Source organism: Camelina sativa, chromosome 2 (genome assembly GCF_000633955.1).
Source record: "Camelina sativa cultivar DH55 chromosome 2, Cs, whole genome shotgun sequence".
Classification (NCBI taxonomy): Eukaryota; Viridiplantae; Streptophyta; class Magnoliopsida; order Brassicales; family Brassicaceae; genus Camelina; species Camelina sativa.
The window spans coordinates 9,020,447-9,073,564 of record NC_025686.1 but is presented as its reverse complement, the minus strand read 5'-3'; the positions used below and the strand labels follow the sequence as shown (position 1 = coordinate 9,073,564).

The following is a 53,118-nucleotide window of genomic DNA, read 5'->3' as shown; positions in this document are numbered from 1 at the left end:
TGTCCTAAAGGTAGAGTAAATGTCTTTTACCTGCAATTCAACAACGTGAAAACAAATTCATTACGTTTAATGGCACTCTCAGGTCTTCTTTTATCTTCCACATCTATACACCCACAAACATCTAATTTGGGGAAAAGATAGAATTTAGTTTTCCAAAGTGTTGCAAATCTACATTTTGTAAAAGTTTAATTCATACTTTTCTAAGGGAGGGGCCAATACACAAAGTTACAACAAATCCTATAAAGATTCTAGATTCCCAAACACAAAGTTACAATTAACTATACTCACAGATTGTACCATATCAATATTAACTGTGCTTCCACGATATATATCATCCAAATCCTCGAATCAAAAGTAATTCTTTGGACTCAATTGTTGGACCAACGTCATAGTAGTATCGTCCGTGAATTTAATTTGATAAGGATGATGAGTATTCCTCTCATTCAGAGTTGGATTGATTACTTTGAAAGTTCTAATATCATATCAGTCACCATCGTCGATATATTTTTGAAGTTTAGCGAGTGTATTTGGTAAAAATGTAGCTTCACTTGTGTTACCCTTCACAGTTTAATAACAATTGTGTAAGAATTCATATATATATATATATATATAAGAACTGTTAAAATTTGAAATTTAAGTAAGAATGATGTTCAATTAACAACGCTAACCTGTACATCCACAAGAAGCAGTACTTTTTTTGTAAAGAACTTGCTGATACTCCAAGAATGTAAGACCTTGGCGTTTATACGCCAATTAGTTCTTCCCGCAAGAAAATCAGCAATTTTATCGAATCTCATGATTTTCTCAAATTATGGTTTTCACCTTTTTGTTTCACACCTCTTTGTTTTTACACTTTTTTGTTTTATATATATACAGAATTTTATGGACTTTGAAAGAAAAAAATTTGTTCATTGAGTATTATTAATGATCTCACCCTTTGTTAATGATCTCAAAATATGCAAAGTTTCGATCCAAAAATTATGTTTCTTTGTCGCACCCCCAGTTTTCCATGTTGGCACTGTTAGTTTTTACAAATTTTTGTTTTACACCTCTTTGTTTATTACTTTGTTTATATAAAGTTGCAATGTTTTGATCCAAAAATTGGGTTTCTTCTCGTACCCCTAGCTTTCAATGTTTGCACTTGTTAGTTTTCACACCTTTTTGTTTCACACTTCTTTGTTTTCACACCTTTTTGTTTTTATGTATATTTTATGGAATTTGAAAAGAGTTTTTGTTCTTTGAGTATTATTAATGATCTCACCCTTTGTTAATGATCTCAAAAGTTGCAACGTTTTGATCCAACAATTGTGTTTCTTTGTCGCACCCCAACTTTCCATGTAGGCACATGTTAGTTTTCACACCTTTTTGTTTTGCACATATTTGTTTATATATAGTTGTAATGTTTTGATCCAACAATTGTGTTTCTTCGTCGTACCCCTAGCTTGCAATGTTTGCACTTGATAGTTTTTGCACATTTTTGTTTCACACCTTTTTGTTTCACATCTCTTTGTTTTCACACATTTTTGTTTTTATATATATACAGATTTTTATGGACTTTGAAAAAAGTTTTTGCTCTTTGAGTATCATTAATGATCTCACCCTTTGTTAATGATCTCAAAATTTGTAAAGTTGTGATCCAACAATTGTGATCCAACAATTTTGTTGTTTGAGTATCATTATTGATCTCACCCTTTGTTAGTGATCTCAAAATTTGCAAATTTGTGATCCAACAATTGTGTTTCTTCGTCTCACCCCCAACTTTTCATGTTGGCACCCGTTAGTTTTCATACTTTTTTGTTTTACACCTCTTTGTTTATATAAAGTTGCAATGTTTTGATCCAACAATTGTGTTACTTCGTCATTCCCTTACCTTTTTCAATGTTTGCACTTGTTAGTTTTCGCATCTTTTTGTTTCACAACTTTTTGTTTCTCACCTATTTGTCTTCACACGTCTTTGTTTTTATATATGCATATCTTTATANATCCAATAATTGTGTTTCTTCGTCGTACCCTAGCTTTCAATCTTTGCACATGTTAGTTTTCGCATCTTTTTGTTTTACACCTTTTTGTTTCACACTTCTTTGTTGTGACAACCCGTCCGTGGATCCCACTAGCCTCACTGCTAGTTGAGACATGTGGGAAGGTTGTTAAAGGGTGGGGACCAGGGTTCGAGGAACGCCTGATGCACCAATAACCTACTGGTGGATTATGTGAGTTAGTCCACAGTGATGGGTTAGGATCGATGCCCTGCAGGGCCAGCTTATGGGGGCAACGATTTTTAGGTGACAACCCGTCCTGTGGACCCCACTAGCCCACCGCTAGCTGCCCCAACGGACCGTCTGTGGACCCTGCTAGCCCACTGCTAGCCGGCCCAACAGACTCCAAGCTGGCCCTGCAGGGCATCGATCCTAACCCCTCACTAGGCAAATGGAACTATTCATCCAAATCCACAGTAGGTTATTGGTGCACCAGGCGTTCCTCGAACCCTGGTCCCCACCCTTTAACAACCTTCCCACATGACTAGTTGTCACCAATTGACCTGCAGATCAATTGGTGACAACTTGTNGTTTTGATCCAAAAATTGGGTTTCTTCTCGTACCCTTAGCTTTCAATGTTTGCACTTGTTAGTTTTCACACCTTTTTGTTTCACACTTCTTTGTTTTCACACCTTTTTGTTTTTATGTATATTTTATGGAATTTGAAAAGAGTTTTTGTTCTTTGAGTATTATTAATGATCTCTCCCTTTGTTAATGATTNGGCAACTAGCAGTGAGGCTAGTGGGGTCCACGGACGGGTTGTCACATTTGTTTTCACACATTTTTGTTTTTTTATATATACAGATTTTTATGGACTTTGAAAAGAGTTTAGGTNCCCAACTTTCCATGTAGGCACCTGTTAGTTTTCACACCTTTTTGTTTTGCACCTATTTGTTTATATATAGTTGTAATGTTTTGATCCAATAATTANTTTCCCGCTACATAATTTTCCTATCATAGCGTTAATAAGATGCTATTAAAAAGTAACTGAAAAAAAATCTCATCTTTCATAGCAGTGACAGAAAATGAGCTGTATTCGTCTGCTATCAATGTGCATATTTGTTGTAGTGNTTTGTTTCACACCTCTTTTTTTTCACACATTTTTGTTTTTATATATATATACAGATTTTTATGGACTTANACATCCACCTTCTTCTCATGTTCTACAACTAGACAAGAGCCATGTCATAGAAGACTTTATCATCAATGTTAGAGAAAGTGATCCTCTTATTAGGCAAGTCAACAACTGCTCCCACTGTTGCTAGGAAAGGTCTCCCAAGAATCAAAGACATTTCAGAACCCTTGCTCATTTCCACAACATGAAAATTTGTAGCAACCAAGCAACTCCTAACTCGAACATCTAAATTATTAATGAAGCCTTGTGTGAGTTGTGGTGACAGCATTCGCAAACTTAAGACAGACCTTAGAAGCCTTCATATCATCAATCACCAATCTCTCTGCAACAGCCTTAGACATTACGTTCACACTGGATCCAGTGTCACAAAGGGAATCCTCAAAGTTCACTCCTAAGATGGAGCATGGAACAACAAATTTTTCTGGATCTTCTAACTAGAGTAGTCTTTTCAAAACTGGAGTATCATCATTCATTTTACCAACCATGAGCGTCCTGAGCTCTTCAAAATTCTCTGTCCCGGCCACAATATCTCTATAGACCTTCTCAAAGAGAGGCAAGTGCTTTACTGTCTCAGAATAAGGTAGAGTAGCAGTGATCTCTCTCATGATCTCTTAAAAGCACGCTAACTTCTTTTCATTTGGTGGTCTCAGAACAGCTCTTGGGAAAGGTATTTTTGGTCTATAAGGCTTTGATTCCACATGAAGTGACTCTCTAGCATCTGCATCAGGAACAACTGAGCTCGAATTTCTCGTACCTGCAACAGGGATCGACTGGTCTAGATGTGGAACGGTCGATCTGAGACTTTCTGAGACAGGTTCTGCGTCATTTACGGGACCGACCGATCTATAGGGGGAATGGTCGATCCAACTTCTTTGGGGATCTGACTCGAATTATCAGAATGGATGGGACTGGCCGGTCTAGGCTCAGGACCGATCGATCCTGGCTCTGCGGAAGCCAAACGTGAGTTGATCACAACACAACTCAGCCCATCTTTGATTCCACCATGGAGTGTTATAGCATTGCATGACTCTTTGTTCTTAGAGCTAGAAGAAAGAGCAGAGACTCTCTTATCCATGGAATCAACACGCGAACTCAACCTCTCGAATTTCCCATTCAAGTCATTGTACATGCTATCAATCTTGACATTAATCTCAGCATAACTTTTCTTATGGCCTTCCAGAAGTGCTTTCATCATCAATTCGAGTTTGTCATCTTGTGGAGTTGTAGATGGGGCTGGCACCCTTGGAGATTTGAGCTACTAAATCCAACACCATTGTTCTAAGATCCTTGCGAGAAGTTACCTTGTTGATTATGTGGAGGATACACTTGATCCTGAGGATTCTCAACGTTGGTGCTTTTGTAAGAGAGATTAGGAAGATTTCTATAATTCTGATTAAACCCATGATTCTGATAGTTCCCTTGTCCTCCTACATAGTTCAGCTCCTCTGTTCCCTCAAAACCTGAATTTACTCCAACTTGCTGATACACACTCGTCTGCCCATTGCACATGTTGACAGCTTGTTGATCTCTCTTCAATAGAAGGTCTACCTTAGCAGTGAAATTCTTAATAACATTTGTATCCACAGATCTAACAACATGCAAAGAATGAACATACTCATGACTATGATTGTTGTTACTCGCTGCAAGGTTTCAATCAAGAGATTTGCTTCAGCAGCATTGTTAGTAGAAAAATCTCCTCTATTGGTGGTATCAAGGGCCATCTGGTACTTCTGGTCAATACCTCCATAGAAGATTTCATAAGATTCTGTTTTGAAACACCATGATGAGGACAGTCCCTCATATACTCCTTGAATCTCTTCCACGCTTCACAAAAAGACTATGTACCACCTTGGGAGAAGGTAGTGATCTTGCTCCTTAACATAGCTGATCATGACTTAGTGTAGAAGTGGTTCAGAAACTGTGCTCTACACTGTTCCCAAGTGGTAAGTGATTCTTGGTCCAAAAGATTTAGCCATCTCAAAGCCTTATCCCCTAACGAAAATTGGAACAAAGTCAGCACGAGGTAATCATATGGAACTCCATTAGACCTTGTCGTACTAGCANCTGAGCTCGAATTTCTCGTACCTGCAACAGGGATCGACTGGTCTAGATGTGGAACGGTCGATCTGAGACTTTCTGAGACAGGTTCTGCGTCATTTACGGGACCGACCGATCTATAGGGGGAATGGTCGATCCAACTTCTTTGGGGATCTGACTCGAATTATCAGAATGGATGGGACTGGCCGGTCTAGGCTCAGGACCGATCGATCCTGGCTCTGCGGAAGCCAAACGTGAGTTGATCACAACACAACTCAGCCCATCTTTGATTCCACCATGGAGTGTTATAGCATTGCATGACTCTTTGTTCTTAGAGCTAGAAGAAAGAGCAGAGACTCTCTTATCCATGGAATCAACACGCGAACTCAACCTCTCGAATTTCCCATTCAAGTCATTGTACATGCTATCAATCTTGACATTAATCTCAGCATAACTTTTCTTATGGCCTTCCAGAAGTGCTTTCATCATCAATTCGAGTTTGTCATCTTGTGGAGTTGTAGATGGGGCTGGCACCCTTGGAGATTTGAGCTACTAAATCCAACACCATTGTTCTAAGATCCTTGCGAGAAGTTACCTTGTTGATTATGTGGAGGATACACTTGATCCTGAGGATTCTCAACGTTGGTGCTTTTGTAAGAGAGATTAGGAAGATTTCTATAATTCTGATTAAACCCATGATTCTGATAGTTCCCTTGTCCTCCTACATAGTTCAGCTCCTCTGTTCCCTCAAAACCTGAATTTACTCCAACTTGCTGATACACACTCGTCTGCCCATTGCACATGTTGACAGCTTGTTGATCTCTCTTCAATAGAAGGTCTACCTTAGCAGTGAAATTCTTAATAACATTTGTATCCACAGATCTAACAACATGCAAAGAATGAACATACTCATGACTATGATTGTTGTTACTCGCTGCAAGGTTTCAATCAAGAGATTTGCTTCAGCAGCATTGTTAGTAGAAAAATCTCCTCTATTGGTGGTATCAAGGGCCATCTGGTACTTCTGGTCAATACCTCCATAGAAGATTTCATAAGATTCTGTTTTGAAACACCATGATGAGGACAGTCCCTCATATACTCCTTGAATCTCTTCCACGCTTCACAAAAAGACTATGTACCACCTTGGGAGAAGGTAGTGATCTTGCTCCTTAACATAGCTGATCATGACTTAGTGTAGAAGTGGTTCAGAAACTGTGCTCTACACTGTTCCCAAGTGGTAAGTGATTCTTGGTCCAAAAGATTTAGCCATCTCAAAGCCTTATCCCCTAACGAAAATTGGAACAAAGTCAGCACGAGGTAATCATATGGAACTCCATTAGACCTTGTCGTACTAGCAAATCTCTCAAAAGCTTCAATATGGTCCAGAGGGCTCTCTGAGGCTAATCCATTAAACACATGATTCTTAACCAAATTGATGAGACTATGCTTAATCTCGTAGTCTTGTCTCGCAGGAGCATGAGGTTGAATCGCAGATCGATTCACAAAAAGTTTGTTGTGAGCTTCTTCATCCCTCAAAGTAGCATGCCTTGCTGGTGGATTCAACTCAGCCGCATTCTGCCCTTGTGGAACATGTCCTTGTGGAGCTTGCCTTTGTGGTGCAAGAGGAGGAGGTGGAACAATAACCTCTTGAGGGTTACGCTGACGACCATATGGATTCTGTCCATCCTCCATCTTATAAGCTTTAGCTTTCGCTTTTCTGTTTTCTCGTTCAAGTAGGGCTAACTCTTCGTTTCGCAGATTACGCAAATCAGTAGGCTTGTGGCTTCTTGTTTACATGCACCTGAAACAGAAGAGAAAGAACACAAGAACTAATTAGTAAATTAAAATAAAACAGACCTTAGACTAAATTCAATTCTAAAATTTCAAAGGCAACGTTTGGTCCCCGGAAACGGCACCAAATGGATCACAAGTCAATTAAAATCTAATGTGCACTCATCCACGATCTAGTGGTATCGTTGTAACACTTCAGGATCGAAACTACAGGGACCAAATAATTGCACTATGAAACTATGAAGATCGAATATAGCTAAGACAGAAAAAAGAAAGTTTGTGAAACAAGTAATAATTAAAAACGGAAAGTAAATAAGTTGTTTCTAAATCAAAAGAATATTGGGCGCAGGGAAAATATAGAGAATACAATCTCGGACTAAGGTGGTTAGATGGGGATGCGTTAAACACCATTCTAGAACTCAAATCATTGTTGTAAAGCTAACCTACTTCTGCAGTGTTAACTATCTATGCAAAGAATTACCTAGACCCTAAACTTTTGTTTGGATCTAGCAAACCAAGCAAGCAATAAATGTTTAAGTTTGATCTGTTCACAAGGTGCCTTAACTTCAACTTCCGTTGGCTAAGGATCACCTTGCTCACCTAAGTTCTTTCCTAGCAACTCAACAACACTTTTGGTGCCACGATGAATTAAACCTAAAATCAGAATCTAGGTAGCTAATCTAGTTTAAGCATTAAGAACAACAATAGATGAAGAACAAAATAGATCATGCCCAAATCTAAAATACCATCGTTAGAAAATCATAAACCCCTTTGAAACCCGAAACCCAATAAACTACAAAAACATGGAGATAAAAGAGCAGCAAATCAAAGATGAAGAAAACATAATTGAATTGCAAAATAAAGAAAAAGGGTTCAGAATTCTTCTCCAAAGTGTTAAAGAGGATTAGAGATCTTCTCCCAAAGCTTACAAGTACCCAAAAGCTGCGTAGAATAAAAGTTGTCTTTCTAGAGGTCGAGCCTCGTGCTTAAATACTAAAATAAAATTCTAAAAGTCGGTTTAAAACAAAAAAGGAAAAGTTGCTTCGGGTACGGGACCGGTCGATCCCGAATGAGGATCAGCCGATCCTGGATGCTTTTTTGTGTTTGCTCCATCTGCTTGATAGTCTGATCAGTCTTCACCAAATTGGCTCCAGATGCTTGTTTTCATCCCCAAAACACTCAGTTTCTTTCCAAAGTCACCTAAAACCTGTACAGACTCACAAAAGACTAAAAAGACTCTAATAGCATACTTGACTCATTAAAAGACTCAAAACAAATGTTTGAGCAGCGTTTATGAGATTGATGAACAGCGTGTTTGAGCAGTTTTTGAATGTGTTTGTAATCATTTTCATAGACGATATCCTACTTTATTCTAAGACTCCTGAGAAGTATGCAAAGCATCTAAGAGCAGTTCTGGAGAAGCTGGGGGATTAGACGTTGTATGATAAGTTGAGCAAGTGGAGGGAGTCTCTGTGGATCCAGAGAAGATTTAGGCCATCAGGGATTAGCATAGACCGCATAAGTCCACGGAGATCAGAAGTTTCTTTGGTTAAGCGGGCTATCACAGGAGATCTGTGCAGGGGTTTACGAGCAAGGAACGTCTGATGACTAAGTTGACAGGGAAGGACGTCCCTTTTGTTTGGTTATGGGAGTGTGAGGAGGGTTTCGAAAGCCTGAAGGAGATGCTAACTACTACGCCAGTATTGGCATCGCTAGAGCAGGATGATCTGTATCTGGTTTATGCAAATGCATCCAGAGTTAGCTTGGCGTGTTTGTTGATGCAGCATGGGAAGTTTATTGCCTAAGCTTTGCGGCAGTTGCGGAAGGATGAGAACAACTATCCTAATCATGATTTGGAGATGGCTGCGGTAGTTTTTGCCTTGAAGATTTGAAGGTCATATCTTTATGGCGCGAAGGTACATGTGTTTACAGATCATAAGAGCTTGTAGTATATATTCACTCAGTCTGAGCTGAGTTTGAGGCAGAGGCGATGGATAGAGCTGGTGGCAAACTATGATCTCAAGATAGCCTACCGCCCTGGTAAGGCTAACTTGGTCGCATATGCACTAAGTCGGAAGTCGTTGGAGATATTAGTGTGTTGAGGTTGTGTGTTATCTCTCAGGAGTTGTTGGGTTTAGAGGCAGCTGATCGAGCAGACCTTCTAAGCAGAGTGTGGTTGGCTCAAGAGAAAGATGTGGGACTGGTGAAAGTCTCTAGAGATGTTGATTTGGAGGATCAGGACTCTGCCAATGGTACCATCGTGTGCACTGTCTGATCTTTGTGCCCAAGAATAAGGAGTTGAGGTAGGAGATCTTGAGAGAGGCTCATGCGAGCATGTTCTCTATTCATCTATGAGCGACTAAAATGTATTGTGACCTCAAGTGGTACTATCACTAGGTCGGGATGAAGAAGGATGTAGCTAGTTGGATCCTTAACTGCAATGTCTGCCAGCTAGTGAAGGCTGAGCATCAGGTTTTTGGTGTCTCGTTAAAGAGTTTGCATGTGGAAGTGAGACATGATCACGATGGATTTCGTAGTAGGATTGCCTGTGTCTCGGACCTCTGATGCGATCTGGGTCGGTGTGGACTAGTTGACTAAGTCGGCACAAATTCTAGGCATTAAGAAGACCGATGGAGCAGCGGTCTTGCCTAAGAAGTATGTGAAGGAGATAGTCAAATTGCACGGGGTGCCAGTGAGTATCGTGTCTGATAGAGATTCATAGTTCACTTCGGTATTTTGGAGGGCATTTCAGGCAGAGATAGGCACGAAGGTGCATATTAGTACAGCCTACCATCCTCAGACAGATGGGCTGTTAGAGAGGACGATCTAGGCTTTAAAGGATTTGCATAGGATGTGTGTACTGGATAGGGGTGGCCATTGGGCGGATCACCTGATCTTGGTAAAGTTTGCTTACAACAACATCAACCAGGCAAGTATCGGGATGGCTCCTTATGAGGCATTGTATGGGAGGTCATTTCGTACAATATTATGTTGGACTCAGGTGGGAGAGAGGGGCATATATAGGGCGAGTTTTGTTTAGGAGACCTCGGAGAATATTCGGGTTCTAAAGCTGAACATGAAGAAAGCTCATGATCGGCAGAGGAGTTATGTCGATAAGAGAAGACGGGATCTTGAGTTTCAGGTTAGAGACAGAGTGTACATCAAGATGGTCATGGTACATGGTCTGTTCAGAAACAAAATTGATTATGAGGTACATGGGTCTGTTCAGAGTGATTGAGCAGGTATGGCCGGTAGTATATAGGCAAGAGTTGTTTGATGTTATGCGTGCGTTCCACAAGGTCTTCCTTGTGTTGATGTTGCAGAAGTGTCTCCGCAAGGATGATAAGGTTTTGGCTAAGATTCCCGAGGATCTTCAACCTAACATGACTTTGGAGGCCAGACCAGTGAAGGATCTCGAGAGGAGAGTCAAGGAACTTCGGAAGAAGAAGGTTCTTTTGATGAGAGTCCTATGGGACTGATGGTGTTGAGGAGCAGACTTGGGAGCCAGAGACGAGGATGAAGGCAAGGTTCAAGAAGTGGTTCAAGACTTTGTGATGTTTTACGCGAGCCACAGAAGGGAGACTTGGTTAGGGGATATGACTCACACGTGTTCAGAATAGTTTGCTCTAAGGACACTTGGTCCTGAACAACTCTTGGAGAACTTTGGTTCTCATAGTACCTTCATATTCTGAGACTTTTTGGCTTGAGAATGTGACCGGTATATCGATTTTCAATGACGATCCGGAGGCGCGCTGTAGGGTGGCAACCCGAGAGACGAATATTAGACTTCCCTTATATATCATGGCATGCGGGCTTTTGCTTGATAAGGAGCCAATATTATGGCATGCAGGCTAATGCTTGATGAGAAGTCAATAAAAATTCAAGGTTCAGACCTACGAGTAAGGGAAAGTCCAAAAGTCGAGAGCAAATAATGCATGGAACGTGAGTCTATCGCTTGGAGGTAACCTTTGCAGATTGGTCGGAGGAGGTGCGGGCTCTAGAGACGGTTGCACGGGAGTCCTTGGCTGATGGATCTTCTAGATTTGAGGACAAATCTATGTTAGTGGGGGAGAATTATAAAATCTGCGAACTGATTTGGTTATTGATCAACACATCCTAATTATGGTTCGATCAATTGGTTTTTTAATGGTTGGTTTGATGCGGGTTGGTTTAAGTGGAAACTAAACCGAGGTATTTAAGGTTGCAATGGGAAGCAGCCTCATTGTCGTTTTCCAGAGAGAATTAGAGAGGAAGAGAGGTTCTTGAGAGTTTAGAGAGTTTTTGGAGATTTCTAGTGGTTCTTGAGAGATCTGATGTTGGGAAGGTGTTAGAAGCTAGTAGAGAGGCTATTCTTCGTGGTTTGTTGGTCAGAATCTTCTTATTGCAAAGGTGAGTGCATGACCATGGCTTATCTAAGCTTGAGATTCTCTGATTTTCATGTTTATGTGTTGTGTGGTTGATTCCTTTGGTTATTGGAGTGTTTTCGTGGTACTTGAGGCTTTGTGAGACTCCTTTGTGACTTTGGGTCGAGTGTGGTGCATTCAGGAACGGAGATTTGACCTAGTTATTCAAAGAAGACGATGCTCGGCAGTTGCATCGATTGATGCAAGCGTATGTCGATCGATGCAAGTGTGAGGACGGCGCGAGAAACATACGAGCATTGATCGATGCCATGTGGAGGTGTTGGTCGATGCAATGAGGGATTTTGGAAAATGTAGAACATGTATCAATCAAGACAAGGAGTTTTTCGGTCGACGCAAGGTGCCTGCATCGATCTATACAAGGTGTGTATCGGGTGACGCAACCTTCGCCAGGTATCTGTGTCGATCAACACAAACCCTTCAGCAGGAGGCTGATACTTGCTTTTCGTGGTTTGATTGTTTATTTGTTGTTTTTTTATTGGAGATTCTCAATTGCTTGTGTGTATAGCCTAGTAGATGAAGGATTGCCTCATTGAGTGTTTATGACAATACTCATGCATCTCAACTTGTGTTTGTGGTGCAGGTAAAGGAAAAGTGTGATCGGGAATCAAGGCAATGAAAAAGGAGGATGTTCTAGAGGCTTGGTTGTTCTATTTTATGTTGCTGTTAGGTTGCTAGAATGAAATGTAGTGATTTAGAATAGATGTTTAGGTATCTGGTTCATTGTTCAATGACTTAGTTTATGTTATTGGTATTGTTGGATAGATGTTATGGATTTATTTGCTATTAGTTATTGGTTTAATATTTGGTTATTTTCACTGTTTGGTTTGAATGTGATTAGTTTGTTAGTGAGTATGAGATCACTAGTTTAATATTATATTAAAAATGAAAAAAATGGGTCGGTCATTTCACAAAGAAACAGGCAATGGATATCCTCTAAAACCCAAGGTCGATCCAGCAGCAGTTCTAACTTCGTCTGCTTCTCTGCCCTGGCCTCGCCGTTGTCCCCCAAAATGTAAAGATTCTCAACCATAGCTCAAATTGAAGGCACTGAGTGATCTAAAAGGGAGAGAGAAATCATATCAGATAAAATCTTCAGGAGGAAGAAGAAGATAACAACATAATATCAAAACCTAGTTTGACTAATATGAATTCAACAATAACAGATCACACAACTTGCTATAACTTTCATGAAACGCAATAACAACTTCTCACCAGCAAGACTCTCGAGAGAGAGCTCCAACTAACAATGAGATGAGAAGATGAAGTTCCTAAGATTCAGTTACAGATATTTTTCACAATGCCTTGAGCTAAAACAAGTGCTCATACTTATAAGCGAGTAAAAATGTAATAGAAGAGTCTCTGTAACAAACCCCATCTTCAATCTTGGCTTGAGACGTGTCTAATTCTTTAAGCTCCACACATTTCGCACGTGCCAGCAGCTCTCTTTTGCTATATCAAAACTCCTATGTTCGAAGAACCTTGTTCACAAGGGTCAAAGCTTGGAAATTTCCTCTGAAAGTCAAAGAGATACTCCCATGTAGCCTCTTTTGCAATTTCGCTAGTCCAACAAACCAACACCATAGTAGCAGCTCGACCTTAGCGATTGACCATCTTACATGCCAAGATTTCTGCAGGCTCAGGAACAAAGACATCAGAGAGAACACTCGGTAACCTGGTTGTAGTCTGCACGTTTCCCACCAACACTTTCAACTAAGAGATGTGGAACACCGGATGGATTCTTGAGTCATTAGGCAGCTGCAACTTAAGTGACCTTCCTGCATTTGTATATAATCTTGTAAGGACCAAAATACTTGGGGTAAAGTTTCTGGTTAGCTCTTACCACCACTGACCCTTGACGATACGGCTAGAATTTGACAAAGACAAAATCTCTGATGTAAAAGTGTATATCCGTTCTGTCCAAATCCGCATTATGTTGCATACGATGTTGGGCTCTAAGAAGGTAAAATTTGAGTAAAATCATGTTTTCTCGTTCTCGCAAGCTTTGTGCAACAACTGCCACCATAGATTCTCTAGGTAAATAAGATAAACGAACTGGTTATACTTGACCATATACTGCTTCAAAGGGGTTGAGCTGAGTAGAGGTACACAGCCAATGCCATTGACTCCACAAGCAAGGCATGTCACCACACATACACCTCAGCTATGTTTCTAAATATCGATTCACAACCTCGGATTGACCGTCACTCTACGGATGGTATGCGCTAAAGAATTTCAGCTCCACTCCCTACAATGAGAACAATTCTCGCCATAATGTTCTCAGGAAAATAGTGTCCCTGTTACTCACAATTGATCACGGACAACCATGTAGCTTAAAGACAGTTTTAAGGAATCCATGAATGACTGTCATAACAGAATAATGGTGAACTAATGCCATGAAGTGAGAAGTTTTTGTTAACCTTTCCAGCACTACAAAAATTATTGATTTCCCAAAGGACAGCGGTAATCCGTCAATGAAGTCCATAGAGATATCAGTCCATACGACATCCAAAATTGGCTTCCTTTGTTACAATTCTAATTCCATTGGTCTCCAACACCATCAAAACCAATAATCTGATTTTAATTAGAATCGATCAAGGATATTCAAATCCATATCTGGGATCCAGGAGATTCAAATTACAAAATCAAAAGATGGTGAAATACGATTATGGACCAGTCATACATACGGAAGTCGTCTTATGCTCATGTCGGAGATTGGCATCTCTGTTCTGTGTTCAAAGAGATTAAAAACTCTTTACATCGGTGTTATTATTATCTTCCCTTTGTTGCTGATTACTTTTAGTATTAGAGAGACGTTGAAAATCAAAACTAGTTATATTAATCTTAGATTTGATGATGTGATAACACTTCCCCAATCTGACCAGATTGTTGCTCCCATTCATAATTATATTGTTTGTATGATGGAATTATGGTTGCACCAATTTGGCTCTTGTTGGATTTAGATATCGAGTTTTTTTTTGTGTTTTTGGTCAAATATTGGAGACAAAATTGATTAGTATTGAGCAAATTTGGTGGATAAAAAATGCGTTGGTAATTATTAGATGGAAACCTATTAACAAGAGAGGATATGGTACATGACAATATGGCATGATACGATAATATATATGTGGTCTTGTTGAAGAAAATTGCAGAAACATCAAAATATTTCTGAAAAATCGTGGTACGGAGTTTGGTGTCGCTATGTCTACATTAATTCATAATTAGAGTTGGGTACATCGGGTTTAATGCTATGTTTTGTGAAAAGAAGCTTCAGCTACAAATTGTTACATACAATTTGTACCAAATAGAAATCAAATATAAAGTTGGATAATAACAGATCTTCTCATCAGTTAGCCAATAAGGTTACTCTACATAAAGCATCATCAAACACCCTTTTGATGTATTTTTTAATGTATGGCTCATGCATTTGCGTAACTGTATCATAGTAATTGTGTATATGTTTTAGTAATAATGCTTTAATTTTTATAAAATTTGTTTTTGCCAGAAAAAATAATAAAATTTTATTATTATTTCTAATATAAATAACCATTAGGCAACGATACTTTTTATGCCATGCTTTGAAAAAATAATATATGTTAACACATCGACTTAAAATTTAACATGGCCCATACTTTTGTAACATATGTTAACAACTATGAAGTCGAAAGGTTGAATTCACCAATAATTAAAACAAATTTATGTAAATGAAGGTATTTTTCAGTATAAAATAATTTTATTATATATTTTTTATTTCCAGTAAATCTTTTAAAATACCTCATTTATTAAGTAATTTAGTAAATATCCAAAAAAATTAGATGAGGTATTTTTGGTTTTTTCCAAGGATTCTTAAATCTAGTTATGTAATATTTATGTAATACTTTGCAAAATTATTAGTATTTTTAGCTAAATTTCGTTATCTAATTTTACATCACATATACAAATTTTTATGAAATTAAACCATAATTTGGGAAACAAAGCTTCAGATTAATTAGGATAACATAAGAATTAGTTAAATTAGCATCTTTATATAGTTCCGAGAAAAAAAATACTAGTACTAAAAATAAAGGAGCTTTTAAGCGTATCTATATAGCTGTAAAGCTGTTGATGGAACTGCTAAGTTGGTAACTGCTTCGAGTACCGTACGAATGTGGTGGTTACTTGTTAGACTGAACGGTAGTTTTTAATAATTTACTTGCTGTAAGAAAGGTTAATACTAAATAACTAATAATGAGTGAGAGAGTAATCGGATGGTTCTGATTTCTGAAACTTGAAATGTCATTGTCCTTGTCTGTCGGCAAGTGATGTTTTAGTTTATCTCATGTTTATCCGTCTGGGGCCATTCGACTTTTACAAATTTTGATTCTTTTAGTCTTTTATCACAAAAGAAAAAAAGAAAAAATTGATTCGTAGTCCTTGGATTTATGAAAAGTAAATAATTATGTACAAAGGGTTTATTTGACATTTTTGCAATACAATATTTATAGAGATTTATTTAACCAAAAAGGATAAAACATTGGTCTTTTCATATAAGATTTTAAATCGGCTAATCATAAATGTGGTGGTAAATAAAGAGAAGGGGGTGTTACGTAAGTTTCGAGTTCTTTAGAGAAGAGAAGTCATATGGATTTTGTTTTGAAGAAAAAAAAATTATGTAAATATTTGCGAGGTTGAGGAGTGTTAAAAGGTGATAATGTATACAACTTCAAACAAACATGTACGTATATATATACTGTAAGGTGATAATGTATACAACTTCAAACATGTACGTATATATACTGTAACAAGTAGAATTAGAACCAAAACCCACACGTTACCAGAACTTGTAGTACTTGTAGTGACGATGACTTAGCTGCTAGTCAACATGTCTTGTGATCGCAATGCACAGAAACCTTCCACCCGGTCTTGGTTATATGTAGGATGTATGTAGCACTACTGTACTTGAATCATCAGATTGCTGCAAGATATAAAACTATTCATTTTTATACAATATTGGGCTGTATTATAGGTTATATTGTATATTTTCTTATTCTAGATAAATATAACAAGAATAGAAAATTAAATAACTTAATCCCAAGATTTACTTGATGCACAAGTTAGATTCTCTTGTATAGATATAGGGTTGTAATCGTATTCTATTCAATAAGAAAAAAAAGAGAAGTTAATTCTAAACCTAGCCGCTTCTTGTTTCACATGGTATCAGAGCTAAAAGCCTGAATTTTTCATTTGGTTCTTCTTTGCTTCTTTCTTCTTTCTACTTTGTCTCTTCTTTGCTCAAAGGTTTTTCTTTCCTTCTTCGATCTTTGATTAAGATAAAGGACAATTACGATGTCACGTCAATATAAATTGATTATTTCTAAGTCTTCTGACTCTTCGAATGTAACACCATACACCTTGTTTTTCGGTGATAACCCCGGTTCGATGATCTCCTCCGTTCAGTTGACCAGAGAGAATTATGCAGAGTGGGCAACAGAGATGATGAACGCTCTCAAAGCTAAAAGGAAGACTGGTTTCGTCGATAGTTTGATTAAGAAGCCGGAAGTTGCAGGGCCAGAGATGGAGTCGTGGGCAAGTGTGAATTTGATGGTGGTTAGATGGTTGAGAACGTCTATTATACCTCTTGTATGATCTACGGTGTCCTTTGTCTCTGATGTTGCAGAGCTATGGGAAAATATGAGATAGCGTTTCTCTGTTGGGAACAAAGTACAAATCCATCAGATCGTGTGTCAGTTTGCTTCGTGTCGTCAAGATGGACAAACCGTGATTGATTATTACGGTCATCTTGTGGTGTTTTGGGATGAGTTGTATGGTTATCGTCCAATCCTGGTATGTACGTGTGGAGCTGGTGCACGTGTTGCAAAAGAAAGAGAAGATGAGAAAAATCATCAGTTAGTTATGGGGCTTGATGAGTCTCGATTGTAATGTGATTTTCCAAATCATTGATGTTGATCCCATGTCGGATTTGGCACAAGCTTATGTTAAGGTGATTAGAGAAGAACAGCGACTTGTGGCTGCAAAGAAGAGAGAGCAGCAACATGATGTCATAGGATTCATGACACGTCTATTCAACAACCTGAATATATTCAGAACAACAAACTTGAGCCCCCAAAAGCTTCTGGTTATGTAACATGATCTGCTCCTCAAAAGCCTCTACAAGGTTTCAAGAAGACTACAGAAAGAAGTTTGTGCTCACGTTGTGGTCGGACTAGGCATGAAAAATATTATTGTTGGGAGTTGAACGGCTACCCGGAATGGTGGACAGAACGCTCGAGTAGAGGAGGAGGTCCTGACTCCGGACGTGGAGGAGGACGTACTTCCAACTATGGAGCCGTTGGTCGTGGTCATGGTTATGCCACAATTGCTCATGCTACGAGTCCTCATGCTTCTGCATATCCAACTTTTACAATGGAACAATGAAAAATTTAGGAACAACTGTCGAAAGAAAAGAAGACTACCACTTTGGATAAACTTTCTGGTAAGATTAATAAGGATATGATTCTTGATACAGGAGCATCCCATCACATGACGGGAAATTCTTTGTTACTAATAGACGTTGTCTCTACACCACCATGTTCAATTGTATTTGCGGATGGAAGTAAAACAATGTCAACAAGTATGGTCGTGTTTCAGCTCTTGATTGCACACTCCTTTCAGACTCTAAGCTCCTCAAACATATAAAATGTGTGGCAATGTTTACTGATGATTTTTGTGTCTTGTAGGACCCTTTTTCGAGGATGCTGATTGGAAGAGGTGAAGAGCGTGATGGGGTCTATTATCTTCAAGATGTGGATGTCGTACGGGTTAACAAGGTTGCGTTGTAAAGTGACTCGACTCTATGGCAACAAAGATTTGGACACCCTTCTTCTATAATTATTTCTAGTTTATCTATATTTTTGTTTTTAAAAAGTGCTAGCCACACCCCTTGTGTGTGTTTTAAGGCAAAGCAAACAAGAGAGATATTTCATGATAGTTCTAATAAAGCAATGGATTGTTTTTTAATTATACATGTTGACGTATAGGGTCCTTATCGAGTTTCCGCATCCTGTGGAGCAGTTTATTTTTTGACTATTGTGGATGATTATTCTATAGCAGTATGAGTCTATCTTTTGCTGATGAATTTTTGCGTATACGCAAAGAACAATTTGGGAAGGATGTTTGTATGGTGCCGAGCGACAACGACACTGAGTTTATGTGTTTGTCTTCGTATTTTTGAGAGAATAGAGTTATACATCAAACTTTGTGTGTAGACACGCCACAACAAAATGGACATGTGGAGTTTGGTCGTTTTTGGTGGTGAAAGAGAGAAAAGAAAGAGGAAGCCGTTCTTAAGAGTTTTTGGAGATTTTGATGCATGTTCTTGAGAGTGGAGTGGAGATCTGCGGCTGAGATCGTAGTAGGAGCTCGCTAGGAGGCTTTTTCGAGAGTTTAGATCCAGTTTTCATCATTTTCAAAGGTGAGTGCGGGACCATGGCTGATCTAAGAGCATCTCCAATGGTCCTCTATTTTTGCCTCTATAATAGAGATCCTCTATAATAGAGGTGGGTTTTACTCCAACCTATCTCTATTCTTATCTCTAAAATAGAGATTGCTATTTTTCCTCTATTTACAGAGGAACTCTATTTTTTCTACAAAATGTTCCTCTATATATAGAGAAAAAAATAGCAATCTCTATTTTAGAGGTGAAAATAGAGATGGGTTGGAGTAAAACTCACCTCTATTATAGAGTTGCTCTATTATAGAGAAAAAAATAGGGAAAACCATTGGAGATGGTCCAAGCAAATTGATGGTTGTTTTTGTGTGACTTTTAAACGTCGTTAGATCTCTACTCTTTCAAGCTCGTTTACCTACCAAGTTTTAGGGAGAAGTAATCCTAACCGCTGCATATCTTATTAATCGCACTCCAACAAGATTTCTCCAAGGTAAAACACCATATGAGTTGCTTTTTGACAAGAAACCATGTTATGACAATTTGAAGGATTTTGGTTGTTCATGCTACGTACATCGAAGTTCTCCTGATAAAGACAAATTTGGGCATAGGAGTCGTTCTTACATTTTTGTTGGTTATCTGTTTGGAAAGAAGGGTTGCAAGGTTTATGATCTTGAGACAAATGAGTTTTTGGTCTCAAGAGATGTGTTTTTTCAAGAAAACATGTTTTCGTATGTTGAAGAGGATAATGAGAACTCTCAGTCTCGTCTTCAAAAGCATGTTGATGATGATTGGATTGTTATCCCCGAAACCATATCTATCTTAAGGGGGAGTGAGACTGAAGTTGTGGAAGGAAGTAGTGTGACGAAGACCTCCACATTGTTGGTTGTGGAGGAGTCTTCTTCATTGCCATTAATCACATAATTCTTTTCTTCTGATGATGAGACATCATCTTCTCTGTCTGTTGATGAGGCTAGTCCGTTGAGTGAGGTACAAGAATTATGAGTTGGGAAACGAGTGAAATTCCCTTCTGTCAGGTTACAAGGATATGTCAACTATAATGCTCATTATCTTGAAGAACCACATCATGCCTCATCCGACTTCAGTTCAGCTTCCTCAACACTGGTCCAAAGTAAGACACCTTATCCTCTCACTAATTATTTTTTCCGATGATCTTTTCTCACCTGCACATCAAGTATCTTTAGCTGTTTTGGTTGCTGCTATTGAACCAACTTCATATAAACAAGCTATTTAAAGATCCATGGTGGACAATGCTATGAGAACAGAGGTTGACACCCTTGAACGACTTAATTCTTGGGATGTTGTTGATCTTCCACCTTGATAAATTGCTATTGACAACTAATGGGTTTATAAGCTTAAGTTTCATGCTGATGGCTCTTTGGAACGGTACAAAGCGCATTTGGTAGCTTGTGGCAATCGCCAAGTTGAGGGCAAAGATTATAATGAAACGTTTCCACCCGTTGTGAAAATGTCCACTATACGTGGTCTTTTGCGTATTGCTGCTGCAAAGAATTTGGAAGCTCAACAGATGTACATCCATAATGCTTTTCTCCATGGTGATTTAGAAGAGGAAGTCTATAGGAAGTTGCCAGTTGGTTTTCTCCACTCTGATACTAATAAAGTCTGTCGCCTCAAGAAATCGTTATATGGGCTCAAACAAGCTTTGCGATGTTGGTTCGCTAAGGTTACCTCTGTCTTAACCAAGTTTGGTTTTGTTCATTCCTATGCTGATTATTTGTTGTTTACTTATTCACATGGTGATGTTGAGCTTCATGTTCTCGTCTATGTTGATGATTTGCTTATTTGCGGAAATGATACGCGTATGCTCGACAGTTTTAAAGGTTATTTGGGCAGATGTTTTCATATGAAAGATTTGGATAAAGCTAAGTATTTTTTCGGTATTGAAATAGCTCGGAGCTCTGAAGGTATGTATCTCTCAAAGAAAGTATGCTCTTGACATCATTAGCGAAACTGGACTAATTGGTTCGCAGCCAGCTGCGACACCAATGGAACATAAACACAAGTTGGGTTTAAGTAAAAGTGATTTTTTACCTGACCCCGAGATATATAGGCGTTTGGTTGGGCGTCTCATTTATCTTCTTACCACTAGACCAGAGCTTGCATATTCAGTTCATATTCTTTCTCATTTATGAAGTCTTCGCATGTTGTTTGCTACTTGAAAGGTTCTCCAGGTCATGGCATAATGTTGAGTTCTAACTCTGATCTCACTCTTACGGCCTATTGCGATGCAGATTTCTCTACTTGTCCTCTTACCCGTTGTTCACTAAGTGGGTATGTTATGTTTTTAGGTGGTTCGCCTATTTCTTCGAAAACGAAGAAGCAGAAAACTGTCTCACAATCTTCCGCTGAAGCTGAATATCGCGTGATGCGTAATGCTTTAAATGAAGTGTTATGGATTAAACAGCTTTTAGGTGATTTAGGGTATCCTCAAGCGCATTCTATACGCCTATTTTGTGACAGCCAAGATGCAATTCATATCTCTAATAATCCTGTTTTTCATGAAAAAAACAAAACATATTGAAAGGGATTGTCATGTAGTTCGATGCTGTTCAAGATGGAGTTCTGACAATAGTTCATGTTCGTACAGACGAGCAGCTTGTTGATATACTTACCAAGGCGTTAAGAGGTGTTCCGTTCACACGATTATTGTCTAAGTTGGGCATTTGTGACCTGCATGCTCCAACTTGAGGGGAAAATTGGGCTGTATCATAGGTTATATTGTATATTTTCGTATTCTAGATAAATAGAACAAGAATAAGAAATTGAATCGCCTATTTCCCAAGGTTTACTTAATGCACAAGTTAGATTCTCTTGTAAAATATATAGGGTTGTAATCGTATTCTATTCAATAAGAAAGAAAGAGAAGTTTATTCTAAACCTACCCGCTTCTTCTTTCAAATACAACTAGTTGGATTATGCTTACTGTAAAGTTGAACAAATTGTAGAGAAAAACAATTAGTCTGTTTAAAAAAATATATATATACACATTATCCCCTATATAATAAAACAAAAGTACACAACTTTTTTATAGACTATATAATTTTTATAAGTTGGTTACAAAATAGATGATAGATTAAATAAAAGTTGGTTACAAAAAAAGGTTATAGATTAATTGGTCAATTCGTGGACTATATGAATACATTTAAGAATATCCCAAAGAATCCTCTTAAAAATGATTTATACAATTTTCAAAATAAAATCTTTAGTATTCCATGTATTGTTACAAATTATATACTGTTAGGCGTAAAAAAAAAGAATAAAATCTTGGCAATTTATCACACTTAATTGTGATTTCCGAGATTTTATTATGCAGTTGAAAATAAAATCTTACCTAAGCACGGGTCATATTAAAAAACTTTCACAAAAAATGTTCAAAAAATAAAATAAAAACAAACAACAAACATAACCATTTCTCATACATAAAATTATAAAATTAATAATATAAAACTTACAAAATAGATGTTTTTTTCAAGCCATCATATTTAGCATGTGATTTTATTGCATAACTAGATTCGGACCCGCACATACGTGCGGGGTTGATTTTAAAAACTAAATTTACTAACACATTTATAATTTATTACGTACATGCGGATTATGTTTGTAAACATATTTTTAATAAATGTTATTAACATTCATAATCCAAAATTTTTTTGTATCAGTTTAGTATTTGATTTATTTTTAATTCGGTTTAGACAAAAAAATGATCAAATTTGTTTTTGTTATCAGTAAAAACAATTATATTAAAAAATAGTAACAGAAAGATGGTATGTCTAATTTAGGACATAAAATCCATCATGTCCTGTATATGTCTCATAACTATGGTTGATTTTTTTTTTTTTTTATTATAGAACATAGTTTTATGTTTTTTCTTTTTCTTTTGAATATTTTTTTGACATTTTTGTGTTAGATAAATTGAAAAATATGTTACATAATATATTGGAAGCATTAATTTATTTTAATTCTAACATGATCCTAGATTTTGATTTTTGAAAATTTTTAATCTCATCTTATTCCTCCTTCCATCCCGTTTCTGTCTCATTATTCTTTTTTCATTTCCTCAAAATCATGTTCCTACATATTTAGCACACAAACACGTAATAGTTTGATTCAAAACAAAATAAAGTATTTGATGAAGAAAAATAATTTCTTTGAAACATTCAGTTAATAGAATCACACATACATGCCGTGTCAGTTAACATTCTTTTATCTCTTGTTTTGTACATGCTTATGCTAGATAAGCTGAAGAAAAAAAAACATATTTAAAATACTGTTGTTTTACTTTAGTTGTAACATGTTTTCGGATCCGCACATTTATGCATTGATAAAATGATAAGTTATAAGTAGTTTCAAACGTATGTATATCTTAATTCAGTATCCAAGATTTAAACATACTGTATATATGTAATACATATGTTTGAAATCATAATATAAAATCATAAATATTGTTTACAGATATCTCACAATATATAACCAAATTATATTTTTATACATATATACAATTTTGTATTTAATTGCTCGATTTTAATAGATACCGATTTAAATTATTTCTATAAACATTTAGATGATTTTGTATATTAGGTAACATCATAATTTCTTGTTTCCGGATATATCTCAAAATATAAAATCAAATTAAATAAGTTTACATATATACAATTTCGAAATTAATTGCCCAAATTAAACATATACATAAATATCAAAATTATTGTTTCCTTAAATTGTTTACGCAAAACTACTTACCTTTTTTGAATTTTATTGCAGATGCTTGTTTCGATTCTGTTTGGATACGGGAGTATGAAAAACAGCTCTGAACAGTTAATACATGATCCGAACAGAATTAATCCAGGGCATATAGGATCCGTGCATATTATCAAATTTACTTTAATGTCCCTTTTATATTGTATGCTTTTTAATTTATTCAGGGTCATTTTATGTCATATATTTCAAGATTCATTTTGCCTTGTAAATAATGCTTCCCTTTTAATAGTATAGATGTTTTATCCAAAAAATCTTTTAAAACAATCATATAAATTATATTTTATTCTAAAATTATGATATTAAAAAGGAATTTCAACTTGTGCTCTAGCACGGGTCCTAATCTAGTAGTTCATGATTTTGTGATCACTCGGTTATCGCTGAGGTTAGTTTCTAAACCATTGGTGTCATTATATCACCAAAATTGTATATCATAACAGAACAGTCTAACAGTAAGTGGAAGCATCAAAACAACACATGAATTTTAACAGATATCCGGTTATCTACAAATTGTATATGAATCAAAAACTAATAAGAGAATATGTACTGAATAGCACAATTCTAGAACAAAATTAAGTAAATACCACAATGGTATAATATCGGCTCAGATTCAAGTTTTGCATCTTTATGTGACTACTTTAGCCCTCTTCTCCTTTCTCCCTTCCTCTCTCTTTCCCCCTCTCTCCCTTCCCCTCTCTCCCTTCCTCTCTCTCCCTTCCTCTCTCTCTTCCCCTATCTCCGCCTCTCTCTCTTCCTCTCTCTTTCCCCTCTCTCCCTATCTCTCTCTCCCCCTCTCTCCCTCTCAGCATTGAATCTGAAAAAGTGAAAATTCCCCATAATATTATTGTCTGATTATTTCATCTACCCTTTTCTGGATTCTCATTTCTTAGCTGCCAGATTTCTCTTTTTCTCCGTTTCATGACATTTTGCTTATCTTTGGATATAATAATTTCAGGCTATTTTGTAATGTGACATGCTATTTCGTGACTCTCTCTCACTTACATGAAGGTGTTTATAACTTTTTAATTACGTTATTTTGTAATGTAACATGCTATTTCGTTATGTTACAAGTTATTGGTTTCTATTATATTTATTTCTTTTTAAAAAATATTATTTTTTTAAACACATGTAGTTTTAGGTACACAATTAAATTCTCTCATGCATATGAGGGTGTTTATGACTTTCTCCTTACTTTCATTTAGCCAACCGATAGTATTTACTAACATAAAACCAAGCCGATAGTATTTACTTAATTTTGTTTTAGAATTGTGGTATCTATTAATATTATCTAACTAATAATTCGGACGGAGAGAAGCATATCACATACTCTATATCACCAAAATTTCAGATATCTGGTTCATGCCCTGCCTACTCCGTGCTAACATTAAAAAGGGAGAATGTTAATTAAGTAAGACTTGAAATGTTTCCAAAATCAAATCGAATACGATAGCGAAATATATTAAAAATTGACTATATAGATCAATTGATCATCGATGGTCATAGGTAATTGTATTTTTAAATTGATGAAATCATATCGATGGTAACTGTTATAGCGTATTGTTTAAGAAAACATATATATAATACACATCAGAAAACTATGCATTCGTTTTATGCCATGTCCATGTGTCCTTTCGGTAGTCGCCATTCTCCATATCATTACGTTAATCCCAACTCTCAACTACTATATTTTTCTTATTGTTTACTAGAGTGGGAAACTTGTAGCTTACTTTTTTTTGTTAAAGAAACTTATAATCATATCAAGGTTGGGTTTTTTTTATTGTTAATATGCAAATGTAAATAAAATCTCTATTATGTCAAATTAAAATTCGTATATTGGTGTCATAAATTTATGTCTTGTTTTGGTGTTAGTGACATAAATAAATAATGCCAAAAGAGTACATATATTTTTCCGAGAAAATATGTCTTTGGATCAGGTTCCAAAAGAGTATATGCCAAAAGAAGAGTTTGTAGGTTCAAGTTTGCTAAGATCTAGCTCAGATACGTGATTTCTTCTCTTCTGTAGTAAGACCGATTTATCAATTTATTTTATCCGATCATTTTAACATTTTCACCACGGTATAAAAAGTAAACATTAAACTCAGATTTTTGGATTTTAATCCCAAACGAACCTCGCTAATGTTTTCATCTAATCAAAACTTTAATTGCGATTAATCCTTTGGTTAATTACTCTTTTGTCCTCATCTTCTTCTTTCTACTTCTCTCTTCTCTTTCTTGGTGGCTCTCCCCTTCTTATAGCTACTGTTCCCTTTTATTCATTTCTCTTCCTCATATCTCTTTACTTTGATCGTGGGGTTTGTCTTAAAAATCGGATTTTTATTTCTGGGTTTTGTTCGATTTCTACGATCATGGCGGTCATCGGAGCTGATACTACGGTGGTGGAAGTTGGTGGTTTGATCTCTTCGCCGTCGCCGCCGTCTTCAGTCACCAGTCAAGAATCAGGAGTCTCTTCTAACAACAGCGATCACGGCGGAAATGGAGAGATCGGAGTCCACGTGGCGAGATCCGACGGTGGTGAGAGTTTTAAGCGTGATATGAGAGAGCTTCATGAGCTCTTATCTAAGCTTAACCCCATGGCTGAAGAGTTTGTTCCTCCTTCTCTTACTAAGCCAGTCGTTAATGGCTTTAACGGTGGTTTCTTTGCTGTTAACAATGGTTTTGGTATTGCCGGAAATTTCCCTGTGAACGAAGACGGTGGCTTTCGTCGGGTAAGGACATGACTCTTTTGTCTCTTATCTCTGTGTTTTATTTTTTGGGATTTTTATTACAATACTCTTTAGGGTTTTTGATAGATTTATCAAATTTGGCTTCTCTGTTTCTTCTTTTATGTGTTTATAAGTTGGAAAAAATCTCACCTTTTTGTGTCAAAATGATTTGATTTGAAAACAGAAGAAGTCGTTCGGACAACAAGGGAAAAGGAGAATGAATCCTAGGACAAGTTTGGCTCAACGTGAAGAGATCATTCGAAGAACTGTCTATGTGTCTGATATTGACCAACAGGTTTTAAAAGTCTCCACCTTTCTTTAGTGTTTAAGTCTTTACTGTGTGTTTTAACTTCTTCTATCTTACTCTTTGGGTTTAAAGGTCACTGAGGAGCAGCTTGCTGGTTTGTTTATCGGCTTTGGACAGGTTTAACTAGTTCATCTATAGACTCCTCCATCTTTGTTTGTGGTGTGTTATGTTTCTGTTGTTGACTATATTTTGTTATTTAGGTAGTTGATTGTCGTATATGTGGTGACCCTAACTCAGTACTTCGGTTTGCTTTCATTGAGTTCACTGATGAAGGTACCATTAGTTTTCATTATGTTATCTGTTTTCTTGGATTGTGCCTGTGAATGGTTGGTTTATGGTTTGGTCATTTTTTTGATACTTGTAGTGGGTGCAAGAGCTGCGCTGAATTTGTCTGGTACGATGTTGGGGTTCTATCCTGTGAAGGTTATGCCTTCCAAAACCGCTATAGCACCGGTTAACCCGACGTTCTTGCCGAGGGTGAGATTTTTTTCTTGTGTATCATCATATTCTGAGTGGAAAGTTATGGTTTTTTTAGATTCATGATGTTGATTTTATAGTCTTCTTTTGTTTTTCTTAGAGTGAAGATGAGCGTGAGATGTGTGCGAGAACTATCTACTGCACTAACATCGACAAGAAGGTGAGTTTTTTTTTCTTGATTTGGTTTTTTTCCTTTGCTGAGCTATTCCGAAACTTAAAGGAGCTTACTTTGATTAGTTTCACTTTTCAACAGCTCACTCACGCAGACATCAAACTCTTTTTTGAGTCTGTGTGTGGAGAAGTGTACCGTCTGAGGCTGTTGGGTGATTATCATCATCCAACTCGCATCGGTTTCGTTGAGTTTGTCATGGTAAAAAAACTTGTTTAAAAGCACATCTTCTTACGGTTGTGTCAATAGATTAAGCTTCAAAGTACTGATCTTTTTACTCTTCTGCAGGCTGAAAGTGCAATAGCTGCCCTCAACTGCAGTGGTCTTCTTCTTGGTTCTTTACCGATAAGGTCCAAAGAAAAAACCAACTCTTAAAAACATTCTCTCTATATTAATTATAAATCTCTGAGCATTAATCGTATTTCGCTGGTTGGGTTATGCAGGGTGAGTCCGTCAAAGACACCTGTTCGTTCCCGTGCTGTCCCGCGACATCCTATGCATTAACCGTTTAGCTACACAGGCTTTTATATATATTTCTGCTCCTCCACAGACATGTAAAGAATGTTTGTCTGAAACTTTTCTTCTGGTCTTTTGCTTTTCATTACCCTATGTAATGCTGTGAAGCTTGATGATGATGCTTCTGTTGCTTTTTGCTTTTGGGATCGTTTGGGTAAAATCTCTTAGGGAGAGTTTTTTTTTTTTTTTCTATTTGGGTTCCTACGTTTAGATGTTTACCACAGTCCAGAAGAGTAAAACACTGAGAGAGAGAGAGGCTTTTGAAGAAGATTTGTCTCTGTTTTAATGGGCGCTTTTAGTTATTTATTTTTTACTCTTTACCCCCTGAAGTTGTTAAAAACTTGCTTTGTTGCTGAAAATGTTTCCTACTTTTTAGAGTTAATCAAATTACCTTATTGTCCTTGTTTGTAGTATCTGATTAAAATATTTGTTTTATATATTTAATCAAGAAGAGTGTTAGGTACATAGTAGTCTGTGTTCATAGTTGAATAAGTCAGTTTCTGTTTTCATTTTTAAATTCGGAAACGAGAATGCTGTTTGTCACAAAAAATAATTAATTAGAATTATCAGATAGAAAATTATAAAAAATGAATAAACGTGAGTATATCATATTGAATGAGTCTACATTTTTAATAATCAGTTAATTAGGTGTATATGAAATTTAACAAAAAAATAAAGACTAATTTTTAGGTAGTATAATTATAATATATGTTATGTTAACGTCGAGAATTAAAAAAGTCATTGCTAGAAATATACAAACTAGAACTATCATAATTCAGAAACATGTATAAATTTAACAAAGAAAAAAAGGAAAATCTTGAAATTTATTATTTTATCTTTAAAATTTTAGATATTTCCTGAAATATTAAATTATTGTTTGTGTTCATACTTCATAAGTCAAATAATCGAAACGAATTAAATTTATGTTTTTGAAAATATCTAAAATTAGAATTATCGAAAACAGTTTTAAACTTGACCAAACAATTCTTTGGAAAATTGAAGCTGAATTATTTTGTTTCTTTTTAGATTTATCTTTTTTTTTTCTCCTTTGATCAGTAAATATCAGTCAAATGTCGAATTGGTCAATGTAAATTTTTTACTCCAATTAATTGTCAAACAAGTCAACTTGGTCAGAGTTGCCATTTTAAATCGAATTAGTAACAAACTCCAAAGGATAATATTGTAATTTGCAAGTATCACACGTCAAGCGTATGTGGTGGCTCGTTGCATTAACAACAGTGCTTTGATCCATCTTTGCGCTTTTCGAGAGATGTGGTGGCTCTCGTTGCACTCATCTCTGTATCAGCTTTGACACCTTTTGTACTTTTCCAAAACACACAAACAAACAAAAGGTCAAAAGTGTTGTGTAATGATGCTAATGACTTTTGTAATGATCCTATTCCTATCTACTTCTATTCTATCCATACAAAGTTTTCAATACATTTAATATTTATAATCTTTTATAACATGTTCATGTAGTATTAATTTTTTAATAATACTAATATCTTTTTATTCATATTATTTCAGTTCATCAATTAGAAGAAAAATAAAATTATAGTATAGTTTTCTTTTAATTTGTGTAAAACATGTATTTTGACATAAAAGAAATAATTTTGTGATTGGTTCAGTTCTCTTAAATTAAAATATTAAATAAATTTTTGCATAAAAATAAACTTAATATACACATTTTAATTTAAGAGCTTATAAAATGAGATAGAGTGAGTAATATACAATGAAATGAGCCACAAAGTATATTGCAGTTTACAATTTAGAAGTTTTATTAACATGAAGAAAAGAGTAACCAGAGATAATTATAGAGGACTACTATGTTATAATTAGTTTCACAAAGAGAAATATTAACATTTTTTATATAATCTACAAAAACTATGTAAATTTCGTATTTTCTTAATAAAAAAATACACTAAATAAAATGTGTCATTCTAATCAATAAGTTAAATAATAGAGATAATATAAGATTTAGTTTCTGAAAAAAAAATATAAGATTTAGTTTTTAAAAACTGCATCAAAAAATAGAAAATGATACTCTTTGAATCAAAAAAATGTCTTAAACCAAAAAAGTTAGATGTTTGATAACTTTTTAAAAATTTAAGTAGAGTCTCAACATAAGTTTTATACTCCCTCTGTTTCATAATATAGGATGTTTAGAGGATTATTTTTGTTTCATAATATAAGATGTTTCCAACTTTCTATGCAACTTTTATATTAATTTTATATTTTATATTATGCAGTCTTGATTATGATTGGTTAAACTTTTTAAACGTAACTTTTTCTTAATATGCGTGTTTTTACTAAAACATCCTATATTTTGAAACGGAGGGAGTATGTTTTGGCATTATTTTGGTAGGTTAACATATTCAAATCAAGATATTTTGCCGGTTTCATATGAAAAGAGTAAAAATGAGCTTAAAGCAAGACTTGTGGACGCATGGCCATGGAACATAATTTGGAGCAAGGAAGTGCACCTATATTAAATTCCAATTCGATGGGAACTTGAACATAGTTGCAGCAATGAGATCATGCAGTTATGATTTCTAAATCTAATCCATGATTCTCCATCTTTTCAACTTACTCTTCAAAGAGGGCTACTACCATATTGTATGTTGCCTCTTAGTTCATTGGGTATTTTTTTTTTTGTTTGATCAGAATGGGCTTTTGTAAATGGTTGGCCTTCTTACCATTTTTAGCCTAATGCAAAAATTGTTTAAAAGACACTTCTCTATAACTATTTTAATATTATTGAATTTAGACTTAAACTTGAGTTCTTCTCCCCCTAATAAGTAAATTTTTCTTTCTACTCAATGTAACCCAATCAAACAGTGAAAACTAATGATCAAGATTTTTACAAGAAACAAAAATAACATGAATCAACATGTTTTAATTTTAATTAGCAACATAAACAACATAAATCCAAAAAGGTAGAAAAGCTCAGCTAGAACTACTATGCATTGATACAACCAACTCGAAGTTTGATATCATATAACCCCTAAAATATCAAGAACATTGGAATTTTTCTCAATATTGTTTTTCAAAAATTAAATTTTAAGTTTTTCTAATTGGTGAGGAAAAACATGTTTTTAGTGGAGTTATTAATAGTCAATAAACAGTTTTTCAAAAAATCAACTCAATAATAGTAAGTTTTAAAAAAAAAATTGAGTTTTTAGGCTTCATTAAGGATTTAATTTGATTATATATCCCAAATCGTATAGAAATTTAAATATCTACACAAAATTTTCAATTATTTGAATAATTATATATTTAATAATTTAAAATTAATTTTTCTTTTTTAAAACATAAATTAAATATTTTCCCCTACAATTTGTTTAATAGTTTAGTATAGATGTATTATCACATACAATAATATGAGTACTTATTTTACAAAACATGAATACTATAGGTCCTTAATCGCAATATACCAAAACTAAAAAACACTCGTTTTCCTCCTCCCACAGAAACAAAAAAAAAAACCTAAATTTCATTTTCGTACTCGTCTCTTCATCGTCGTCGTCACCGTCAGAGTGAAATGCTTTCGAAAGCAGCGAGAGAGCTTTCATCAACAAAGCTTAAACGTTTATTCGCTCTTCCTCTCTCCTCTTTCAAATCCTCCATACGAAGCAACACAACAAACCCATCTCCTTCATTTCTCAATCCCCCTCACTTTAACACTTCATCAAAATCTCCATTTCTTCGTTTCTACTCTTCTTCCTCTAATGTGCTTCCGCTAAACAGAGATGGGAATTACAATGACACCACTTCAATCACCATCTCCGTATGCCCAGGCTGTGGAGTTCATATGCAAAACTCAAACCCAAAACATCCAGGTTTCTTCATTAAACCATCAACAGAGAAACAGAGGAACGATTTGAACCTTCGTGATCTTGTACCAATCTCTCAAGAACCTGAATTTATAGATTCAATCAAACGAGGGTTTATCATTGAACCAAACAACAGTTCTTCTGACTTAAACCCTAAAGACGAAGAAACAGAACAAGAACCATCAGATGTTAGACCATTGGTGTGTGCGAGGTGTCATTCACTTAGGCATTACGGGAGAGTGAAAGATCCAACAGTTGAGAATCTACTTCCTGATTTTGATTTTGATCATACTGTTGGTAGGAGACTAGGTTCAGCTTCTGGTGCTAGAACTGTTGTGTTGATGGTTGTTGATGCTTCTGATTTCGATGGTTCTTTCCCAAAGAGAGTAGCTAAGCTTGTGTCGAGAACTATTGATGAGAACAATACGGCTTGGAAAGAAGGGAGATCAGGAAATGTACCTAGAGTTGTTGTTGTAGTGACTAAGATTGATTTGTTACCTAGTTCGTTGTCTCCTACTAGGTTTGAGCATTGGGTTAGACAAAGAGCTCGTGAAGGTGGGTTAAGTAAGATCACTAAGTTGCATTTCGTTAGTCCTGTTAAGAATTGGGGAGTTAAGGATTTGGTTGAAGATGTGGCAGCTATGGCTGGGAAGAGAGGACATGTTTGGGCTGTTGGATCGCAAAATGCTGGGAAAAGTACGCTGATTAATGCGGTTGGGAAGGTGGTTGGTGGGAAAGTTTGGCATTTGACTGAAGCTCCTGTGCCAGGAACTACATTGGGGATCATTAGGATTGAAGGTGTTTTGCCTTTTGAGGCTAAGTTGTTTGATACTCCGGGGTTGTTGAATCCGCATCAGATTACGACGAGGCTTACTAGAGAGGAGCAGAAACTTGTTCATATCAGTAAGGAACTTAAACCAAGGACTTACAGGATCAAGGTCTGGTTTTATAGATTGAATGTGTTGTTGGCTTTTTTGGATACATGTAACCAAATGTGGGATTGTTAATTGGAGTTTTTTTTTTTGGTTTACAGGAAGGTTATACAGTGCACATTGGTGGATTAATGAGACTTGACATTGATGAATCATCTGTTGATTCGTTATATGTAACGGTTTGGGCGTCTCCTTATGTTCCACTTCACATGGGGAAGAAGGAGAATGCTTACAAAACACTAGAGGACCATTTCGGTTGTCGATTGCAGGTAAGGCTTTTTTTCAGTTGTAGATGATAGAAATGTGATGAATTTTTGTATTGAACACCATTGAGATTACAATGCTTTGATATGAAAAGAATACATAACGTGAGGACCATTTTGATTGTAGATAATTATCAAATTGTAACTAACTTGAAGTAGTTAGGATCAACGCTTGATTTGAACAGTGCTCTTGATACAAGTCTTAACCTTTTTGAACATTTTGATTCTTGATGAAGCCACCAATTGGAGAGAAGCGTGTTGAAGAGTTGGGAAAATGGGTTAGAAAGGAATTCAGAGTGAGTGGAAGCAGTTGGGACACAAGTTCAGTAGATATTGCTGTTTCAGGTCTCGGATGGTTTGCGATAGGACTCAAAGGAGAAGCGATATTAGGTGTATGGACTCACGAGGGGATTGATGTCTTCTGCCGTGACTCATTGCTCCCGCAAAGATCACACACTTTTGAAGACTCTGGTTTCACCGTCTCCAAGATCGTTGCCAAAGCTGATAGAAATTATAACCAAATTCACAAAGAGGAAACGCAGAAGAAACGAAAACCCAACAAGTCTTCTTCTTCAGATTCTGTTTCCGACAGAGAACATTGCCGCGAGGTGTCACAGCCTTCAGATATAATACCAACCATGTAACTCTTCTTATAAGCTAGTTATCTTTTTCTTGGTTTGTTGAAATTACTCGTTCTATGAGATTCACTAAGATTGATGTTTTTTTTTTTTCATCTAAGCTTTATTTCTTTCATAGAAAAGGTTCATTACGTTGACCAAAGAGTTGAACCTATTGTGGTCGTATATAGTACCAATCTCAACTGAACAAGTTTGAAGAAGAAGATGACATTGTAGAACATAAGAGGATTTGTATTGAATTATACATAACGGATCATCAAACAAACATAGATAGGTTTGGTCTATTTCACCCCATAGCTTAAGAGACACAAACTGAAAAAGATTGAAATCAGAACTCTCTTTCAGCTGCAAATAGGACATGGAACAAGACCGTTCTCGTTACACTCATTACATCTCACAACCACAGCAGCACTACCCCATCCTTTCACCATCTTACAGCTTCCATTACACCTAAAACACGGCAAGAAAAACAAACCGCCGCACCCATCACACGCGCTGCTCTCGCATCCTCCCGCTTTCTTTTTCGGAATCCCACCGATCAGCTCTCCGAAAGAACCTTCCTCAACTAGTCTCAACACTTCCTCTGCTCCACCAATGTACATTCCCTTCACAAAAACCCGAGGCGGCAATGCAGTAGCAGCTCCATCATCCTTAACTCTCTTCGCCATTAGACTCACAAGCTCTTCTTTAAACCCTCTATCCATAGACACATCTCTCTCACAAACCACAACACCTAAACTCTCCACCGCGCTTCTCACAGCGTTACACTCCTCAAACGTCCGACGAACACCGCGCAACGACGTCGTGTAGATCACCACTCGGTTCTCTCCTCCGGGAGGACAAATCCTCTCAAATCTCTCCGCCGACTTCAGATCTTTCAACGGTTTCGTAGGGTTTCTCCGATCCGGATCATCTATGTTCGGATCTAACGGTTTCAAAACGTCGTCGTTCAAGTTTTTTCTAGGGTTTCTCCGATTAGGTTCAGAGTTCTCTTTGTTCTCTCCGCCGAAGACTTTATACTTAACCGGAGTCTTCGGAAGAGGAGTGAATCGGAAACTCTCACCGTCGAGACCAGACATTAGCTCCCATGAGTTAATAACCTCCGGTTCAGACTTGATTACCCTTGGCTCAGACCACAATGACGACTTAGATTTAGTACCGATCTTGAATTTCTCCGGCGGTGTCATAGGCATGTCGGAGGAGAATGCGGCGGAGGAAGGAGGAGGAGAAGAAGGAGGAGGATCGAGAGTTAGAAGACCGTAAGTGGTGGACGTGAGTTTGACGATGTGGTGGCCAAAGCCGGAGCTTCCACCGCCGAGTTGAGGGAAGTCTTCGTCGTGATTAAGGAGGTTCGATGAGACGCAACCCATTATCACCGGAGATTTCGGTTTTTTTTTCCTTCTCGAATCTAACGCCGGAAACTTCCTTTTTTTGTGAGATTCAAAATTGAGTTTTTTGAAAATTTTGAGAGGAACGGTCGAGTAAGTGAGATTAAGACAAAGCTCTAAAGTGGGAAAAATGTGACTTTTGCTTTGGCTCTGAGGAAAAAATCAAAATATTTATTTAGTTTTGTGATTGTTTTTGAAATAAAGTTAAAGATGTGATTGTTTGAAGAAGATGTAAAGGTTTAAACTATTTGTTTTATACTTTAAAAGTTTGAATATAGTTGTTTATATATATATATATATATATATAGATATGTATTATATTACGTTTTTTTTTGGGAACAAACTCAAGTTTGAAATTATAAGATTAAAAGTTAAACCAGTTATAGATAGGATGATTAAAAATTGTCTTGAGAGGTATATAAGTGTTTTCAATTCTTTTACAGTTGATTATTTATTTTTATTTTTTAACACTAAATTATCATAGATATCAGAACAGAGTTTACAAATAACAGAAGCAAATCAAATACAACCAATTATCACAAATACAGGAAATTGAACACAATTTCGATGAAAGAGTGGATTAACTCTGCTTTCTAATCGGAAGCCTTACGGGCTAACAGATAACATCTGTTAAGTCACCCTCTCATACAATTGTAAATGGCTATCATCTTATAGATGAAACTCCAAAATGCACTTGGCATAACCTTGATTAATAAACTGAGACTAAATGTTGTTAGACTTGCATCTGGAACTTGTCTCCTTCGTGATATCAAAATCAGATTCGCCTTATTCATCCATTGATAATTGCTTACTATCACTACATCTTCATCCCCAAATTGTCTCTTTCTCCATGGTGGTTTTCATGGGTGTTTCTTCCAGAGCAGATCCATTAAGAAGAATTGATTGACATCAGCGGATTGAATGACCACTGAAAAATGTGAAAATGGTTGTGAAAACACCATATCTCGAATTCTCCATTTATAGATCTGCAAGAACAAAGAGAATACATCACATCGAATCATGGACTTCGGTGTGGAGATAACTGCCGGAAAAAAGGAGAGATGTCCCATAAAACCCCTATAACCAGCATAGAGAATAGCAGCGATAACCATAAGGGTGAAAAGAAATAGAAGATGGTAAAACATTTTTATATCTTAAAAATATATAAAGTAGGAAAATGAAAAACTAGAATAAAAGAGAGGGCCGACCGACGCCGGAGAAGCCAGCACCGGCCGGAATCAATAGCAAGAAAAGAGTTTTTGCTGGAGAAAGGATGAACGATCGCCTAGGGAGAAAGACGGAGAGCAGTTTTTAGTTGATTATTTATTTATAATATTGTATATGGTGATGAAAGTTTTTTTTAAAAAAATTACAGAAACATTTTTCTTCTTTTGTTAAAGCCATTAAAAAAAAAAAAACTTCAAATCGTTTCTTTTAAAACCTTGATATATGGATTTTTGCCCCGTTTTGTTTCAGTTGTGCTACAATTCAAGCAGTGATTTGTTTGTGAGAGATTAAAGAGATGACTTTTGATCTTACCCGCAAGATCGTGATAATTTTGAAAGGTTGTCTTTCATGCATTAACAACGAGTTGACTAGCTAATTATGATTTCATCAACTTAGCTATTGTTGGACTGAGATTTTGAGATTACATAATTTATAACTGTTTTAACTTTATTATTCTAATTTAGATCTCTCATCCATTGTAATAAGTGGTTGCATGATAATCTACTACTATATATCTACAGGTTTTCGACATTTTAATTGTCAATATGAATGATTGATTTACTATATGTTTGATTCACTTGTAGTTGTCAATACATGTTTGGATTGTTAGCTCAATTATCATACTACATTTGTTATTTTTATTGTTTTTTCATGATTCGTTATTGGTTTTTTAGCATTTGCTAATTCCTAATTATATTAATAATAAATTAATCTCGTTTTTTTTTTCAAAGGAAGTACATGCAGTTCTACATATCTTTTAACTGACATAAGCAGTAGTAGGCTTACCAAATGTGTCTACTACTATATAGTTTTGAAACTCATCAATGATATGTCGTCATTAAATCAAATAAGAAAGCACTAGCACTTAGTTTATGACATATCTAAGCCAACAAATAAGAGAACATGAATCAAACAAGAGAGCAACTATAATTTTCAAACACTTGAGATTTTGAAGAAATGTCTTTATAAATGCTCTTTCGTCAGCGATGTGGAATATCAATAAAATAGCTGTAATATTATAAGATTTTTGCCAAATATGCTACATTTTTTATAAAAGTTTTGGAGAATGCCACATTTGCCTCATCTTTCTAAAAATGTCATATTTCTACTGTTCATATGTGATTAAAAGATGAAAATAGAGAATTTTCTCAAAACTGCCATGTACAGTACCAAACATTTTGGTCAATGCCATTTTTCCCAATTCTTTTTCCCGCTTGCCACAACCCCATAACTGAAATACCATTATACCCTTTCTTATTTCTAACACAAAATTAAGAATTTAACATAATTTTTTTTCCACAAAATAAATCTCTCTCTCCTCATTCTAACCATCGACTTTTTTGTTTCTCCATCTTCATTCTCTCTCAATTTTTCATCTTCTTCTATCTCAGTGTTTCTTAGTCTGTTGTCGGTGCTACAACACAAACTGAATCTCTATTTTTTTTTTTGGTAAAACAAATTGAATCTCTTTCTGCAAAACTCCATCTGTTTCAGTCTTTAGCCTGCATATAATGGAGAAATTCTTCATCAAGACACAATTCTTCATCTGATCTGTTTGCTCTACCGTGGCAAGTGAAACCGCTAGGTCTAGTTCCAGAGTTCTTATACCCGACTGCAGGCAGACAAAACCGCAGGTCTGCAACTCCGGTGGACCAGATCCAGCCGTCCAGGTTTTTGTCTATCCCTATTATGTCCTTCATTCTCTTTAGTGGACTATATATGTTTGGTAATGTGTTTTGTGTCCATTGCTAACAATAAAATCTATCCACACTTGAGGTCTGCAAATCTGGTGTTCGGTGGACCAAAACCTACCGACCAAGTTTTTGTCTACCACTATCAAACTTGTCCACACTGCAGGTTTCCAGATCCGGTGGACCAGATCCAACCGACCAAGTTTTTGTCCACCACTATAATGTCCTTCTATCTCTTTAGTGGACCATATATGTTTGGTCATGTGTTTTGTTTCCATTGCTAACAAAAAACTTGTCCACACTGCAGGTCTGTAGATACGGTGGACCACATCTAGTAGCCAAGGTTTTTCGTCCATCACCATTATGTTCTTCGTCTCTTGAGTGGACCATAACCAATGTTTAGTATGAAGATTCATGTCCACTACTAACTCAAAACAATGTCCACACTGCATATCTGCAATTCCGGGAGACAATATACAACAACCAAGGTTTTTTGTCCACCACATTGTTACATAATGATGAACAACATGTTTACAAATAATTAATGTCAATCTTGATTTATTTTCAAAATCTTAATTGTAAATTATAATAATCAATGATTTAATGATGATTTAATGAAAGGGTATTTTCATCTTTTTATATATGGCACAAAATTAAAAATGGTAGTTTTGAAAATGAAAATTGGAAAGTGGTATTTTCCACAACTTTTGTTTGGAAAGTGGCATTTCTAATCAAATTCCCATGAAAATATCCTTATATGAAAGAGAGTGATTGTCGTGGACAATATCTGATGGATAAGTTATTAGAGAAAGTCATAGACTTGTCCACAAATTTCATTTTTATAACTTGTCGACGAGAATTATATTAATGAAGTTGTCAACGAGTTCAAATTAGTTATCCATATTATTAAAGATAAGTTGTCTATGAAAGATAATTAGACAAAAAAGGTAAAGTTGTCGAGATGGTTGACCAAAAGAAGATGTCGAGGATAATAAACCAAAAAAGGATGATGGACTAAAAGAGGATGATGTGGATGAGGGTGGACCAAAAGATGATATGGAGGATTGGATTTCTCGCATACATCTTTCTCCATATCATCTTGTCCATCATCCACATCTTGTCCATCATCCGCATGGACCGCATCTTGTTCATTATCCACAGCTTGTTCATCATTCACATCTTGTCTATCATCCGCATATTGTCTATCATCTGCATCTTGTTGATCATCGACATCTTGTCCATCATCCACATCTTGTCCATTATCCACATCTTGTCCATCATCCTCATATTGTCTATCATACGCATCTTATCCATCATCTGTATTTTGTCTATCAGCAGCATAATATTCATTGAGGGACATTTATGTTTTTTTAAGTGAAGATTATGGCATTGTGGAAAAGAAAGGAGAAAAGTGGCAGTCTGACTAAAAGAAATTACTGTTCATGGTATTTTTGTTAATTAACTTTAATATTATATTAGTAAAATAAGTTAAAGATGTTGGTTGAATGAAGTTGAAGATGTCTTTCTATTTTTTTTAAAAAACATTGTCTAAATTTTGTTTGTTATCATGTAAATTAATTAAAATAATAGGAACATTTTGATTTATAATATTAAATTATTTTTAATTTATTTAAACAATAATACTAATAAAAAGTTAGAAACAGTACACAGTTCAATATATAATTTAACCAACTAGTGTGACTAAACTCCTTAAAAAGTCCTCAAATTTCCATATGTGTAAATAATGTAACCAAAAGAAAACTCTACAAATTTTAATTGAAAACATCAATAATCTTATTTTTTAAGATCCTAGAGAGAAAATAAATAAAGAATCTAAGCGGCATTTCTCAAACTTGGACATGAACCCTAACACATTCACGTGAATGTTTATTGATATATGAAATTATAATTGGGGAAAATGTTTATTGATATATGAAATTTTGAAAATTGTTATCATCTTCATTCCCTTTTTAATAGTTTATGAATGCTTACACTTTTAATAAGTACACTTTATTGGTTTATGAGTTTTACATCTTATTATGTGACAATCCGTCCCGCAGACCCCACTAGCCCACCGCTAGCCGCTCCAACGGACCCGAAACTGGCCTGCAGGGCATCGATCCTAAGGGGTTAGGATCGATGCCCTGCAGGGCCCGCTTGGGGCCTATGGGGGCAAGCTAGCGGTGGGCTAGTGGGGTCAACGGAATGGGTTGTCACATAAAAATCGATTTTTATGTGACAACCTGTCCTGCGGACCCCACTAGCCCACCGCTAGCTGCCCCAACGGACCGTCCGTGGACCCTGCTAGCCCACCGCTAGCCGTCCCAACGGACCCCAAACTGGTCCTGTATGGCATCGATCCTAACCCCTCACAATGCAGATCAATTGGTGACAGCTCGTCCTGTGGAAGATTGTTAAAGGGTGGGGACCAGGGTTCGAGGATTTCCATGGTGAGGGGGTAGGATCAATGCCCTGCAGGGCCAGCTTGGGGTCTATGGGGGCAAGCTAGCGGTGGGCTAGTAGGGTCAACGGGACGGGTTTTCACATTATATAAAGCTTGATGTCAAAGTTACTCATTAACAAGATCGTGACACTTGTTACTTGTATCGATAAAATGTTGACATGTCTCAATTCTAAATTTACTAAAACATTAAAAAACTAAAAATTAAAAAGTAAAAGTTTTAAACCTATTGTAAAAAGAAAATCTACTAATTATCAATAGGTGTTTTGCTTCAAAATAAATTAATGGCTATCCATATATGAAGGATAGTTAAATCCAATCTTATATGAGGTTAATCTGTAAGTGTATTTTCGATAATACCAATTTGATCATCACTCATGATACCTTATTTTCTTTTGCTAGCAAGGTTTTCCAATCTCTCATGGTTTGGAATTGTCTCTTTGGTGTTTATGATTTTCTAGCGTACTTAAGGTTTTGATTTGATATGGAATACCACTTAATATACATCTTTATATAATAAGACATATACTCAATACTATGCAAGCGACACCACATTCAATTGACAGTGCAACAACAATTGAGGATGAAGGCTAACCATTCTAGCTTCGAGCAGGCTCCAAGCAATTCTGTAGCTACACTTAATGTAAATATGAGGATATGTAAGAAAAAATATTTCTAAATATTCAGCCAAACTTGCTATAAAATGTAAAGCCAAAGAGCATTGTAAATTACCACATTGGTCCTTTTACAAAATCCAAAAGACTAGTGACGAGTCAGTTCTATTTCCTCGAGACTACTTGAAGAAGGCTTTGACTGGGTCTTTTCATATTTGGTGTCTCTTGGTTCACCTATAAATACACTAATTCAAAATGAAGTTATTAAGAAACCAAAAGAAGTGTATGAAAAGATGAGCCAAGAACTTACCTTAGAAAGCCATAGATGTTTCTTCGCCTGTTTCAGTTTTCCACCTATGCAAATTTTCTAGAAGAGTTGTGGTGTCCTTCTCTGAATATGTATCTCTTCACTAGGTGGTGGCTCCCAAAGCTCCACAAGAGGAACCAGCCAATCCACTGTTTGAAACATGTTCGGTCTACTTTCAACCTCTTGAGATGTACATTATCCTGCCAATTTGGCAATCTTCTTGAAGCTCTCAATGGTTTATTTGTTTGTTGCTATAGTGCCATCAATCGACTTCAAAAACATTGTAATAAGTAATAATTGTATTTAACATGGATATCCTTTTCGATTTGTGTTTCAATATATTTGAAATCTTAAATTTAAGTTTTTATAGACATTACACATACATAACTTTACATACACATTTTCTTTCAATTTAGTAATAATTGAATTTGTATTTTTTGTATTTTTTTTATATTTAGCTTATGTTTTGCTCATATTTAACTTATGTTTTGCTCATATTTTTCTTATGCTTTGCTTACATTTGATAAATTTATTTTGATTATTTAAACAATTTCAATAACTATAACATTCATTGATAGAAGTGTGTAGTTCCATCACTACAAAAAAGAAGGCTTTTAAAGTCGGTTTTTATTTAACTTAACGTCAGTCTGACTCTAAAAAATTCGCGTCGGTTACTAAAGCAACTTAAGAGCATGTGCATTAGCATTAGTTTGGTCCGTTCTTCACTATTAAAATTTTAAATTTAAATCGAAATATGCAGATTATCGAAGGAACGTTCCTCCAAACGGGACGATCTTTGCTGTGTCCTTCGTTACACGTGGTAGCATCTATGTGGTTGGTGTTGTTTGTTTTTATTTTTGATGTTTGCAGTGTTCTAAAAGTTGGACTCGGCAGCCGTTTAAGCGGCATGGAGGCGGTGGGCGGTGGTTAACCGCCGCGATTTGCTCATAATCGGTAAAAAAATTGGCCTGAGAAAAAAGTTTATAAAACTCAATTTTTTTTGTCAAGAATCTATAGATGGAAGGTAGATCTATGCTATTTGGGTTAAGATATGTGAAAAAATGATAGTAAATAAAAGGAAATCGAAAAAACAGAAGATAAAAAAATGCAGAAAACATGAATCGGCCATTAGGGTTGATAGGTGGAAGAAGATGATCTGGAAGAAGTTACATATTTATCCTTTCGCTAAGGGGAAAAAGAATTAAAAATTCGCATATTGGAGGTTCAAACCGTGGTCCTCATTGTTGTGACAATTTCACCACTATGCCACTTATGTTTATAATGTTATTATATTTGAGGGACAACTTCACCAATGCTCATACCAAATTTAAGAAACTCTAAATCTTATTATATTTAAGGGACCAAAATGTGTCCTACACCAATGCCCATGGTCTAACATTGACTGACGTTAATTATCTTCGCTTCCCTTGATAAAACAACGCTATAATTAACGTCAAATAATTCGCGTCACTTTTATGTATTTTAGTGTCAGTTTAAAAATGACGTTAAATTATCTTGGCTTCATCAAACAAAACGATGCTGTAATTAACGTCAGAACTCGCCTCAAGTTACTTTCAATTTCAAAAGTATTAATTTCTTACTAAATTAAATTGTAATCCGAGAAAACTGAACATCTAGCAATAGAACTAGTAAAATAATAATCACCATGACATATCATTAACCATCAATCATATGGACACAACATAAGATCCAAATCTTAGACATTATATGTTTTCAAACTCATAAAAGAACTAAAAAGTTCATAAATCTACCACTATCATAAACATTTTTGCTTAGCTTCTCTTTCTGCATTTTTCCATTCTTCATTGGGGTATCTTCTACTCCTTTTCTTGCAGTCATTAAAAGGATTACCTATAAAGAAAATACAAACGGCCAAACCGGCACTACAAGAAAACATGATGTTTTCCTACGAAATTAGATACAAAAAGTTTTGGAAGGAAAATTTCCTACCAAACAACTTCACGTTTATGACCAAAACAAATAATGGAAGGAAATTAGAAGTGAAAATCCTTATATAAAAGGCATGATAAAACGGAAGGAAGATTCCTTCCAAAATCCTTTACATTTTATTCTCGAAGGAAATTTAGTAGGAAAACAGAAGGAATATCTAAGGAAGAGAAGCGTACGGATTTTTGAAGGAAAATATCCTTTGAATTTCCTTCTAAACTATATTTGAAGGAAAATTCAAAGGAAACAAGTAGGAAGTTTATAGGTAACACCGTTGTAGGAATTTGGAAGGAAATTTTCCTTGTACTTGTCGATCGTAGGAAATATTTGTAGGAAATTGGAAAATAATCAAAAATATGTCGGCACGTAAATACAAGGATGATATAAAGCGAGGAAAAAAATTTTGATGTCGGCAAATAAAAACAAGTGTGATATAAAGATGTTGAGTATGGTGGGTGAAATAGTAAACAATTTGGTAGGAAAAAAGAAGGAATAAGATCTTTATTTCCCTATATAATTGAGTCCCCTATACATCGTCATTTCATATCTAGAATCAAGAGAAAAAAAAAATTACGATTGCAACAAAAAAAAAGAATTACGATTGCAACAAATAAACTCTTGTTCAAACAAAGAAAAACTTTTGTTCTTAATTATAAAAAAGCGATGAATAATTTTCGCTCGTGGTTGGATATGGAAAGGTATGCGGAAGGCTATCCGAATGGGATGCTTACGAGGGAATATGCAGCGAGACTCACCGAATTCATGAACGTCGCTCTAAATCAAGAAAGCTGTTTAAGAAGTGGTAAGATGTTTTGCCTTTGTCCATCTTGTAACAACAATAATTTCATCGACAAAGATTTAGTTTGGGGACATATTTATAGAGATGAAATTATGTCAAGTTACAAAGTATGGTTTTATCATGGGGAAAATGATGCATACCATGTGGGTAGTACTAGTGGGAATGTGTCTGAGAGGGCTGAAGAATCTAGATTGGGAGAAGAGGATATAGGAACAGTTCAAATGGTTCATGATGCATATAGGGAAAATATGCATGCATATCCAGAACCTCCAAATAGAATAGAAGAACCAAATGTAGAAGCAAAAAGATTTTATGATATGCTAGATGCTTCAAAGAATAAGTTATATGAAGGTTGTAAGGAAGGACATTCTCCTTTCTTCGCCGCAACTAGGATGATGAATATAAAGACGGATTACAATTTGTCAGAAGATTGTGTAGATGCTTGGGCAGATTTTGTGAAAGAAATTTTGCCAGAAGACAACATTTCACCAGCTTCTTATATTGAAATTGAGAAGCTTGTTCATGGATTCGGTTTGCCATATCAGATGATCGATGTTTGTATTGACAACTGTATGATTTACTGGCAATCAGACGCTGACTACTTAGCTTGTCGATTTTGTGGAAAGCCCCGGTTCCAGAATACTAGTGGAAGATCTTGAGTACCGTTTAAGCGTATGTGGTATTTACCGTTAGCAGATCGATTGAAAAGATTATATCAAGCAGAGCGCACCGCTGCAGCAATGAGATGTCACCAAAAGCATTCAACTGACGGGAAGATCACGCATCCCTCAGACACAGAGGCATGGAAACATTTTCAGAGATTGTATCCTGATTTTGCAGCAGAAAGTAGGAACGTCTACCTAAGACTATGTACAGATGGTTTCAACTCTTTTGGAAAACATGGGCGACAATATTCTTTGTGGCCAGTTATTCTCACACCTTATAATCTGCCTCCATCATTGTGCATGAAGCGAGAGTTTCTATTTCTCTCTGTGCTTGTCCCCGGTCCAGAACACCCGAAGAGATCTCTTGATGTGTTCTTACAACCTTTGATTCATGAGTTACAAGTCCTATGGGAGCACGGAGTTCAAGCCTATGATGTCTCTTGGCAGCAAAATTTTACTCTCAGGGCGGTGCTAATGTGGACAATAAGCGATTTTCCAGCTTACGGAATGTTGTCCGGATGGACAACACATGGACGATTATCATGCCCGTATTGTCAAGATAGCACAGATGCATTGCAGTTAAAACATGGACGGAAGACAAGTTGGTTTGACTGCCACAGGTGATTTCTCCCAGGCTCTCATCCTTACCGTCGCAACAAAAAATTGTTTACGAAAAATCGCACAGTTTCAGATGCTCCGCCACCCGAGCTAGATGGTGAATCTATATTAACGCAACTAAGGGATTTTGGTGCGGAGAAGACAACATATTGCAGTGGTGGTGGACATACTCCAGTGGACGGTTATGGAAAGTATCACAATTGGCACAAACATAGTATTTTCTGGGAGTTGGTTTATTGGAAAGATCTCTTGTTAAAACACAATCTTGATGTCATGCACATTGAGATGAATGTCGTTGACAACTTGTTGAATACCGTTTTAAATGTCCCAGGGAAGACAAAATACAATGTGAAGTCGAGATTAGACTTGCCTTTGATATGTAATCGTCCTCATTTACATGTCTTACCAAGCGGAAGAGGTCCTATCCCAAAATTCAGATTAGATGGAGATGCCAAGGATGCCTTTTTTAGGTGGATTGTGCGTAAAGTTAAATTCCCTGATGGATATGATTCCAACCTACGAAACTGTGTTGAGAACCAGGAAGGTCGATTATCAGGGATGAAGAGTCATGATTGTCATGTGTTTATGCAGCGGTTACTACCATTTGCATTTCTCGAACTCCTCCCCAAAAATGAACATGAAGCTATTGCAGGTAATTTTTTTAATAAAAACTATTAATATTTCGGTTACTACCACTAATGCATTGTTTTTTCATACTGCAGGAATTAGTGCTTTCTTTCGGGACCTATGTACAAGGCCACTTACAACAGCTGACATTAGACAATTATCTGATAACATACCCGTCCTTATTTGCAATCTCGAAAAAATATTCCCACCCTCCTTCTTTGATGTAATGGAACATCTTCCGATTCATCTTCCTAGAGAGGCGGAACTTGGGGGTCCTGTTCAGTATAGGTGGATGTACCCATTTGAGAGATTCATGTTCCACCTGAAAAAGAAGGTGAAAAATTTAAGCAAAGTGGAAGGTTCGATTATCGCTCAAAGCATCAACGAAGAAAGATCCAATTTTGCTGCTCACTACTTTCCTCCAAGTGTTCAAACCAAGACCAGAAAACCAAGTCGTTATGATGATGGTGGAGAAAAACCACAATACATAACGCAAGTACCATATATTTTCTCATAACGCAAGTACCAAGATCACAATTGATGATGTATTAAACATTTCTGAAGAAGAGGTTGGAGAGTTTGAAGAAGAGTCTGATTCCGCTTCATCAGAATATTCAACCGATTCTGAATAAACGGTACATATCTTACTGATTTTGTATGTTAAATTTTGTGTTTAAATAAATCTGTTAACTAAATAAAAAACCCCTAAATTAATAATTGTCATCTTATAAAACGAAACTTACAAAACAAAACTTACAATAAAACGAAACTTACAATAAAACAAGATCAAAAATCAAAAATCGAAACTTACAATAAAACAGTGTTTAGTGGATTAATTAAACACTAAACTTACAATAAAACAAGATTAAAAATCGGTTAACTGAATTGTTTAGTGGGTTAATTATGGGCTCCTAGCTAATGTTATTTGTTAGTGGGCTAATAAAGGATTTATAAACCCAACCTTTTAATGGGTTTATTGGCCTAATTAAGTAAACATCCAAAACAGATTAACCCTAATAGAATAAACTCAGCCGCTTCTGAAACTCCATTGTTGTTCCCGAGTGGAAGAGCCAGTTTTTTTTGTCGAAACAAAAGAGTTCCTTTCAATTGCAGTGTTTTTTTCTTCTCTACTTAACCCTCTCACTCGTTCTATCCCATCTCATGGCTTCCAGGAGAGTATTAAGTAAGAGGAATTCCAACAGCAATTTCACGTTTTCTCCAGCACTGACTCCCCAATTCACGGTATGTTATTTTTTTCTGAATTTGGTGGAAACTAGTTTCTATCCCATTATCTCATTTACATGTGTTTATAATCTACTCATATTTGTTGCTGTTTACAATAAAAAATCTAGTCATTTCTGTTGATGTTTGGAAGACAAAATTCTATTATTTTTGACACTGTATTCAACTCATACTGATAAAGGTTTGAGACACTAAAATTCTATGTTGATTTGGTTTGAGTAAATCTGGTTATTGGTGGTTTAAATCCGGTTCACCAACTTCATAAAACACTTGCATATTATTTATCTTCTTGTACAACATTACAGCCACAAACACGAGAAGATTACGAACGGTACATAGCAGAACACTTACGCAATCATGATAGCAGTACACCAAGCTACTCATTGAATGATCTCCCAAGGTTTCAGCAGCCACACAATCAACATTGCCGTCCTCCAAATGATGATTTAGGTTTGAACTCACCAGCAAGTGAGAGTGATGATGATGGCATTATCCCTGTATTAGCTGATGTGAATGATTTGTTGAATGCCCTAGGGCGCACACACCTCCCAGTTCTCTGTCCAAACCGTGAAGGAACAGATATATGGTATGGTTTTAAATTTTGCCTTATTCGGTCCTTTGTCTCGAGTAAACAAGTTTTCAATCATTGGTTGGTCAACTAATTTGCAGGTTTAGACATGACAAAACAGGGAAGATAACAAAGCAACTGTTAAAAATGTTGAAATCTGATCTCCCTGGACCATTTGCAACTTATCGGTCTCTCCCAATAGAAGTCAAGAACAGATGGTTCCGAGCTTTTGCAGTAAGTATACTCTTAAATTCCCCAATGTTTTAGGTAAAAAATATTTGACTAGTGGTTTCTAAAGTATTGTTTTCCTCATTTTCAGCAAGAGTTTAACTGGAACCCAAGCATAACCGAGTATGTTCGAACAAATTATAATAAGCAAGCAGCCGCCTCTTTTAAAGCAAATCTCTGTGACTGGAAAGTGAAGTGGAAAGAAGCAGGTCCAGAGAACTTACCAGAATGGATGAAGGCAAAGAAAAAATTGTTTGATGGTTACATAAAGATGTGGACAAATGAAAAAACCATCAAGTTGGCAGCCCAATATTCTAAGAACCGTGGAAGTCAAAGAGGAGGTTTAGGTGTTGCTAAACACAACAACGGTGCAAAAACATATGAAAGAGGTTGGGATGAGTTGGTAAGTGATTACTCTTACATGTCTTACCATCAATTGTTATTTATGTTCAATTATTAAGGGATTCTGGTTTCATTATTCGTTTCTGATTTTTGACTAACAGCGAGAGTTTCCCACTCAATTAATATTATTGACTACTCTTCTGGTTTTGTTTTGTTTGAATGTATGTTAGATAGTTGAGTTGGGAACGGATCCTAATATGCTTCACTTCATGGAACAAACTCACTTAGACAAGAAGACCCGTACAATAAGTGATATGAAGACAAAGAAGATTCTTGAGATGGCTACTAGAGAGATGGAGCTCGTCCAATCTCAACGCCAGTCATAAACTGAAGGTGATGAATCGATGCAGCCACTTCCTCTAACTCAAGAGGAGATCAACGAGATCATGCGTAAAGTAAGTAAATTTTAACCACCCATTGTAAGATAGTTCACGCTAACATGCTAAGAGAGACAATTATGGTAAGCTTCTCACAATTTGTTCACAGGTTGTTCCCAAGGTTCGAGGAAAACACTATGGCTTTGGTAACCTTTTCGCTGAGGACTCGTCTATGGCTCCACCACGACAGATTCCTTAGCTACAAGAAGAGATTCAAACTTTGAAGGCCCGTGAACTCCAAAAAGATGCTCAAATCAAGTACCTCATGGAATGCAACAAGCGTCTCCTATCAAAGTTTCATGATCTACAGCCACCTAACCACCCAGCATCAACAAGCATGGAAGATGATGATGAAACCCAGCCATAATCTTCTGTAGTGATTTTGTATAACGGTTAATTACTACTGTTTTTTGTTAAACTTTTGAACTTATAATTATCAATGTATGAAGTGTTGTGTAAGGAAATATTTCATCTAGAAATGTTATAACTGCAAAATTAATGATCTACTATTGATTATTGAAACGTGAATCAGAATTTGTTATGAACAATTACAAGGGAATTTTGAAGGAAAAAGTAAAGAAAATTTCGAAGGAAAAAAGAATTAAAACTCTCGAAGGAAATTGGAACGAAATTAAGTAGAAGGAAATGAGAAGGAACATTTCGTAGGAAAAGCAAAAGATATAATTCGAAGGAAAATTGAAGGAAAACATTTCCTATGAAAAGATAAAAGGAAAATAGTCAACAACGCCTTTCCATTTTCCTACTAATTTTCCTTCGCCGCTTCCTTCGAACTGTTTTCGTAGGAAATTTCCTACGAATTCCCTTCCAAAACCGATTTCCTACAGGCGTTTACCTCCACCATATTTCGAAGGAAAATGGTAGAAAACAGGTGTTTCCTTCCGTTTTCCTTCGTAACTTGCGGTAGGAAATTAAATGTTTTCTTGTAGTGCGATATATATCATTACAAATGTTGGTTCTAGGTAACAGTCCTCTGAGTTGTCAGAAAACCAAATCTCAAAGCCTAATTATGACTAACCCCAAAGCCTGAGGATTGCAAAACTCTATTCCCAGTCATATAGAAATATAAAATAGTTCACGTAAGATGATTTTTTTTATGAGAATTAAATAAAATATTTGTACCTGCACAGGATTGAAAGCAATAATCGATGTCAAACCAGACCTACATACTATCTTTCTTTGAGCCTGGAATGTCATTGATTAACATTTCACTATTAGAGCATTCCCATCCCACATACTGTGGGGATGAGTATCAGAAAATAATAATAATAAAAAATAAAAAGAAGGAGAGAGAAGATTAAATCTTCACATAAAGTATCTCGGCAGAGACACTCAAAAATCCGGGTGTGAGAAAAACCTTCCAACTGTCTTATTTTTATTGGTCATAGACAATAAATTTAATTAAATAATAAAATAATATATATATTAAAAAAAAATCTTTGAAACCCTCAAATTGAGGATGACCGATAATTGTGCTCTTAGAATGCACTGGGGATCTAAGACGACTAATACAATGCTTTTAGTTTCACTTTGGTGGAAAGATAAGTTCTTGGATAGTCTAGAAAAGCTTACTTTAAAGTTCTGGCAGACACTGTTGGCAACAAATCGCTATGATTGTTATACAAAATGTTGCTGCACATTAAAATATAATAACAAATAAGTTGGTAAATATTCTCCAAATGTATTTTGTTTGACTATGGAACAATAGAAGGCAAAACTTAGAGACCATACACTAGAGTGAGTCCCTCGCTCTTAGATAGAAAAGTCAGGTTCCTATAAGACTATTGTTAAACCACCTGAAAACTCAACTGAACAATAACGGAACAACAAAAGACTAAGAATTGAATTGGAATTTTAAAAACATGCAACAAAAGAATTAGTGTGAAACTCTAAAGGAGCACTCACAAGTAATTCTAGAGTTTTCCAATAGAAGTTGATATTTGAACCTTCTCCAAACTCCGAATGTATTGTTTAGAGGTTGCATTTTTTCGCAACAACCTATACCACAAAACCTTAAGCTCAGCAAGAAGAAAAATTGCAGAACAATAATCAAACATAGCAAAGGCTAGGAGGTCCCATGTTTTATCAAGAAAACAAGAGAGTCTCATAAATCACATGCCCATCACTGCAAGTGACCATTCTCTAACTACAAGTTCATTTTACAGATAATTCAATTCATTCTTTTGACCATTCTCTTGTTACCAATTCACCATAGATTCCAAATAGACATGAGAAAACTTGCTAAATTTCGTTTATTGAAACTTGTAACAGAGATCGACGCAAACTTAGATTTAGTAGAAGAGTACCTTAAATTCTCTGTAAATTTGAGGTTCACCACTCTGCTGCTACCCAAAATTTCTGAACACAACAAATTCGAAGAAATTGATAGCTCTTCCACCAAACTATAACCACCACCTCGTGGTTGATGCACGATAGTTCAATATTGAAACCTTCATGGTCCAAAGTTCACTAAACTAGAGAGATTAGATCAAATATAAAATATAACTGAATCAAAATGATTGTTTATGAACTAAAAATTTCAAATCCAAAAAATCTGAATCCAAACTGAATGAACTAAAATCCAAATTGAACACTATTACTTTTTAGTTTGCCTTACGTTTTAGGTCAATGATAACGTTGCTCTCCAGTAATTTCACACATTCACACTATGATCTTGTCAACTACACGAACACGATTATGCGTTCAATAATGTTCTTGAATCTTGATCTTGGAAACGGACATTTACATTTTTAACAGTCGATTGAGCTGAAACAGTTTTCTTAAGTTGGACTAGGTTCTGATTTTGCTTGATGCCTCTCATTTGGATATGTATAATAAAATCCAACTTGAATTCCCGTACTACGAAAAACGATCAAATTTCTAAATGTCTTGGCCCAACATGCATTATAATCACCGTATGTTTTTACTTTTCAGGTTATATATCTTGATTAAACACCGGTCTTGTCTTCTGAATTTCGATATTTGATTAGTTTTTATTCTTCTTATAATCGACAATCAACATATTAATTATTAACTTTTTCTTCTTTTAAACCTAGTGAGATAGAGAGGCAAACAAAGCCTAAACCCAGTTAAGATGCACTTCAGCCCACTGGTAATATACATACAAGCCAATAAGTGATTAATACTACACAGTATCGCTTAGTGTCCTTAAATTAGAAAGGAAATTATTTTTTGGAAAAGAATAGTTATGGAGAAAACAACAACAATTATTGATAGGCGCAGAGAGTAGGACAATGCCCTATTGGCTCAGGCCTTATTCAGGTCCCATTATGTGGTCAATGTTAATGACTTTATTGCCCTGAGATTATAGGTGTACTCTAATCGTACTAATTAAACAAATGTCAGCAATAATTGAACAACTAATATCAATATACCTTTTTTTTTTCTTTTGGACAAACATATCAATATACCTAAAATTTATTTATTGTTCACTTTATGAAATTTATAGACCACTAACTCACATGGGCATTGTCTCATCATTCATGCACTCTAGCCTCTATTCTCTAATGTTAAATGCCTAAATCTAAATTCCACCTACTAATTCCTCCTAATATGTAATAATAGTGACAAAAAAATATTCCTCTATATGAAAACAATGTTCGAATTGATTTATATTAGTACATAGTATTAATTATCTAAACTCTTTTTTTAGGACAAACAATTATCTAAACTCTATGTAACCTTAAATCTTCAACGATATTTATCTTGATTCTATGTATGGACTATATATAAAAACTAAGAGCATCTTCAGTGGTTTTTATTTTTTTCTTTACAATAGAGATCTTCTATAATAGGGGGGAGTTTTACTCCAACCCACCTCTATTCTCGCATCTAAAATAGATATTGCTATTTTTTCCTCTATTTAAAACTCACCTCTATTATAAAAATCTTTATTATAGAAAAAAAATAAAGAAAACCATTGGAGAACATAATTTAGCTCATTGTTAGGGTTTTCTATTTTACTTTTCGTTATAGAGCAAGAACTTGAAAGAGGTACATCATTAATAGAACATAATAAAATCATTACATGCATTAAAAAAATGGAGGTTCATGCATTACGAAAGAATTAGAATCTTATCGTTAAATTAAATAATTCTTAAGAGCTTTGTCAAAAACCATTACCAAATGTGTCTAAACGTTCACTGCCAATAATTTTTATACATGGAGAGGTTTTGACTAGTCCAAGCAAAAACTCACTCACTCACTCACTCACTCTTTTATCGATGCTATATAAAAAGTTAAAATAAAAATCAAAGAATCTCAGTTTCAAAGTTGTATTTAGGCTAAAACCATTATTTTGTAGTCTTCGAGGTCTTGTCGTTCTTCATTTGCACGCCTCGTTTTTATTATCGTCGTATTCGTATCTATCATGTATGCATGAGGGTTTTTTTTTTTTTTTTTT

At 35.8% G+C, this 53,118-nt stretch overlaps 3 protein-coding genes across 3 annotated transcripts; 2 read left to right on the top strand and 1 right to left on the bottom strand.

The window, feature by feature from the left end:
- Positions 25,894–28,232, top strand: LOC104720699 (polyadenylate-binding protein-interacting protein 12). Its single transcript, XM_010438579.2, has 9 exons — positions 25,894–26,363; positions 26,545–26,655; positions 26,740–26,784; positions 26,868–26,940; positions 27,032–27,144; positions 27,245–27,304; positions 27,398–27,514; positions 27,602–27,663; positions 27,757–28,232. Exons 1-9 carry the CDS (start codon positions 26,004–26,006, stop codon positions 27,815–27,817), a joined length of 1,002 nt encoding a protein of 333 aa, XP_010436881.1. The 5' UTR covers positions 25,894–26,003; the 3' UTR covers positions 27,818–28,232.
- On the top strand, positions 31,322–33,577 carry LOC104720689 (GTP-binding protein BRASSINAZOLE INSENSITIVE PALE GREEN 2, chloroplastic-like). Its single transcript, XM_010438570.1, has 3 exons — positions 31,322–32,600; positions 32,696–32,863; positions 33,094–33,577. Exons 1-3 carry the CDS (start codon positions 31,371–31,373, stop codon positions 33,499–33,501), a joined length of 1,806 nt encoding a protein of 601 aa, XP_010436872.1. The 5' UTR covers positions 31,322–31,370; the 3' UTR covers positions 33,502–33,577.
- Positions 33,638–35,036, bottom strand: LOC104720684 (uncharacterized protein At3g28850-like). The gene has a single exon (XM_010438563.2). It carries the CDS (start codon positions 34,863–34,865, stop codon positions 33,837–33,839), a length of 1,029 nt encoding a protein of 342 aa, XP_010436865.1. The 5' UTR covers positions 34,866–35,036; the 3' UTR covers positions 33,638–33,836.

Bases quoted from the DNA above. Each gene is read 5' to 3' on its own strand.
- LOC104720699 (XM_010438579.2), top strand. From the start codon at position 26,004: ATGGCGGTCATCGGAGCTGATACTACGGTGGTGGAAGTTGGTGGTTTG. The intron at 26,364-26,544 runs GTAAGGACATGA...ATTTGAAAACAG, and splicing joins AAGACGGTGGCTTTCGTCGG to AAGAAGTCGTTCGGACAACA. The intron at 27,305-27,397 runs GTGAGTTTTTTT...ACTTTTCAACAG, and splicing joins GCACTAACATCGACAAGAAG to CTCACTCACGCAGACATCAA.
- LOC104720689 (XM_010438570.1), top strand. From the start codon at position 31,371: ATGCTTTCGAAAGCAGCGAGAGAGCTTTCATCAACAAAGCTTAAACGT. The intron at 32,601-32,695 runs GTCTGGTTTTAT...TTTGGTTTACAG, and splicing joins CAAGGACTTACAGGATCAAG to GAAGGTTATACAGTGCACAT. The intron at 32,864-33,093 runs GTAAGGCTTTTT...TTCTTGATGAAG, and splicing joins ATTTCGGTTGTCGATTGCAG to CCACCAATTGGAGAGAAGCG.
- LOC104720684 (XM_010438563.2), bottom strand. From the start codon at position 34,865: ATGGGTTGCGTCTCATCGAACCTCCTTAATCACGACGAAGACTTCCCT.